The 71,771-nt window shown below is 48.7% G+C and overlaps 1 protein-coding gene across 1 annotated transcript; it reads right to left on the bottom strand.

Annotated features, from left to right (window-relative positions):
* Positions 1-12,564: 12,564 nt before the first annotated feature.
* SPSB4 (splA/ryanodine receptor domain and SOCS box containing 4) lies at positions 12,565-66,218 on the bottom strand. The gene is made up of 2 exons (XM_016209840.2): positions 65,525-66,218; positions 12,565-13,126 (listed from the first exon to the last, which is right to left on the bottom strand). The coding sequence occupies exons 1-2, from the start codon at positions 66,216-66,218 to the stop codon at positions 12,999-13,001; spliced, it is 822 nt and encodes a 273-aa protein (XP_016065326.2). The 3' UTR covers positions 12,565-12,998.
* Positions 66,219-71,771: the final 5,553 nt, after the last annotated feature.

Here is a 71,771-nt window from a genome sequence, read left to right as displayed (position 1 = left end):
AGCAAAGGTCACATTGTGGTGGGATCTGTAAGTATGATGTCCATATATTATTCTTTAAATTCTAAAATTCAAAAACCCCAAAATGTCAGGGTGGGACGTGGCCTCAGAGATCATCCAGTAACAACCTTCTCAATATGTAGATGAAGACAGCTGCACAGAGGCAGAGAGGTGTCCCCCCATCAGTGGATTCAATCACGAAGGATGGAAACCTTCTCACAGTTGAGAAATCTGTTAGTGCTTCATAACTGATGCAAATCCAGGCAGGTGAGTATCTTGTTAAAATGCAGATTCTGATGCAGGAGGTCTTGGGTGGGGCCTAAGAGTCTGCATTTCCAATAAGTGCCCAGGTGATGCCTCTGCTGCTGGTCCATGGACCACACTGGGAGCAGCAATGTTCGGAGAACATTAAATCGTTCACAGAACGTCCACGTGAGCCTGAAAATCAGGCAAGGTGGCCTCACAGTCCGGAATAACGCTCAGATCACACTGGAAAGCAGGCAGAGGCCCTGCGGGGCCCGCACACCGCGGCCTGAGCTCCCTGCTGCTCCGGCCCTTGCCGAGTGGAGCCCGCGGGGGCCTGTTCCTTCACACCATGACCTTCAGATTCACCGTCTGGCACGGGGTGTCCGGCAGAGCAGGGTTCAGGCTGGCCTCTCTCTGCAAGGGAAGCTGGAAAAGAGAGCTCCCCTAAGTTCTCTGGTCGGGAGGCCTGACCCACACAGTGGGGGACCCCCTCAAACTCAGGTCAAAGGGGCTAGACAGCCAGAAAGAACGACAGTTGTTCACTACCTCCCCTTCCCGGGAACAAAGTCTACGAGCTCCTAACCACCAATACAGTTTAAAATGCTGAACCTCTGGAAGGAAGAACACATTAACTCAATAATGTGAGGGCCAATAATAATTTTTTATTCCTCTTTCTGTTACAGAAGTGTGTGGATATTCATTGAGAATCTAGTCTGAGCAAAACACCGAGGGGCAATATCCTCTGTTCATCTTTCTACCATATCAGGACCTAGGTTCTGAATATCTCCCTGCAGTTTTCTTCAGGCTTATGACTTCCCTGACCCTGCAGAAATCATGGGAATGGCCTTTCTTTAGGAAAGAGAAGTCCTTCTGGCATCCATGATCCTAATTCAGGTACGCAGATATGTACCTTTATGAAGAAAAATGGAAATGGCAGCTAAAAGGGTAAATATATAAGATTTTTTTCTTCTTATTTAAATCTCACTGAAAAGCTACCTGTCTAAACAACAACAAACCACAGTGGCTTATGGGTTTTAAAATATATGCATAAACTATAGGACAACAAAAGCACAAAGGCTAGGATAGGTGAATGGAAGCATATGATTGGTAAATTCTTAAATAAGGAGCAGTGATAAAATATTACTTGAAGGTGTAACATGATAAGCTAAAGATGTATCAACCTTAAAGCAACCACTAACATAAAACAAAAAGCTATAGTTCATAAGCCAACAAAGGAGACATAAATGAAACATAAACAATAATTCATCCAAAAGAAGGCAGAGAAAGAAGAAAAAGAGAACAAAGAATAGATGGGACATGAACACCCTTTTAAAGAAAAAGTATTTTTTGTAGGCAGTATACAGTTTGGGTCTTGCTTTTTTTATCCATGAAGAAAAATCCAGGCACAGATAACTTTACTGATGAATTCTATGAAACATTTGAGGAAGAAATAATATCAATTCTACACAAACTTTTGTAGAGAATTGAAAAGGAAGGAATTCTTTTCCAACTCATTCTATGAGCTCAGCATTATCCTGATACCAAAACGAGACAAGAGACATTATAAGAAAAGATAGCTACAGACTATATTCCTCATAAAATTGATGCAAAAAGTCACACCAAATGTTAGCAAATTAAATCCAAAAATGTGTAAAAAGGGATAATACATCATTGGTGAGTTTATCTCAGGAATGCAAGGTTGGTTGAACATGTGTCAAGTGAGGAATGCAATTCACTGCATTAATAAATTAAAAAATAAAAACCATATAATCGTCTTAATACATGCAGAAAACCACTTAACAAAATACAAACATCCACTCCAGATAAAAACTCACAGCAAACAGCAGCTCTTCTAAAGGAAACTTCCTCAACTTGTTAAAGGGCATTTATGAAAAACCTATAGCAAACATCTTAGTTAAATATGAAAGACTGAGTACTTATGCCCTTAAGATCAGGAACAAAAGAATGTCTGCTCTTACTGCTTCTATTCTACATGGTACCCGAGGGCCCAGCCAACACAGTACTTCAAGGGGGAAAAAAGGCATCCAGATGACAATGAAGAAGTAGAGCTGTCCTTTTTTGTAGACAGCATGATCTATTATGAAGAAAATCTGATGAAATCTGCAAAAAGACACTGGAGTGAGTGTAGCAATGTTGCAGGATACAAGATCAATATACAAAAAACAATTGTATTTCTACATAGTAGCAACCAATGATCCAAAGTAGAAACTTAAAAAAAAATTTACAACAGCATCAACAAATATTATTTAGAGGTAAATCTCACAAAAGATGTGCAAAACTTATCCATTGAAACTACTAAACACTTTTGAGAGAAATTAAAGAAGACCTAAATAAATAGAGAAATCTACGTTTTTCACAAGTTGGAAGATTCCGTAGTGTTAAGATGTCAATTCCTTCCAAGTTGATCTACAGATTCAATGCAATCTTTATTGAAATTCAAGCAAATTTTCTTTTCAGGAGAAATTGACAATCCAATCCTGAAATTTATATGGAAATACAAAGGAACTAGGATAGCCAAAATGAATTTCATAAAAAATGAAGTTGGAGGACTAATACTAACTGATTTCAAGACTTATTATGACAGTGTGGTAATGGCATCAAGATAGACAAATAGATAAATGGAACAGAATAAAGAACCGAGAGAGTTTTTACAAAGATGCAAAGGCAACTGGATCCGAAGAGAATAGTCTTTTCAACTATTGGTGCTGGTACATATATGCAATGGCATGATTTGATCAATGCCTTACACGATATACATAAATTAACTCAAAATGAATCAAAGAACTAAATATAAAAACCTAAAACTGTAAAACTTCTAGAAGAAAACACATAATAAAATCTTTGTGATCTTGGGTAAAGCAAGGATTTCTTTAATAAAACACCCAAAGCAAAGTCTATAAGAGAACAAATAAGTGATTTGGACCTTATTGAAGTTAAAGACACTGCTAAGAGAATGAAAAGACGATCTACACACTGGGAGAAAATAAAGTATGCATCTGATAAAGGATTGCATCAAGAATATGTAAAGAACTCTCAATAAAGAAGACAATCTGATTAAAAATGACAAGAGATTAGAATAGATATTTCAGTAGAGAAAATATATGGATGGTAAATAAGCACATGAAAAGATGCTCAACATCATTAGTCATTTGAGATTTGCAAATAAAATTGCCCTCAAGGAAATATCACTTCGCACCTAAACTTATAAAGGCTGATCATATCAAACGTTGGCAGGGACATGAAGGGACTGAAAGTCTCGCATACCAGAAATGTAAAATGACCCAACAACTTTGGAAAACAACTTGGTAGTTTCTTTAAAAGTTGAATATACACCTGCCATGTGATGCAGCATTCTACTTCTGGGTATTTTTACCCAAGAGGAAAGAAAGCATATACCCACATGTGGATATTTATAGCAGCTTTATTTGTAACAGCTCCAATCCGGAAGCAGCCCAAATGTCCATCAGTGGTGAATGGATAAACAAGTTGTGCCGGATGCATCCGATGGAAGGTTCCTCAGCAGTAAAAAGTAATGAATCATGGCTCCACAATAAAAATGTGGGTGCATCTTAAAATAATTATGCTCAATGAGAGAACCCAGATAAGAAGAGCACAATAAAACCCAAATATGTTCATTAGTGATCAAAATGAAAATAGCAAGATATTAAATTCCAAGCTTAGATTCTAGTCACTGAAGAACACATTGATGATAGAAATTTATTAGTGACCTGGAGGTCAAATCAGGGGATTTTATCTTCATTTTCAAATGTTGATGCCAAATGGCAGATTTCAACAGAGTCTCCTTCATTATTAACTCATGTGATCAGATGTAAATGTTCATCTTTCCAAATCAATTCACCTGCAGAGAATTCATTCTTTTTTATTATTATGGATAATTTTAAACAATAAGAGAATTAACAGCATAATAAACTCTGATGTTCGTGTGATTCAGCTTCAACAATTTTGAACTCATTGCCTATCTTGTTTCATCTACGTATCCCCACCCACTCCCTGTGTCTCCAGCCCCGACATCTTGCCATTTCATCTGGAAATATTTGTTTGTATTTCTACAAGAAAAGGATTCTTTTCCAGCTCTGTTTTAAATTTCTAATAATTCAGAACCAGTCCTGGCAACTTCATCTGAAAATCTTGGCGGGGTTTGGAAAGAATGTAAGACTGCCCACACATTGATAAGGGAGAAGGCTTTACCTGCCAAGAGATTTTTCTTAAGAAAAGAAAAAAGAAAAGGCTTATCTTCTCTGTTTACAAAAAAAAAAAAAAGTTGATTTTTCTGTAGCTAGTGGGCAGTGATATCCTATTAGGCTCTGTGTGGAAACCCCAGGGGCAGTTGTGTAACATGACCATCATCCAGGAAAGGAATGTGCGTTTCTAGATGGAAATGTGAGATCCTAGAACCTATTCCCCGAGTGCCGTCGGGCCCGCCGGGGCATCACACTTGCCGAAGGAGGCCACTCGATACGGGGAGTCGCAGAGCAGATGTTGCGCTCCTGTGAGCGCTTCTAGGACATCAACTCCCTGGAGATGTTCTCACGAGACACTGGGATTCTTTGTTCTTCAAAGCCCTCAAATCTCTCAGCCTCACTTTTTCCCCTTCTTTTTCTGCTGTGGAACCATCTCCCTTCTCAGATGCCATAAATGTGCTAGCTGCTGCCAAGGGAAATACTGCATTGAATCCAAAGCATTTCTGGTGAGAGGAAAAAGGAACTTTTTGAAAACAGAAATTTGGGGCTCCTGTTCTTTCCCTCTTTTTTTTTTTTTTTTTTTTTAAATTTAGGTATGCTGTGCATGAATGAAGGACACACATCCTAAGTAGAGGGTTGGATGAATTTTCCCATATGTCTGTATTCATGTAACTGTCACCGAAATAAAAATGTGAACTTTTCTAGGGCCCCAGCAACTGGGCTTGTGTAACCACATCACCCAAAATCAGTGGCATGGCTCCTCCCCCACCTCCAAACTAACATGTCTTCCGACTTCTGCAGTCAGAGATCACTTTTGCCTGTTCTTGAACTCACCCAAATGGAATTATGTATTCTTTTATGTCTAGCTTTTTTTATTCAACATTGTCATGAGTTCCAGTCACGTTGTGTTTAGCAGGAGTGTGTTTCTTTAAAACACACTTATTATATAGTGTTCCATTGTATGAAGATGCCACGTATTCTTTTTTTCTTGTACTGCTGATGAACATTTGGATTGTTTCCAGTTTGGCCTGTTAGGAATAGTAATGCCATTTGAAGAAGAGTTATTAATTTTAATGAAGTTCTGTATAATTACCTCTTTCTTTATGGTTCCTGCATTGTGTGCTCTGCTTAAGAAGTCTTGCTTAGCCCCCACACATGAAGATTTTTGCCTATGTTTTCTTCTAGAAGCATTTGTTGTTGTTTTACCTTTCATGTGCAGGTCTATGGTCACTTTCAATTTAATTTGTGTCTGTGATGTGAGGTAGGGATGTTGTTTCATGTTTCCTCCAGATGGACATCCATCTGACCCAGAAGCACTTATAGAAAGACCACCTTTCTCCCAATGAATTTCAGTAACACCATTCATTGACCATGTACGCGTGGCTCTGTTTCTGCCCACTATTCTGTTCACTGGTCTATTTGTTTATCCTTACACCAACATTAAATATTATAACTTTATAGTAAGTCTCAGTATCTGGCAATGTAAGTCCTCCCACTTTGGTTTTCTTTTTTAAGATTGTTACAGCTATTTTAGGTCCTTCACATTTCCAAATGAATTTAGAATCAACTTGTCAAATTTCACAACAAAACTCAAAACATTTTTAATGTAATTGCATTAATTCTATAGATCATTTTGGACAGTTGACATTGTTACACTATTAAATCTTCTAATTGACACTGTGTATCTCCCCATTTATTTAGGTCTTCTTCAATGTCTCTTGACAATGTTTTATAGTTTTCAATGTAGAAGTCCTGCGTATCTTTCATTAGATTTTTCTATTTTTGTTATTATAAAAGGCATTGTTTTAAATTTCATTTTGTTTGTTGCTAATATGTAGATGTACAATTTTTTACCTTGTATCCAAATGATCTTTCTAAATTCTCTAAATTTCATAGTTTTCTATAGATTCTTTTCTATATATACAATAATGTCATCTGCAAATACTGATAAGTTCATTTTTTTCCTTCCAATTTTTATACCTTTTACTTTCTCACTCTTGTCTTATTGAACTGCCTAGGATTTCCAATATAATGTTGTGTAGAGGGGGTGAGAGTGGCAACCTCCCTTGTTCGTCATTGCAAGAGGAAAGCATTCAGTATTTTAGTATTAAATATGTTAGCTGTAGGTGTTTTGTAGTTATGCTTTTACTAGAGTTAAGGAAGTCCCCTCTTCCTAGTTTTCTGAAAATTTTTTTCCAAAAAACCCCATAAACGAGTGTCGAGTTTTACCAAATGCTTTTCTATATCTATTAAGATGATGTTTTCTCTCCTTTATTTGGTCAATATGATGAATTGCATCACTTTTTTGATTGTTAAATCAACCTTGTACTCATGAAGTAAATTGACCTTGGTCATGATGAACCTTTTTATACACCCCTGGATTTGGTTGGCATTTTAAGATTTTTGCATCTCTCTTTTGAGCAGTGTCTCTGGAAGTGTGTGCATGGTGGGGGCCCGGGAAGTCAGATGAACACATTCCCGATTGTGCCCGGGCCCGCCTGCGGTCACTGCTGTGAAGGCTTCATCCAGGTGCGGCTCCCTCACTTCCATCCTCTCTAAACCAGCTTCCCCTCATCCCCTAGCCGAAGGGGCGCTTCAGGAAAGAGACCACTTAAACCTTCGGCCATGGGAATGTGCTCCAACCTGGTGGAGTGCTCCATCAAGATCCGAATCGCGCTGGGTTATTTCCAACCCCAGCAGCCTGGCGGATCCTGGAGCCGGCTCACACCGCCTTGCAACGGCCGCTGGATACAATTTCAGAAATTTTGCAAGTTGGTTATTGATTATAGCATTATTAAAAATTAAATCATATAAACTTGCAATTAAATAAGCTATATTAAAAACAAAGGTAATAGTGAAAATGAATCACTTTTCAATTAGCTTATTGTCATCTTTGCCCTTCAGGTAACTTCCATTTATTGCATCTATGTGGTGAAAATAGCACGTGATGGTTGGCTCCTGATCGCCTTTTCCCAACTCTGCATTCGGTGGCATCGTGGTGGAGCTTGAGATTGGCTGTGGTGGGAGTGTTATCACCTGCTATGGCTCCTCCAACAGCATTTTAAAAATCTAGTTCCAGGCCCTGGCCCTGCTGCTTCCTGTTACTCCGTTGGATTATACTTTGGGATGAAGGTCATTTTGACGGTAGCCTAAAGCTCCTTGGAGATGCTTCAGGTGTTTAGCATCTGACGTTCAGATGGGAGAGGTACAGGGGTGGGGTTCGAATGTGCCCCCAGCACACACATTTGGAACAAATTAGCGCTTATTTATTTATACACTGAAGTTTTGGATCTTTGCCATTTTGTTTGGGAAAAAACACAACTTAGCAGATCTATAGGATCAAGTCCATCGCGTGTTCTTCTCTTGAAGCCCACAGATTGACCATCCTTTATTCCCTGCCCTGCTCTGTAGGGTCTCTATGGGTGACACCAGTCAGGGGCCCTGGCCTGTTATGCTCCCGGGGGTTTCAGCCAATGGGAAGCACTGATGGAAGAGGGGACAGGTCAGGGTATTTATGCCCTGGCTCCCTCCTTGCCAGGCTGTGGTTGGCACCGGCTGTGTTGAGTGGCTCTTATAGGTACAGTTTCTCTTTTTCTAATTCCTGCTTCCTCTCTTTGCCCTCTGACCCTAAGAGATGGTAAGAGTTCTCCCCTTCCACTGATGCCAGCCCATGTGCGTCCCCCTCGGTTGCTGGTTTCCTGAACCCTGCCCATACCCCTCTCCATAGCCCCTGTATTAGACTCCCCTCAGCCTCCCTTATGAGCAGGCTGGCTGTTTCCTCCTGGATTTGGACCCAGACCAAGCCCTTATTCTTGAGTGTGGCTTACAAGGCCCCATCCTTCCTCCCTGCGCCCCTCCTCCATACAGCTGTGCTCCATCGGCTGGGACCGCTCCACGCTCCCTCTCACACTCAACCCTTCCCACCGCCAGGCATTGCTTCTGCTGCGCCCTCACCTCTGGGCACCGTGGATCATGCCGGCAGCAGGCACTTGACTCAGCCTTCACCTGTTTGAATGCCAGTCTCCCTGCTGGGGCGTGGGGGTGCTCTTGGGCAGCAGGAGTGAAATACCCCTTAGATCTGGCACAATCCTGGTCCAGAGCCATTTGCTGACAAAGTGACGGCTGAAAGGCAACTCTTTTCTTCAGATGCCATCCTCACGCAGCAAATCATTAGTGCATTTTCTTCCTTGGAGAGAAGGGTACCCAGGCACAGAGACAGTGTTGCCGGGGCCTCTGTGCTGGTTGGAAGAATGGGAGATACGTACCCTGCTCCTCCCACATTCGCTGGCTGGGCTGGGTGCTCAACCAACACCAGGGCTGCTTAGAGGAAAAGAACCCTATTTGTTGGGTAGACAAAGCAGGTGAGGACACTGTCATCAAGCCAGGCTGGCTTGTCACTGGCTTATCTACTCCCAAAATCCATCAGAGAAGGGGTGGGAGAGCATCATTTTTATTGGCCAAATGCATCATCTTGCTGAAGGAAGCAAGATTTGGAAATACTAGAAGCCAAACCATTCTTGTAGTCAGGTCTTGCTATTTCCACTTCTAACCAAAACAGTACATTCAAGGCCGAACCATTTCCAGTCTGCTCTGTACTTGTTATTCTAGGTTATTCTGATTGATTATGACAACACTGTCTGGGAAATTCTCCACACACCATGGGCCTCACAGGTCAGGAAGCAATTAGTCAAGAATTGTGCAGCATCAGGGCCAAAGTGGCCTGTCCTTCCTTCCCAGGGCTGGAGAGCAACCAGCTGAGCATCACTGAAGGAAGGAAGGGCTCGCTGGCCTTGGACTTAACTGCATTGGTGACACTGCCATTCAGAAGCCTCCCTTCTCTGGCAATGCTGGGTGGGCTGGGTGGCTTTCTCTGGCCTGGAATGTACATTCTCACTACCAGCAACTGCATCTCCACTGATGTGACTTCATTAAGCACCTCGTCCTGTGGGGCTGCACATTAGAAGCACCTGGGAGCTTTAAGCACTACCAAGGCCCGGCCCCACCCCCAGAGGATAGAATTTAATTGGTTTGGGGAAGGGCCTGGGCACTGGGACTATTTACAAATTTCCTTAGGGGGTTTTAATGTGCAACTGGGCTTGTCAAACCGTATCATCCAGCTCATTCATTAAAAAGGACACATGAATTCCTGTCCTTGTCTCCTAGGAGTTCACTGTCTAATGGGAGACACAGACATTATCTCTGGTGTCCGGGCAGAGGACCTGGGTGACTGTGAACTACTCAGTGGCTGAGGCTGGGAGATACTTCAAAGTCAAGTCCAGAACAGACTCCCTTCCTTAACCCTCCCTTGGTTGGTGTGTGTGTGTGTGTGTGTGTGTGTGTGTGTGCAGGGGATACTACTACACAAGGAGCCCTGGAGATATATCTCATATAAACAGGCACACTGAACTAGAGCTTGGGGCAGAGTAGCAGTACAGTGGCTCCCGACAGCTCAGTTCACTGGGGCTCAGAAGCTCCTGCTTTGAGGGTGGGACAGTGGGAAGTTCACCTACCCAGAGATCCCCCCACACCCATGGTCTTTCATGTATTTTCCAGAACTCAGCATCTCCCCAGGCCTTCCTTGATCACTCTCAAGAAGGGGGGTCCCCACCCTCTAGTCCCAGCTCTTCCCTCTGACATCATCTTGTTTCTTAGTTGATGTGTCGTCTATCTCCCCCTTAGAATGTGGGCTCCAACAGAACAAGGTCATACCTTCTTCTTCCTGTCCCCAGGCAGTGCTGGGCACATGCAAACACCTAACCAATACCTGCAGAATGGCCGAGGGAGTGACGGGGCACGAAGCCCCAGAGCCCTCATGGCCAGGTTCTTGGCTCTAGCAGGACATCTTCCCTTCTCCCCCTAGAACTTTCCTTGCAAGTTCCACGGGCATCCCAGATACAACGGCATTTTCACTCACAGTCTCTACCTCGCAGGCCTTTGCTGAGCCCCTGTGTCTGGTCTAGAGATGCGTGGGGAGAAGCAGGCCTGCGCCCTACCTTCCAAGACTCACAGCCCACTGGGCAGACAAGGCCATAGGGCAGAGAGAGGATCTAGCCCAAGTGCTTGGGTGAGGGTCCCGGGTGCCAGGAGAGGCATCCTTAAGTTGGGAGGCAAGGAGCTGACTCAGCAGGCAGAGCTTGGTGGGTGGTTAAGGAAGGTTTCCTGGAGGAGGGTTGAGCTAAGCCAGTCCTGGAGAGGGTGAAGTGAGGACGAGATGGGCATGGCTAGGGTGAAAGAAATTGCATATGAGAGGCATGCAAGCCGAGCTGAGAGGAATGCATCCCAGCTGCAAAGCTCGTGCTGAACCTCGGACCCTATGAGTCAGAAGGGGAAGGGTCCTCAGTCACTGGCCACCTGGTCAGACCCTACAGGAGGAAGTCACAGCATGTAAGTGATAAAGCTGGGACTCACATCCAGGGCTCTGGCCCCCCGAGCCTGAGGCCATGCCTCTGTAGGAAGCTGCTTCCCATAGCCTAAAGGAGGGAAAGCCAGGTCAGAAGGGTAGGAGAACACTGCCCCTGGTGGCCCACAGCATGGCTGGTTCTTTGGGTCTGCCCTCACCAAAGTGGTCTTCCCTAAAGAAGATGTGAAGAGTGCTTCTTCCTCCAGGAAGCCTTCCCTTCAGGCCCTTGGTGAGTGCCCTCATTTTATTAGGCTGCACTGTCTCTTCCCTGGAGATAGGATATATCTGCATGGGTGCTGGATCCTCAGAGGTTGGCACAGTATGTGTTTGTGGCCTGTATGGCTGACTGAGTGGATGTTGTGCCAGGCCTGACCCATCCCTCAGCCTGAACTGGCTCCTAACCTGCTTCCAGTCCTGAGCCTGGCTAAGCCACATACTAACCCTTCAGCAGTTTGCACTGCTCCTTGGTGATGATGTGCACTTCCAAAGTCACGTCCAGCCCCACCACTGGGTCTACTTAGAAACGGCTGTCCTATAGGGTTTACCCTGCTTGACCCTGTGTCTCTTGCAGAGCCGCCCTTTGGACATCACATCAGGAGTCTGACCTGTTTTTCCACCATCACAGCCAGCTTGGCATGGGCTCAGGACCCAGGCACATTTGCTCTTCCAGAGCAGGCCTTTGTAAAATGGCAAGTTTGGGCTCGAGTGGGGACAAGAAGACAGAAGAGGTGAGAAATGTCTGGAGAAGGAATCACATTCTTGCCTTCTGAGTGTCTGGGGACAGACCAGCCAGGCTGACGGAAAAAGCCCTCCCGGCCCCTCCCCCAAGAGCATTTAATAAACAACTGAAGGACTGAACGACAAACTTTATTAGAAACGCTCCTCATTCATCAGTCAAATTCACATTAGAATGGGGGGAGGCAGTGCCGTCTGGGGCTCTGGGATTCCACTGCTGTGACAATTTCCAGTTAAAAATGAGTCTGGGCAGAGAGAGTCGAAAACATACTCGAGATGCCCAGTGGAGGCGGTCTTAGCAGCAGCAGCAGCTTCGCTCCCGGGAGAGGACCAGTTTCCGAGCGGGTGGAGAAGGTGCCTCCCATCTCCACCCTTCCAGTTACAAGGCTGCCCCCCGGGCCCCAAGCTGATAAATAAACAGCACATCACACACACATCTGAAACAGAAACAAACTCGTACATGTCTCCTAAAGTGAAAAAATAATTTGCTCAAATAAAGCTTTGCGGCAACCAGGCTGCATCCTGAATGGACGGCTCCCTAGAGACCCCTGGCACCCCAGGAAGGCTCCTCGGGCATCATCCACTAGGGTGTCCCAATGCCCCCGATTTCCCCATTAGCACCTTTGGACTAAGTACTGCCCTCACTGCCATGCTCCTCTTTTAAAATGCAACTGCTACTTAAAATAATAATAATAATAATAAAAGAAACGCTCTGTCCCTGGGGTGAATGAGTGAGACTCAGCTTCCCTGAATAGAGGTGCCTGGGGAGAGCGGCCGTGGGTCAGGTGGGGAAGGGGGGCTTGGGACAAGGTCAGTAAACGACTTTCAAAGAGGTACGCTCGCTGGAAGGCTTCTAAACACACTGCTAGGTCCACTTGCCAGTTCTGCCCTCGGGCATCCCTTCCAAAGGGGCAAAGTCCTAACTATCAGCACAAGCCGGCTGCCCCGACCAGGGTGGGGGCCCAGCCCCGGCAAGCTGTCTTCAGCATTCATTATTGAGGCAATTTTCTCCCCCAGCTGGCCCCGTCCGCACCCCGGCACACAACAGAAAGTCTCCTGCCCCGATGTTTTATTCATTGTCTTGAATTTGGAAACAGGCTCTCTGATCAATAGCGGTGGCTGCTGAGTCCCGTGCGCCGGCGGGACCTCCTCCGGGCAGAGGCCCCGGGCCTCTTGGCGGCTTCCGAGGAGGGCTCCGGGACCGCTGCTGCTAAGGCAGCGGATACTGCTGGCAACAGACATTCGTCTTTAAAGCTGGCGACACGTCCTGGCCTTTCAAAGAACTGAAAGTTCTGGGGGGCCGGGGTGGGGAGGCAGCCCCCTCCTGAAGGCCCGCGCGCCGGTGGGACGCGAGGCCGGCGGCGCCCGCTGCTGCTCGTCAGCGCCCCCAGGCCGGCTCACTGGTACTGCAGGTAGTTTTTGAGAGACTGAGGCAGAGGCAGGGCGCCGATGTCCCGCAGGCGCTGGCGGCCCAGGGCCGAGCGGATGGTCCTCCGGCACAGGTCCATGAGCGGCAGGGGCTCGGCTGCAACGACAGCGAAGAGGTCAGAGTCTCGCAGCGGCCTTCCTCAGCCCTCCTCCCCGCCCGTCCGCCCTCTGAGCCAGCTTCCAGGGCCCAGGGCTGCCCTGACAAGCCCTCTAGGGGTCCGTTAGCTGAAGGCTTACAAGGGTGTTTTTCAAAGCGTGGGATGCAACTGATTAGACTAAAAAATGGTGACATCCATGCAGTGGGTGACCAGCAATTAAAAAAAAAAAAAAAAAGGAAGGGAGGGAGGGAGGGAGGGATTGGAGAGCAATGTCCACAGCAAGGGTAAATATTGTCCCGTGAAAGTCGTGTCTTTGATGTAGGTGTCTAGTGTATCTTAATGTAAAAAATACTTTCTCCCTACAGGTCTTGCTAGAATGAAAGTGGCCTAGGGGTCTCTAAAGGCAGCTTCCTCTTAGAAACAGGGTAAGTTAGGGAGGCTGTTAAATGTCTGAATTCTCTACACCTTCATTTGGGGGCCAGCAGCAGAGGGATGCATTTCCTTCTAATACTCAGTTCTGGAAACATTCATAAATTAAAATCCATGGAACCTCTGGACATAGGACCAAGCCTAACAGAGTTCATTGCAGACACACTTAATAAAAGCTCCAATTCTCTTCCAGGCCCTCTGGACCCAGGACCGGAGGCATCCCTGGAAGTGGAGAAAGACAAGTGGTCTTGGGGTTTAAACAGGTGAATAATTGGAATAGAGGGTAGATATGTATGTAATAATTACTACATGCACAAGACATTCACCCAGCAGTTTCTGTATGGAAGGATTGTTTGAAAGCTTCAAAGAGGGGATACATGAATGGGATTTTGAAGGGTGAATAGGAGTTTTATGTGATGTGAGTTACGAAAGGTATTCTAGGAAAACAGGCACAGAGGCATAAAACAGGACAGACTGCGAGGTCTGGAGGGAGAGGACCTCCAGCGCTGGTCAGCTGGATCAGGAATGAAGATGACGGTGGTCACATGTTGTCTCAACAGCCTGTACAGGCTTAGCCTCCTCAAGCCTACAGGAACATACTGGAGGCCTAGAGCTGCATCTCAACACTTCTTTTTGGTAGCAGAACAAGGAATATTTTAAAAGCTTTCTATAATGTGCTAAGATACAATAAAACTGTAAATGGTAAGTACTAAGACAGAGTTGTGATAGGAATAATATCACAAGGGATGGGAAGGTGGTCAAGAATGCGTTTTACAGGATTTTCATTTACTAGAGCTGTGAAGTTACATAAGGAGAGACATTAAAATGAAAGCTGGACTTGGCTGGTGCGTTGGAAGCCCTGCCCAAGAACGTATCCAGCTCTTCCCCTCAGGCGAGACCATGCGTGGTGAGTCTGCATGAAATGTTAGTGGTTTTAAGCACTTTCACCTCTGTATCCTCTTTTGATCCTCATACAAACCCTCTCAGTTGGCCAAGGAAGCCCGGGCATCCCTTCTTTTCAGGCCCAGAAGGCAGATCACTCACCCCCAAGTCACATGGTCACATGAATAGGCCAGTACCTGACACCCTCCTCAAGGCATCCCCACCTCTCCTCTAGCAACACTCCTGCACCCAGCTCCCTGCTCCCTGCCCTCCAAGTGCCTCTGATCCAAGCTTTGCGCTTCCCCCAGTCATGCCTCCGAAAACCCCTTGCCCTCCCCGACCCAACCCAAACCCTCCCATCTTTGACATCTCCATGGAAGCTGACCTCCCCACTGCAAGTTGCCATGATCCTTTAGTTCCCACAGCACCAATTCTTGCTGCGGTACCACTGGACGTTGGGGAGAAGGAAAACCAGTAGTCCTTATTTAATGAGCAACTGTTATTTACCTGCCAGGCACTGTGAAGGATGAAACACAACTGCAGCTACTCTTTACTGAAGGCTTATTATGTGGCCGGGCCCTGGCTAAGCTCTTTATTTCTATCAACTCATGTGAATGCATGTATCGAACTCCTATCACAACAACCTCTTGGGGTAGGAACTATTATTATTATCCCCGTTTTAAGGAGGAGAAAATTGAAACACAGAGAGGGTAAATCACTTGCCCAAGGACACACAGTGGGTCAGTGGCAAAGCCAGGAGTTGAACCCAGGCAGCTGAAAGCTGGAACCTGTCTTACATCTTAGCCACATTTACTGAGCATCTCTCCTGTCCTCTTTGCTCTTCGAGGCTTATCTCATTTAGATGTGACCATGCCTATTTTAGAGAAAAGAAAATTGAAGCTCAGAGAAGTGAAGAGGTTTGTTCAGAATCACACAGCCCCAAAGCCTGTATTTGGAGCTGCATGCTGCCAGCCTTAAACACCATGCACTCATACAATGTTGTTTTAAGGTGAGAAGTGAAAGAGGGTCACCCGTCTCCTAGGTTCACAGTCCACACACACAGGCTCTTACTCTCTGGCCCTGACCACTTTCCAGCTCACTGCTGACCCCTCTTCTGCCATGAGGTCTGCACCCACCTAAACAGGCTGCCCCAAAACTAAGAAGCCTTTTCTGCTCTCACGCCCACCCATTCCAGGATAGGCTCTGGCCAGCAGACAAGCAGCTCCTTCTCTGATGGGAGATGGGCTTGCATTTTATATCAGGAAAAATTTTGAGCTGTTAAAGTTTGATAATCCTTGCCAAAGCTTAAAAGCTTTCTTAAACACTTTAATACTCTAGGCACATACTAGGTCCTCAATGCCCCAAATGCATGGCCTTATCAGCAAACTCAGCTCCCTGTGTGTTACCTGCCTAATTAGGAGCTGAACAGAGGGACAGGCTGCCTTTTATCTTCCTTCACTCCGCAGTCATTGAAATCAATCCAGAGCCCAAATTCCAAAGGAAGAGAGAAAAGAAGGGCTAGAGTTCAGACCATGTCTTTAGATTTCAATGTGAAGTAGCGATCATCTCTCCTAATTTTTGATGACCACACGGCAATCCCACAGTGCACAGAGAAAGCCCTCGGTGCTGCTGTGGAATATCCAGAGCTCTGAGGATGCCCAGTGTTGGCTGGGGCCATCCCTCCAACTCCTCCTTCTCACTCCCCTTTGCTTTGGAACTTCTTAGAACTGTCAGATGTCAAGGTTTAGAAATGACCACCCAGGTGGGAAGAGAAAGAATTTTCCAGCATGGGAGCCATTCTCAGAAATGTTTTCTGACTAAAGACAAAATTAAAATGGATCATTTGCACAAGTGAATATCCAAATGGCCAATAAATACATGAAAGTGTGCTCAACTTCCTGATCATCAGGGATATACAAATTAACACTATGATGTGACTCTGTGAGATGGCAACAAGTATGGCTAAAATGAAAATGAGACAATAGCAAGTGTTGGTGAGGATGTGGAGCAACTGGAACTCTCAGGATGCTGCAGGTAGGTGGGTAGACTGGCACACCCACTTGGGGAAACTGGGCCATCTCCTAAAGCTGAACCCCTATGGCCCGCAGTTTTACTTCCAGGTGTACACATGTTCACCAAAATGCACATACACAAATGCTCATGGAGGAACTCAATTGCAAACAACAACTTTACTGTCTACCAACAGTGGGCTATCTAAATAAATTGTGTATATTCACAGAGTAAAATACTAATCCACCATGAAAATGAAGGGTCCACAATTACATGCAAAAATATGGGTGAATCACTTAAACATAATTTTGAATGAAAGAAAAATACATTTTGTGTGACTTCATCTGTATCAAGTTCAAACACACAGGGGGGTGAAGTTAGGGCAGTGGTGACACCGAGGGAGCAGTGGTTGGAAGGGGGCACAAGGCAGCTCCTTGGGTACTGGTATAGTTCTGCTCTTTGATTTGATTTCTGCCTATACCAGTGTGTTCATTTTGGAAAAATTACCAAGCTTACTCACCTGAGATGTGTACACTTTCTGTGTATATGTCAAAAACAAATTTACATTAAAAAATTAGTCACTGACTGAGTCAGTGGGCTGGCTTGGAATCCCAGCTCCTGCTCCCAACCACCAGTGGGCCAGACAGCTGGTCATCTTCCTGGAGCCCTATTTTTCTCATCTGTGAAATGGGGATAGCGATGCCTCCATCATGCACTGTGACGGGGGTATGACATAACATGCCCTGCTCCTTAAGGGCATTCTCTTATTTCAGGCCATCAGCCCAAGAGGTACCTTTAAAAATAGTAATAATTTACTTATTGTGGTTCTAAAAATGCCTCAGTACATCATACTGATGGTCATTAATACTGTGCTTTGGTTGAAGATTTATTGGAGCCAGGGTTGGAAGTCTGGTTCTGTGCTAAAGATATCATTTAGCACACACACACAAGGTGAGCATTTCCAAAGTTGTCCAGTGACCTGCATTTTCCATGATTCTCCATCACTAACCCCCCGCATGACCCCAAGTAAGCCACAGAACTTCCCAGGACTCTGTTTAGCTGTCTGTAAAATGGGGGAGTTAGCTATCTGGTCATGATGATCTATGACTGTGATGAAAACAAGTAGAGATCTTGGCACAGGACTGGTAGCTTCATCTGTTTCCCTGGGCCCCTCAAAGTATTCTCTGCCCGCAGTGGGGAGATGCTAAGACATGAATCACCACCCTACCTCCATCCCTGCATTTATATTTTGAAAAAAGATCAACACGGTCAGGAGGTGAAATTCTTCTGCAACACTTTTAGACAATGATCAGCAGATGGAGGAAGGTTTGAGTGACAGCCCTGAAATCTGGACTTTAGTAGACCAGGACCCCATTCGTCTGTTTTCAGGAAAAGAAATGAGAAGACACACATATGGGAAAGCACACACTCTCTGTGTCAGACACAGCACTAATCATTTATCCACAGCCTATGGCTTTGGTTTCTGAAGATGGAATTGCCTGATTGCCTCTAGGCCTCTCCTCATGCGGTTCCTTCAGCTAGAACACCCTTCCCTGCACTGCCTGCCAGGAGCCTGCCTCCTCTTTCAGGACCCAAATCAAGTGTTACCTCCTTCTTAGTGACTTGGCTCCTCTGCCCTGTGGGTCTACACCTGGCAGGTGTCAATCCACTTAGTAAATTACACAAATGAACAAATGTATCATTACCTGCTCACTTCTAAAATACAGCATCCCTGTACCTGTTGGCCCTGTCATGGCCAATGGAGACCCCAGCTCCCATCTAGAAAGCATTTAGAATCTGCAGTTTTCTCTTAGCGAGCTTCACCATTTCCCCAGCAAAAAGGGTGGTGATGACAGCTGGGACACAAGCAGCATCTTCAGATCAACTCTGTGCCAATAAGCACAGATGGTGCCCAGAGCCCAGGTGTGGCCCTCATGTTTCCCTGGGATAGAGAGTGATCCAGTCACTTCACATGCTCAGGAGCGCTGCACAGCAAAAACAGTCCTAAATAATGCATGGCCTTCCCTAGCAACGCTGCTGGGCAAGGACATGGGAAACCTCTGAAGGGGAAAACCCAGAACAGGGTGTGCTGGAAAATGCCACCTGAACTGTGTGGGGCTGAACCCCTCCCCCCAGCGTCTCCATGAAATGACAGAAGAGATGTGCATGTGTGGTGTATGAAGGACCTGAGAACAGTGCTGCAAAGCAAGAAAGGCAGTCAGCAGGATAGACACCGGGGTGAATTCCAGACAGGCTGAAAGCAGGTGGGATAGGAGGGTGGAGATATCAAGCAGAGAACAGGTAGCCCTACGTGCCTGGGGTGAACACTTCTCTCACCAAAGGGGCCTGAAGAAATCCCAAGCTCAGGCAGCAAAGGGCAGGCTGGGCATGGAGCAAACATCAGGATAATCCCTTAAAGAACTATAATGCCAACACCTGGGGCAATTACGCTGCCCTCTCTGCCCCCGCTGAAGCCTGGGCTGCTCTCTGAATGAGGTGGGCAGCCTTGAGAGGCCCCGGGTCAGTGCTGAGTTCAGTGGAGAAGCTGAATGCAGCATGAGTGAGACCTTCACCACCACAGAGGTGGCCACGTTGGATATCAGGATTGGGAAGACACTGAAGTGCTAGAAGGTCTGGATGCCCACCAGCTCCTTGACCCAGTGCTCAAGAGGAGAGTGCGTCCAGCAAAATATTTTCACCCAAAGATTTCATGCTACTCCCCCCAAAAAGGGAAGTTACACTGCTGCAGATCGAACAGCAGCTACATTTTCAAATGTATTCAGTGAAAGAAGATCCTCTACTCATCCAGTCTGAAAGTTACTCAAGGAGGTACTCCAACAAAATGAAAAACGAATGCAGAAAAAGGCGAGAGTAAATGGAACTCAGAAGTGAAGGAAGGTAAAATGAATGATAAGAAGATCCATTAGCTCTTGATGCTTGGAAAAGCCTCCTTGCAGTGGCCTTTGTTTCTCTAAAGTACCATCCCCCCACAATGCTCTGTGCCTCTTTAGCTCTGACCCCAGACTCCGGCTTCTCCCTCCACACTGAAGTCTCCCATTGTGCCCACTGGAATGGCTGCTCCACACACAGAAAACTGCACCTCAACTTCTCTGAGAGCTCCCTCCGCCTCCCACCTTAATGGAACCGCACATTATCCCCCAGGACACCACTGCCCTTCTACCTTCTCTGGGGCTGTTTGTGCTCTCAGGGCTGTGGCTTCCAAGCTTGAGGCACATGCCAGGCAGGCTTCCTGGGGAAGGTAGTGCTGGACTCCTTCTCCCTTTTGCCACATACAAAGCACCTTCATCTGCTTGTGAGAAATCCCAGCTCCTCTGTGACTCACACCACTCGGCTTAGTCCTATGCCTCTCCCTCCTGCTCTTACCTACTGACCTCTGGCCCCTGGTTGTCAGGGCTCTGGCCTCCCAGGTCCTCTCTCCACCCACACCTGCCCTGGCCACCATGACAGAATCCTCCACAGGCACAGCCCCCTCACCACTTGGGCTCCTGGTTTTAGACTGCTTCATCCTCAGGACACCCTCCTTCCCCACTGGGCCATGCCATGGATGTCAGCATCACCCCCAAATGCCCATCTAGTAGTACCTTAATCACTGATCATCAGATCAGCCACCCCCACTGTGACCATAGTTCCCGTCACAGAAACCTTTAGACTTCAGAGCCCTCTCTGTTCAATCCATCGGCATTGCTTTTCTTCACACCACCCCTTCACCCAGCTGAACAATTCACTATCCCCAGAGACAAAGGGCATGGGCGCAGGCAGGCAGGACAGGTTGGTCGGTGAGTGGCTAGGGGCACAGGGTTGGGGACTGGACAAAGAAGTGGGAACAGCAGCATCTTGAGTTCAGGTTATCTCTGTTCAGTTCCATTTTAGGGCCACACAGCTGAGTAGAAAGTGGCTGAGGAGCTGGCAGCTCTGGGTTCCAGTCAGCCTCAGCCACCAGCTGGGAGAGTGGCCTGCCTTTCTTCTCAGGGCCTCAAAGTCTATCAGTGTGGCAAGTGGCTTGGCAAGAAGGCTTAGGGTCCTTTCCATCAGCTGACTCTTGGCAGAACAGAAATCACATTTAATCCTGGCAGGGGAGGGATTTTGACTAGACCCAATCAGATTAGGTTAAAATGCCCATGAAAAAATAAATGGAAAAGCCAGTGATGCCTGCAAGATAAATGTTAGGTGAACTTGGAAGACCCAGGGCTGTGGCTCCCAAGTTTGTGGCACAAGCCAGGTGGGCCTCCTGGGGGTGGTGGTCCTGAATCAGGCCCAGAGGGGTTGGCTGGATATAACGCTGCTGCTCAGAGGCCATATTCAGCTTTACCAAGTGAGGCTTAATTCTAGCCACAGGCTCACATTAGCATTTTCAAAATAACAAGATACCTGAAGCCCTCTTCAGAGGGCCTTCTGTCCATGGGCATTCTCTGCTCTGCTGGCCAAGATCTCAACAGGGCTGGAGCTGCCTGTTGGCTCGCTTTGCTGCTGCACCCTGGCCCTGCCAAAGCCAGGTGGGTGTTAGCTATTGCCCTCTCCCAGCTGTGAGGAAAAATGAATGGTTCCAGGTAGGCATCGGGGACTCAAGCCTTCCTGGGGATTTGTGGCCTCAGCCCCTGTTGGGCCTCCTGGGTTTCTAAGTAGATGCAGTCTGGTGAGACCTGTATGTCTGGGTTGGGGGGAAGGGTGGAGAGATAGGAAGAAGATCTCATCACTTGCCCAGCCTCTGAGAGCCCAGGCTGGGCTGTGGGGAGCTGCATTACAGAGGAACCCTAGCTCAGCTTCCACCAAGGCCAAGGCCAAGGCCAAGGCCAAGGCCAGTCTCTTTCAGCAGCAAACTTGTGATATCTTTCACTGGCCTGTTCTGCAGATGAGGAAACCAAAGCATGACGAACATCACTGTTTTAATTAAAGGCTTCTCAAAGAGGGTTTGGAGGGAAATAAAAATTCCAACATCATTTCGTGGACTCTGAGGATCAAGTCTTGTCCACCTGGTGCCCATCACACATACTTGGGTTCATCATACTTCTACTTACAAACCTGCTTGCAGGACCTGAGCAGGGAGCTGGGCACACAGAGCTCCTGGGGCTACAGACAGGACAAGGAGATCCAACTCAATGGCACTATGAGGGATCTGTGCTTAGAGGAGTTGTCAGGGGAGCTGTGAGAGCCAGGAACAGGGGCACCTAGCCCAGCCTGGGGGGTGCCCGAGTGGCTTCCTGGAGGAGGCTGCAGCTAAGGGAGTTTTAGAGGATGAATAAACTTAGTTCTACTGTGGGGTGAGAAGGATGCTTGTTGGCTCCAAAAGCCTCTCTAGGGTGTATTCAAAGAAATCTCTCTTGTGTAACATGGGGAAAGCTCATAGTTTTTTCAGACGACACTTTGAAGAACCAATAATCAATGGTTGGGGGAAATCTAGTCTATTAAAAAAACAAGTCAGTGCCTTCATCTCATCGGGCACCGAGGCTGTGCCCTGGATATACTAGCCAAGTGCTGTGTGTGCCCAGGAGGGTCGAAGGCTGAATTCACACCATGCGACATCCTGTGTACCCCTTTTCAAATGCTAACATTTCTGAAAAGGCACGTGTCCCCTTCCATTTGCATATCCCTGAATTCTGACCAGAATGACCAATATTCCTGAAGCCTGACACCCTTTTATTCTAGAGGGGAAACTGCAATGACTCTATGCACCTCAGTTCAACGTGTGCTAAGTGCTTCCTGTTGCTCAAATTAGGGATGTTGTCACACCAACCTGCGCCCTGGCTCCAGTCTGGGACCCTAGTGAGCTAGCTATCGGAGTGTGGTCTGTGGGCCAGCAGCTTTGGCCTGGCCTGGGAACCAGTTGGAAACGCAGGATCTGGGGCCCCACCCAGACCAACTGCATCAGAACCAGCACCCTAATGAGATGCCCGGTGATCCCAGTACATCTGCTCTGTGGGGCTGCTTGCACCCTGCGGCTACACCAGGCACCTCCCGGTCCTCCTCATTCTGTGCTTCTCCAATGGGATCCCCGTTCCAGGGACCATTCCCCAGGTTCCTAAGTGCGACCTTCAGACACAACATCATGCCCCTCCTCTGCCCTCCAAACCCACCCCACCCTTACGCCCCTCTGTGTCCGCCTCTTAAACATCTGTTTTGTATCTTCATGGCTGGCTGGCTGATCACCTCCTGACTACACCAGGAAAAGCAGCCCCACGAGGGTCTCCCTGCCTCCCTCCGCCCCCGCCCCCCATCCAGCACAGCTCGCACCCTCTACCGGGAAGCCTCCTCCCACCCTTCAGAGGCCTTTGCGTGGTTCTCATCATTACGGGGATAGAGGGGGCTGTGGAACAACCGCAGCTGGAAATATCCCATCGTGTTCTGGTGTCATCATCTAATTTTCGGTGCAGGAAATGCGGTCTCCCTGCCCCTGGCCTACGACAAGTCCCTGAGCGCCCCGAGGTGCTGTGGAATCCCTTCAAGTTGCTGGCGTTGCCTTCACCCCTGGAGACTTCGGGCTCCCACAGGCAGGGGACTGGCTCTTGTCCTTGCCGCCAGCCCTTGCGGCTCTGCTTTGGGCATCACGGGCTCGGTCTGGGAGAGGGGAGGCAGCTCCGGAGAGTCTTCATCTCTACAGAGGCAAGTGCAGTTGAAGATCCCTCCAGCAAGGCCCCAGCAGCCAGGCAGGATTAGAGACACTGCGCCACTTCCTCAGTCTGGGGGAAGGATGCTCCTGACTCAGCTGAAAATTTCCCCAGAAAATCCGACTGTTCTCAGTTTGGAACCCAGCCTGCTGAGCTGCCCGATGGCTGGACGAAGACAGCCCCTGGTCACACGGACAGGGTGATCCTCAGGGAGGGGGCCTCGAGCTGGTGTGCGCCCTGCACCCCGGATCTTCCCAACACCCCGGGACACTTTCTCTGCCACGGCAGCCGTGAGAACAGCCTGGCTCTCGTACAGATGCTGAAGGAAGCACATCAGATATGGGGAGACGGGAGGGGAGCAGAACAGCCCTTCAAACACAGGCGGTGCTTGTCCCACCCAGTGCAGGGTGGGGCCCTCAAGGATGGGACGTCCCCTTCTAAATAAGAAGAATAAGGGGTGTGGGGCCACAGGACTTGCCTACCAGACAGCAAGACTCGCTCAGAGCTGCAGCAATGAACACAGTGTGGTATTGGCGCAGGAATAGGCAAACTAGAAAATTCTAGAACAACCGAAACTGGACAAGGCACTGCTTAGACACATCTGTATGTGGACAACCTATAAGGAAAACAAGCAAAGGAAAAGGACACACAACATTCAGAGGAGGGGTTGTCCTGAGACAGGGTGGGGGTCGGCAGGGACGAACAGGGAGGGGCACAGAGGTGTCTGATTGTCTTTGTCTGGGCCTTGGGTTGGAGGCAGGGTGGAGTCATGGTGGCAATAAATTATAAAGAAGGAAAGACACAAATAAGCAAATTAGAAGGAAAGGGGCTATGCATGGGACTGATGGTGAGACTATATTACAACTAAGGGTTACGTTTAGTCCGATTCTGTGTATCAGAGGTTCAGTTAAAAAGAAAGAGAGCAAAAGTGACTGAGAAAAGTTATGGGTTGGTCTCAATCTGGCTCAAACAAGAGTTTGGTCAGAAGATGAATCCAAGTCAAATTCTCGTTAATAAATAGTAATCGTGTCACTCTTGCCTGAGAGCTTAGCGCTGCTCGGGAGAAGCATCGCTGGGCCGGAGAAACAGCCGGGCCGGGGGGGGGGGGGGGGGGAGACCTGGAGCGAGTTCTGGCTGCCTCCTGGGCAGAGGCGCCGAACGCCTGCCTCCTGGGGAATGTGTGAGGGCGAGCGAGGGGCAGCGGCCAGGTACCCAGCTTGATCTTGGCACAGGTGGGCGATCAATACATGGCAACTATTATTTCAGAGCAGTTAGTCCTTTAGGACAAAGTGGAAACAGAGGCAGCTGGTGTAGAGCTGAGGACAGGACACCCCACGTAGGACGCCTCTGTGTCGAGAACCACAGATAACTCAGACCAGAGGCCTGAGAGGGGCAGAGGAGAAGGTGAGTCGGGGAGCCGGGGTCCGAATCCAGTTCTGTGGGGTCCCAGCTCCAGCCCTGTCCATCGGCCACTGCTACTTTTCAGAATGCTCCTTTCAAGCTTTTCATCAGAAGCAGGAGCACAAGGAAACCCACAAGTGTTGACATATTTTCAAGGTCTACCAAGGTCCACTGGGCTCTTTGGCTGGATTTTTGGCAGTAATAACAAGTTATAATGGGCATAGTCACAGCAAGGACTTACACAGCACATCCCGTGTCACGAGGTGTTCCAAGCACTTCATCTGTCTTATTTACTGTACTTCTCACTACGATCCAATGAGGTAGCTACTGATACAAATGCCGATTTACAGCCAAAGTTAAGAGGTAAAAATGAAATTGGAACTTGGGCAGTTTAGGATGCACCCTTTGTTGCCAAACTTTCCTGGGGAGGCAGGGTGACAGTCACTGCAGAGGAAACCTTTCCCAGCCCTATCGATTCTGTCACTCAGTCCCAGCGTCCCCTGTCCCTGCCCCTCAGCCCTGCTCCACATGCTGGTGCTGGCTCATCTCTGCACTGAAGGTGCCTGAATGGACTGGACAAACAAAGCCCTGCCATGGGCTCGCAGGTAAGCTGTGAGGTGGTCAAGAGGAAGGACCTTGCCTAGTGGGGAACAGTTACTACTGGGTCGTCCAATCCACCTGGTCCTTTCTGGGATCTGGCCTGAAGAATGTGGAGAGAAGGAAGCTGATGATGGGGTCTTCTCCCCATCCAGGCCCAACCACCAGGATCACCGCCCTTAGGCCTCACGGCAGAAGCAGCCCTGGCTGTGCTCTTTGCACCCATCGGGGCTGGCTGGCACCCATCGGGGCTGACTGGCGCAGCCAACTCCTGTTTTCTAGCAAACAGCCAAGGTCAGGCACACTTCCTTCCACTTGGGAACCGTCACCACTTTAGCCTCTTGCTAAACAGCATAAGCCCCCGGGGTTTAATATGAAGGCTTTCTAATGGATTTATTGTGTTTATTTGACCTTTCCAAGTGTGAGCTCAGCAACAGGCCCAGAGGAGGATGGTGGAAGCTTGTTTTTCTTAAGTTAAGCAAAACTGATGAGTAAACTGAATTCTTGGATGGAGTCTGCCTGGTTTTCTCACCATAGTAGCTTCAGTCAGAAAGAGCCAGTCAGGCTCCAGAGGAGCCTGTGTTTACGGGGTCGCTGTGGAAGAGGAAGAGTGTGCCCACTAAGTGGCAAGTGAGGAGGTCTGCAAATACACATTCTCAGCGTGGAAGGAGCCACGACACAGAGTAATAGCTTGGAAATTTGGAGACTACTGCTCTAGTTCTAAATCAAGTTTCAAGGCAAATGATTTCTTGCTTTAGGAAACTTTTAAAAGTGATTGATCAGTGCATGAATGGAAATCCCTTCTGGTAATCACAAATATGTTTGGATTTTAGACCAGAGGCTGCAAACTTTGATGCCTAGGGGCTAGGCAGGCAACCTAAGTGACTAGCAAGGAGCAGGTGTAAGCAGTGGGCAAGGGGAGAGGGTGGAGCCTGTGGACACCACAGTACACACACAGAAGGGGCCACCACCGGCTCCAGCCTCAGCTCCAAGCAGGAATGTGGGCCCAGTGTTACAGATTTCTTGCTCTTTCAAAAAAGGGGCCAGCAATCAAGAGTTTTATGTGATATTTGGGCTATTTTAATTTAGTATGGCCAAACAAAATATTTCTAGGCCCAGACACAGCCTCGAGCTGACACTGTCACTTGTATTGCGGCGTGAAGCTCATCTACCACCTTTATAGCAGGTAGGTACCTGGAACCCTGTTTGGGGACAGCCCATCCTCAGAAGCTTCCAGAAGCTCTGATCCACCCACAGAGATGACTCCACTGGATCCAGGCACCTGCTCACCATTCTCTGTGCTGTTGCCAACTCTAGCTATAACATCCATAACTATGTGCAAAAAACAGAACTTCACGAAAACCCATTCTCTCTGTGAGGTCTCTCAGTGGGATTCTGAGCATCCAGATTGGGAAGATCTCACACTGTCTTGCTTTTAAACTAAATGTGTGAGAACAACAACTTATATTTACAAAACATGTTGTCTTTTCCGAGGACCTTCACAAACATCCTATTTGCAGTGAGAGAATCATTCCACAAACACACTCATGGATGTATGAGGCCTTAACGAACCTCTATTTACTAGGGGGGATCACTCAGGAAGCTGAGAGAGCTGCTGGTTTCAATTACGTGCAAACTGGAGCACTCCGCTTTTTGGTGCGTCGGACTCAGCTCGTGTGGCAATCTCCCTCAAGCCCACGCCGCCTTCCTGCCTCATCAGTCCAATCTAGGGACCTCAAATAACCAAGTGCTACATCGGTGCTCAGAATTGTTGACATGTCATCTGCCTTAATCCTCACTACAACCCCATGAGAGAGGTGCTACAGAGTCATGGCTCCTTATCCAAAACCCTGGGGCAGGACTGTTTCAGAATTCAGAGAGTTCCAGAGCTTAGCAATTTGATTACATATGCTGAACTTATTGCATAACATCCCAGTGGCCCGAGGCAGCGCCTGCAATCAAACACATTAATATTTCTATAGTGAAACTATGAATATTCACACCAAGTGAAATAAGAAATTACTATAAATAGCCTTACAACAGTTCAGGTTAAGTCTGGCTGCCAAATGAGTTTGGCTCAAACTTAGGAATAAAGTTTTGGTTTTCAGAACATAGTCCTACACGAGAATCTTCATTTTACAGATAAATGAGGCTCTGGCAGGCTAAGTGACTCGCCCAGCTAGGGTAATCCTGGAGATGGGCTTCAAGCCAGAACTCTGTCTTTAGTGCCATGTCTATAACCACCTTGTTATATGGGGAAAGAACACAGATTTCTGGGGGAAACAGCTGAATGTTCTAATCCCTGCTCTGCCACTTAGGAGCTGTGGGATCTGAGCAAATCTTCACCCCTGCAGCGCTCAGCGTCTATGGAGGTCGTTAGAACTCTTCTAAAATATCCCAGCTCTCACCCTCCCGACACGGGTTCAGCTTACCCTTCCCCACTCACTTGAAGTCAGGTATGGCCATAAGACTTACTTTGGCCAATGAAATGTCAGTGGAAGTGGAACTGGAAGTTTTAGGAGCCAGTATGTGCATTACTGCCTTTTCCATTAGTGACCATTAGGGACTGGTCCTTCTGCCCTGGACCTGAAATGGGGGCACAAACCTGGCACAATAGAGCCTTCTGCTGACCAGCCATAGGCTGCAGCAAGGGCAAAAACAGACCTTGGTTTGAAGTCAGTGACATTGGGGCTTGTCCATTATTGCAGCAAGACCTGGCCCATCCTGACTGATACAGGCCCTTTCTCTAGAAAATAATGTGTGTGGCCACTGAATGTAATACATGTAAAGCTCTAAGACAGTGCCTGGCAACAGGCATTAGTTAATTCCCTCTCCCACTCTCAGCCAGAATTACCGGCTGTAGGGAATGGGGTTAATAGTTAAGTTGTTCTGTTTCATGGCTCATTGACCCATGCGGTATTAGTGGAAAGGATTTTCCAAACATTCACAAAAATGTGCATGTTTACTTATGCAGTCAGTCATTCATGTCCCTCATCTCACTCCGGTTTTGATGAAGAGGCTGGGGAAAGGTGGTGGGAGGTTGGGGACAGAATCCCAAACCTGAGGACTCCAGGTTCCTGATGGACATGAAAGCCTGGTTCAAATATCCCCAAGGGCGGGCCTGCAAAAGACCACTGTGTCAGGAAGAGACCAGGAGAGCCTGCGGAAAGCTGCTGAGCACAGAGGAGGCGCCATTTCCCGGGAGGGCTGCCAGGCGGGGGCTGCTCAGGCAGACAGATGGAGGGAATGAGACTTCGGGAGATTCTTGGAGATGAAAATATTCAGTTGCCACAGAACTTGCATTAAGACCCCATTTAGCAACACTGATTAGGGAGCTATAAATAGCACCTGGGCTCTCACAGGCCATAAAACACAGTTCCCTGCACGGCTCCCAGCCTACAGCCTGCCCTGCTTAATCGGGGCTCCAAATAAAATACCTGGAAGGCCCTTGTTGTCATAGTGACCCGTTGCTGGGACAGGGATGAGGCTGAGGCTGGACACAGGGCAAAGGTGGGGAGGAGGAAGCTGAGGAGGAGAGAAAAAAGAGCAAGGGAAGGATCACTGATCAAGGTTACCGTGAAGTCTGGAATCACAGAAAGAGGTTGGTGGATATATCAGCAGCCTGCAGCCTGTAGTAGATGCAAAAAACGGCAACCTCACCACCTCCCTTTCCAACCAGTGGCTGACAATGAGAGCCACTGAGGCAAGGAAGTGGGCCTGGCTGGCCTTGGGTAGATAGGAGAGGCAGAAGACCTGAGTTTGAGTCCTGGCTCAGTCACTGAACAGCTAGGAGACCTTGGTGGGCTCCCCACCTTCTCTGGGCCTCTGGTCTTTCCCACTGTAAAAGGAGGGGCTGAATGGGAAGGTCTCTAAGCTCTTCATGCACAGCTGGGGCTCTACAACTGGACTCCCACCACTGCCAAGAAGAACGGAGAAGCCCTCCACGTGCTGAGTCACCTCCGAGACATATAAAGTGAGGACAGCAAGGTGCACGCCCGGGAGCGAGGGGAATGCTGTTGTGGGTGTGTTTGTGGAAAACATCTTAGAAGAAAACACAAGGGTCTGACAGCATCTGTTGTCTCTGGGGAGCGTGGTGGGAACAGAGGTGGGCAGCAGATTTGTCACTGTCATGTTTTAATTAAGCCTCATGAATGTATTTAATATCAATACAATCTAAATTGAAAAAATGCTGGACTTCAAAAGGCCCAGGTTTTAATGAATGAATAAATGACCCATTAGACCAGCGGGTCACCTTGCATGAACTGGTCTCTTCGCTGAGGACTCTGCCTCATGTGCTCCTTGAACTTCCTGCAGCCTCCTAGGCTTGGCTATGAGTTTTAAAGCCTCGGAGCCTTTGCACATGCTGCACTCACCCCTGAAATGCCTTTCTCAGCCTTTTCCATCTAATAACATCTTTAAATTAAACTCCAATATCCCTGCTTTTGGCAACACTTTCCTGATGCCACGACTGCTCCAAACACCTGTTACTCTCTCCATTGCACTTCTACCTCACTTCCTATGGCCCTTTATTAATGCTTATCTCACCAAGTGATCATTATTTGTGTGGCTACCCTAATAAACTAGGAGCAATTTGAGGTAGGGCCCAGGTGTGACTCTAGGGTGTCCACCAGGTCCTTGCACACAGTGCTGCTGGGTACAACGTTCTGCATCCCCGAGAGATCACACACACACACACAGAGCATCCATTACAGATGATCCCCTTGCAGTTTATCTGCTGAAAATCAAGTCTCTGTTCTCAGACCTCCTGCTCCCTCAGCCTTATTTGAATAAGCAGGGAAAATTAATTTTTAGCTTTAGCCTGAGCTAAATATTATTAGGAGGGGCTGCACCCAGCAAAGCACGCAGTGAGGGGCCTGCCCCACTGTGGATAATTGATTTTGTGGATTACTCACCACAAAGGCATCTGAGCCCTCACTTTGGCTGCCTTCCTGCCTGCTAGCTCAGGAATCCCATGGTAATGAGGCACCCACAGGAAGGGGCTGCTGGGCTGAGGGTCTTGGCTCTGCAATTTAACTGGTTGTGGGACTTTGGCCAGACCCTGACCCTTGCTGGTCCCCATCCACAGCATGAGGGGCTTGGACCAGGGTCTCTAAGGCCCTGCCTGTTTGGACAATCTATCTGGAACTTTAAATATCAGCCCAAGCAGGGCAGAACAGTGAGAGAAGTCCACTCTAGATAAATAAATAAAATCTCAGGTCAGGGACCAGAGGAGGGAAGGTAAGGAGGTCCTAGAAGTTAGTTATAGGATGGTATTTACATGTAAGACACACTCCCATGGGTAAATCCAGAAACCTAAGGAATATCTATCTCTCTTCTTCCAGGTCTCTGAACTGAAGTCACTATTGAAGTGTGTCTTCAGCCAGATTGACCCAGTAGATGGCAGTGTTGGGAGGACAGGACACAGATTATACCCAATCCCCTCTCTCTGCTACCGAATGAACCTTCCAGAGCCAATGAAGTGATGCTATCATAAGGATAGCCTTGTTATCACCTGGATTTATCCGAAAGACCTATCATTTATAAACTTTCATTCTATTAACCCTTATGTTAGCTACTAATGGGTTTCTGATGGTTTCCCTTCCAGCATCCTTTGCCTCCTTTTTTAGTAAAAACATTTTCTAATTCCCTTGGGGAGTGTGTTTGCTCCAGGGGCTTTGCCCCGTCTCAACTCCAGGGGTGGAGCCTGTGACTGGGGCTGAGCCAATCAGCAGATTCCAATCCAGTGGCCGCAGTGATGGGCTCAGGGGCGGGTATGTGACCTAAGCGGGGCCAATCAGAATACATTCTAGGACTTGTGCTAGATGAAGCTGGTACAAGCATGCTGGCTCCTGCTGGATAAAAAGGGAAGGGTAGCCCCAGGGATTCCCACAGTTATTTTGGGGACCTGAGAAAAAAGACCCCAGGGATCCGCATCCAGAACGTGTGTGTATCAAAGGGGCCTTATGTGTGATCTCTGTGGGATGGGCGATCTAGGGATCAGACTTTATGTAGATTTGTCATTTCATGTAGGTTGAGAGTAGGGGAACCTAAAGCTCCATAAGATACCCCTTAGGCACCACTAGACCCAAAGGAAGAAAAACCTGAGAAACAGAGAGAGAGAAATCAGACCCTGGCAAAAGTGTTTGAACCCTGGATATAGATTTACCCCAAGACTAGTTTGTGATAAAAGCCCATACATTCCCTTTATTAACTTAGGCAGTTTGCGTAAGACTTCCTGTTTCTTACAAGAGGATACAACTAACAAACCACCTCCACTTGGGTTCTTGAAGTAGGGTCAGAAGCAGTTCCTGTAGGAGACACCCTGGTGTGTGGGAGTTCAATGCAACCTAAGAGTGACAACAAAGAGTCCGGGGATGTTCAGGTTAGAAGGGATCGCCAGAAATGCCAGTCCATGCAGGTGCTGCACAAGCAAGGATCTGCCGCTCACTCAGAGAGCTGCAGTGCCTGGCTCAGTGGCAACCTAGGATTCTTACTTCCAGCATGGAGTCCCTCCCAGGGCCCCACAGCAGTTGTCGGGTTAGGCCAGCGTTTCTCTTTCAAATCTCTCTCCCTTGCTAGGCAGACGCTCTGCCACCAGGTGGCGATGTGGAGTCACCACATGCGGTGTGTGATCAAGGTAAGTGGCCGTGGTGGATTCACTTTTAAGAAAATGTATCTTTATTCATCTTAAAAGATAACATATAAAACTATGATTAATCGGGGTTATATACACTGTCTGTTTCCTAATTATTTGCCTCTTTTTAACCCTGCCTATGAGGGAGTGGATGCAGCCCTGCCGTGTATCAGCTGTATGTCTTTGGCAAGTCACTTCTCTATGAGCTCAACTTATCCACCTGTACCAATGGATTCACTGTTACTCTATAGAGGGCTGTTGTGAAGGAGAATGCCGCAGGTGCATCCTCAGGGGCCAGCACATAGTAGGTGTACAATGCATCTCAGGTGAAGAAAAGAATGTGGTACCTAGTGAAATGCTTGGCATAGTATAGCAAGTGCTCAATAAATGACACTTATTACCAGAGGCAAAAGGGAAGCAGGTCTACATCTGAAATGATAGGCCATGGGCAGTAAGAAAGCGGGTTTTGTAGGGGATGTGGGAACTCACTGGGAGGCCAGAAATCACAGTGCATCGGTGGCTGCCCACTTGCTGCCAACATTCCCTTCCCACCAAGTACCCCAGCTCTGAAACCCCTCTAGAATCCTCTCTGCCTTGTAAGTTCTGCAGGAGAATTTCCCTTCCCCTTCCTCTGTGACCTCCCTGGCCTCACCTGTGACCAGGGGGCTAGGTGGTCCCTGAAAGCACGGTCCTGAAGATTCTCTGGGAACTGGGTCTTCTTATTTAACACTGTTTCACGACTGACTTTCCAGGCTCAGGGCCTCATTCTCTACATCTGTAAAAGCTGCCCCTGGCTTGGATAGTGCCCACATCCCGTCCAGAGGTGGGATCCTGGGAAAAGCCCTCCCCCTTGGGCTGTCAGGCCTCCCCAGGGGCACAGAATTCCCTTAACTTCAAACCTCCTCAATTCTAACGGAACAAATTATGTGACGCTTTATTTTTCCCAGCTTGAATGGGCAGAGCTAGCACCTCATAAAGTGACAGGGAAAATATTTGGCTGGTTTCGTACACTGGGGCCACAAAGGCTCACTTGTGATGGGCGGCCCTGCCCAGATCTGGGCAGCGAGGTCTGCAGACACCAATGCCCGCCTGACACGGGCCAGCTGTGAGCAGCCCACGAGGCCCAGGAGCCTCTCAGCCCCACCAGGCCACTCCTCCTACACACTTCCAGAACCCGGGCTGCCAAAAACAACCCTGATCATCGGCCCTGCAGAGGGGATCCTCGGGGGCATGCCTGGGAGGCCCTCAAAGAAGCTTCCCTGGACTGGTCAGCCGCAGCCACCCAGGAGATGTCTGTAGTGTATCCAGGTCACAGTCTGGCCCCAGCAGGCTCCCCTCAAGGAATCCACCCACAAACTTCCTTGGGGCCAGACTCAAGTGCTTTCCAGCCTCCCTGCCTTTGCTCCTGCTGTTCCCCCTGCCTGGAACAACACCGCTCCCATCTTCTCCATCGAGCCCATTCCTACCCCTTCCCAGCCCTGCACAAGGTCCTCCTCGGTCCAGTCCCTCTGTAATTCTGCACTCACAGGGACCACACCTTCCCATGGGCTGGCTGCACTCACTGCCTGTATCCCTCACTAGATAATTAATCACACCCTTCTTGGGGTGCTTTTTTTATTTAATGCTGGGATTATTTATTTCACTGACACCTCATTTATTTGGAACTTCATGAAAGAGCTTTTTCAACATTAGTGAATTTTTCTTATAAATTATCCTTTTAAGTATAACCTACTTTTAGTTTGATCTTTTTGGGTGGAAATTTTTCTAAAATGCATTATGCCCTTATCTTTTTTTTTAATATAATTTTTTCCAGTTTTATTGATACACAACTGACATATAATACCGCCCTCATCTTAAACCAATCACCCTAAACATAAATGGAATTCATGTTTGAAGACTCAGAATTAGAAGAAAACAAATGCCGCTTTTGGTACTGACTTTGTTCTGCTGGGCTCCTGTGGTGGGGGCCGTGTGCCCCTTTGCAGAATGGCCCCAGACTGATGTACCTTAAGAGCTCTGGCTTACTGTCGCTGCTCTGTGCCCCTCCGCGTGGGTGAGTGTCCCTGCTTCGGGGCCGCGGTTGGTGTGCTTGCCTCTGGCCTCTCCTACCCTCCACTCTCCTTTGCTATTTCTATTCGGCAAAAGCAGTGGGAGGAAGTTGACCAAGCCGATATAAACTCAAGCAGAGTGTAGATGAACAGCAAATAGTGTCTGAGATCTTTCCTAAACTTCAAAACAGAATTTGGGACCCTTTCAAGGCCCTAAGTGAGTCTTTTCATTCATTCTCAGAGTTGGGGTTCTGTGGAGCTGGGAGTACCGAATAAGTTCCTATGCGGATATGTTCGTGGGGTGATGAGTAGGCTGTAAAAGAATTCACAGTAAATTCTTTTTTAAGGCCTGGGAATAGGGGGTGCTGAATAAAGAGCAGGCTGGGCATGGTGACTACACAGCCAGTCGGGATCCAGGGACAGCGGGATCCAGGAGCCCCATGGAGCCCAGGTGGGAGGCGGAGGCAGAGGTGTAGCCGCTTACCCACAGTGGGGGGGCCTGGCTGCCCCGAGGCTTGATGAGTCCTGCCAGGCAGTGTCCTCCTCCCTGGCAACGCGTTCCTCAGGAAGCCACTTTGATCATGAGGCATCTCAAAGGTGCCACTTGGCACCTGGCCTCGGGCACTGTTAATGAGTTTGTAATCTCTCTCACCTGCCAAATCAGCCTTACTCAAAATTCTTATAGACACAAAGCTTTACTTCCTGCTGGCTTCCTTTCACCTTTGTGAGCCCTCATCTGTCTCCCCAGCCTGTTTCCTGCCATGCTCCATGTGTGCTACCTGCTATTTCAGTCGCTAAACTCTACCAGACTCCTTCTCACCTCAGGCCTTTGCGCATGCTGTTCCTTCTGCCTGGAATAACTTTTTCTTCATTCCTGCCCCACAACAGACACCCTGCTAGGTAATTTCTCCTCTGAGCTTAGAGATTCCCTAGATTTGCCTTCTCTGACTTCTAAGGAGACCAGACCCCCTTCACGCACTCTCCCAGCACCCTCTGCCTCCCCAGTGTGCCACCCAGCACCATGGTGACCACAGCATAATTTCTGTAATTGGTTGTAACATGTCTCCCTGCTGAGTGATACGCTCCATGGGGTGGAGTCCCTGGCTGCCTTGTTCACTGCCTTATCTTTAGCACCTAGCACAGGGCCTGGCACATAATACATGGTCAGTAAAAACTTACTCAGTGAATCAATCAGTGCACCCTCCACTCCGACTCTAGCCATGGTGAGTTGCTCCCAGGCCCCAAGCCCTCTCATCACTCTGATTTCTTGCTTTTTCTGCCTGGATACATCTTTCTTGCCTAAGTACTTTCTGCTTTTTGATGAAGGAATGCATGGATCATTCAAACAAACAAGCCATTAGAATTTTGGATGATTTATATAGAAATCAGGACTGCACAACTGGGAAGGCACTGAGCATGTGGCTGGAGAAGCATTCACAGAGGAAAGCCCTTGAGTGGGAGTGCTGCCTGCAACAAAGCTCATTGAGTTTATAAGCATCCCTCGGAAATGCTTTCGGGAAATCCTGAAAAGTCTTGGGTGAGCGAGGGCTGGTGAGTGGAAATGAATAGTGCAGAACCTATTGTGATTAATTTAAGATGGCCATGCATCCTCAACATGTCTCATACTCACTGAGCTTTCTGTCATTCAGCTTAAGGGAAGGGAAAATATACATTAGGAGAGAAGAACCGAGGTGTGCGTCATTTCTGGAATGTCATGCAGGCAATAATCAGAGCTATTGGGCAGTGATTGCTTCTATGTGCTAGCACCATGCAGCACAGTTTATATCCATTACACTATTTAATCCTCAGGAGAACTTTGACAGGTGGGAGTTATTTCCATTTTACAGATCAGAAGGTGGAGGCTCAGAGAATTTGACTAACCCAGCCAAGGTTACAGGAGGAGCTGTGGCAGAGCTGGGCTTTACCTCTGGCAGCTGGACCACAAAGTCTCTGCCCAGCTGCAGGACGAGGTGCTGGGCAGAGGTCCTCCAAGCTCAAGGTGAAATGCCACCAAGGTTTCAGCCTCTGGTCCTGTCAGGCCTGGAGTCTTCAGTTGGGCCTTGCCCAGCCTCCCAGCCTGGGCATCTGCAGTGGTCAGCTTGCTGAGGTGTGGCAGTCTCCAAGGGGACAGCAGTTGGGCTTTAAGGTCCCCCACCCTTCTCCACAGGGACCTCCTGCACTGCCGGCCTTGGAAGGTTTGGACAGCATGGTTTGGGGTCAGTGCCATTCACCCATGACAGCTCCTACCTGTCCTGTACCTGCAGAGTTGCAGGTGTCACGAGAAGCCAGTCCTCTGCCTCCCTGAAGCTACAGTCCCTGCATGGTCACTATGGATCGCCACTAGAGGAGCACCCACTTGGCTTGGGCCCTGAAGAGGGGGCTCTGACTATGTCACAGGACTCCCTGTGGGCTTATGCAATAAGCCTTCCCCAGAGAGCTGCTGCACGGTTAGCTCTCTGGGTATGGAGGGAACACTTGCCTTCTCTCTCAGGACTCCAGGCCCACGCCCAGGGCGGCCAAGTCCTGGGACCCAAGGTGCCCAGTCTGCAGGTTCTACTCCCCTCACACCCCTCCTCACCCTTGGCCTCACCTGTTCAGGCCATCGTGACACGTTATTCTGAACGCACGGAGGGCTTCACTCTCCACCGCTGAGCAGATGAGCCTTTATTTACCCTCTGTGCGAGTCAGCTAGGGCTGCCTTTTCAAAGTGCCGCGGGCTGGGTGGCCTAAGCAACAGAAATGTGTTGTCTCACAGTTCTGGAGGCTGGAAGTCTAAGGCCAAGGTGTCAGCAGGGTTGGTTCCTCAGATACTGCGAAAGAGAACCTGTTCCACCTCTGCCCTCGCTCTGGATGGTCGCGGGCGGTCCCCAGCTGTCCTCAGCTAGAGACACCACACTGCCCTCTGCCTTCGCTCGGCGTTCTCCCGGCGTCCGTGTTTCTGCTCCCAAAGTTCCCCTTTTTATTAGGACACTAGTCATATTAGCCCATTCTAATGGGCTAATTATTATATCAACCCATTAACTTACTATATTTTATTGCATCTTGTTTCCAAATAAGGTTATATTCTGAGGTACTGGAGGTTAGGGCTTCAACATACGCATTTCAGGGGGGACACACTTCGCCCCATAATACCCTGTTTACTTTATGCGAGGAAAGACGAGGACTACTTGGGGAGAAAGGAGACGCGGCCCAGCAGGTGACTGCTGTGTAGCTCGGTTGGCAGGACCCCCAAAGCCACCCCTGGAGGGCCGGGAAATAAAGAGTGAGCTGTGTGCAGAGGCGGCCCAGGGAGGCGGAGCCGTGGCAGCCACGGGGAGGCCACGCAGCCGCGTGGCCGACAGAACCACGGCCACAGACGGTGGTTCCGGGGCCTGGGCAGGGCCAGTCAGGACAACACCGGCACTAATGGTTGTGCAGGGACAATGGTCCGACAGAGGGGCGCCTCAGAAGGCAACACGGGCTATGCAGGGCTTCGGCTAAGGCGGCCTCAGCACCAGCCCATCTGATGCCACGGTCTCTTGTTCTTAATTAACTCTGAGTTCACAATAAAATACCTTCCCAAGAAGACTAACAACCAAGCTCACTCAATATAAATCCCCCCCTAAGGAAGGGTGCCCCAGTCCTGAGGTTCTGGAAGGCATTAGCCAAGGCTCTGGTCCCCTCCCCCTTTCCAGGGCCCCAAAGTTGCAAATACACATGTTATTTCAGTTAACCAGAGAAACCATTTCTGGAAAATCCATTGGCATTTGGTATCAGCAATCTCAAAAACACTGCATATTCCTTGGCCCATTATTTTACCCCGAACAGCTCACCACGCTGAGGTAAGAAAAAAAGACAGCAGGCATAAGCAAAAGCATTCGCGGCAATGCTATTTATAAAGGGAAAAATCGGAAACAGCCTAAATGTACAAAATAGAGGAGGGTCAATTAGATTATGACAAAACCAAATGGTGACGCATTATTTAGTCGTTAAAAATTGTACTATGCCACCAATGCCACCACTACTTATAAATGTTCTGGAAGTGCTGGCCAAACAATTAGAGAGGAGAAAAAAGGCAAAATTGCCATTATCTGCAGACGATATGCTTGCATACCTAGGACACCCAAGAGAATCAAAGGAGAACCTACCAGAGAAATAAAAATGCACCGAAGCAGAAAATTACTGGCAGCCAAAAACAAGCAGCTTCCCTCCGGACAAATAACAAGTTAGGAAATACAATGGAAGAGAGAATTCCTCCCATAATAACAGCAAAAAAGATGAAATACCTAGCAATAAACATGACAAGATATCTGTAAAACTTGTAAGAGTAAAAATTTAAATCACACTAAAGGGCAGAACAGAAAACTTGAATAATGGAAAGACATTTAATGCTTGGACAGACATACTCAAAACTCAAAAATGTCAATTACCCTCTAAAATAATCTATAAATGCAGTGTGATCGCAAAGTACCAACAGGGTTGGGAGCACCTTACTAAGATGATTAACTAAAGTTTACCTGGGAAAGTACACACAAAAGAAAAACTGGAAAAATACTAAAATAAAGAGTAATGAGGCAGGACCAGTCCTATTGGCTATTAGAACAGATTTTTAGTCACAGCATGACAGTAATTAAAACCATTTGGTACCAGTGAAGGTCTAGACGGATCAAAGGAATGCGGCATTTCTCCAAGAATCTGCAAATACCTGCCACCTGATAAGATAATGGCCTGGTGCAGAAGACAGGGCATAGATTCGAGAGCAGACGGATCTGGGCTGCCTTCCCAGCCTGTGTGGTCCTCGGTGCCTGTTTCAACTTCATGTGACTCCTGTGCGAATTAAATAAGGTCCCAAATATAGTGGATACTCATTAGAAGGTCACTATTACCAATAATGTTATTATTTTTTATTTTTAAATGATTGTAACTATTGATTATTACTATACTTCCACCCAATCAGAGGCCGGCTGGCCTTCTGTCCTGTGGCACCAGCTGCATCCCAGCTCTCCATCTGGTCCCTCCCAAACATAACTGCCTATAGATCTCTGGGCTCGCCCCTCTTCATTTAATAGAGGGGAGGCTAGTCTCCTCCATGGGAGATAAGCAGAAAGTCCAAGTGTAGAGCCTTAGGAACTATTCCCAAGAAAGGATCAAAAGTGGGAAATGCGTGCCTTTGGAGAGAAACATGGGCAGCCTCAGCAACATGGTCTCTGTTGTTCGAAAGCCGGGGACAGAATTATTGAGGCCCTTCCCATTCTCGGGGTGAGTCAGAGCAGGGATAATGGTGAAGACGGAGACATAAGCATGGTGGGTCCACGGGCCAGCGAAGGCCTGGCCTGACTTCAGGGCTGGCCTGTGTTAGGGCGGAGACGTTAGCCACATGGGGGTTGGAAGCTGATGAGGGAGAGCCCCCGTGCAGACCGAGTGGACCGGCCTGGTTCCAGCCTCTAGCGCAGGTGGTCATGAAGGGATGGAACAAAAAGAAACGGTGTTCCAGGGTGATGAATCTGGAAGCCACACACCAAAGACACCAGGCTGGGGACAGGGGACGCAGAGGCAGGAAGGTGAGCCAGGATGCTGATCAGCTGAGAGGGAAGAAGATGGGACTGTTCCAACCTTGGGCCACTCCAGGCACAAGACTCTGGACTACAAATTTTTCAAGGGCCTTAAACAATGTGTGAGACTTGAGGTGAATTTATTGGTTCAAAAACTACTGGATAAAAGTTGCAAAACTGATACATGTTTAATTATCTACCCAAAATAAAAGAGCATTATGTCAGGAAGTCAATTGCAACTTAACAAAACTCAGCTCTCAGTTAGACCTGCATTGTCTTTAATGCAGGATGCTGTATGTAAGTTTGTGTAAGCAGCACAAGCCAAAAAGAGATAATGCAGAGTATGGAATTAGAAACCGAAATTGCCTCCATACTCCAGGAAATTTGGCATAGTCAAAAAGATAGAACCCATCAGGAATTCCTATAAAGTCCTCTTTTAAGGCTTTGGAAATAAATCCAGCTGGCAGGACAGGGGGAGCAGGCCTGGCAGTATATTCAGTGAAAGAGAGTCACAGTTCCCTGAGATTGGACGATATGAGCTGGCTGCTCAGTTAGCTAAAACTAACAGAGACTGCATCAAAAGAAGTATAAGGTCCAGATAATAGGAGGTGAGGTCCCACTATAACCTGTGTTAGAGAGGCTTGGCTGTCCATCATCCAATCTACCTCTTTTGTCCCTAAAATCACTTACTGTCTATTAACTTATTTAACTGCTCCCACCTTTGGCCCTGGGTAGTCATCACGTCCCTGGTTTGGCTCCTTCTCCCAGAGGGAAGCCTATAAGAAGCTTCTGGCTTGGGTGTTATTTCTACCCACCTCTATGTTCTTCTTCTGGCTGCCTAAATCCAGGCCTGGACTCAGCCTAGACTTGCTTTCAGGGATCTCCTGACTGCTCACCAGTTTGGACCCAAGATCTTAAATAATGCCACATCTGGTTCCCAGTCCTTTTTCCTTTGGGGAGAGTCCCTCTGCCCACAGTGCCAGCTCCACCTTGGTTAGCTCCATTGTTCCCTCTGCACTACACATTTCTCTGTGGCTGCACTTTCTGTCTCGGAGAACCTGGGGGATTTAGAGGACGCCCAGCCTCTTAAGCAGAAAGCACTGGGGCAGATTACCAAAAATGTTCCAGGGGACAAGGCACAAAGGGTCCTGAGCGTCCCTGCATTCCAGGTCCCAAGTGCTTCCAGGGAAGTTTGGGTAGGCACAGCCCTCCCCACCCATTCCTCTCACTCACAGAGAAAAGTGGGAATGTCTGGGGCCTTGCAGACAACAGAACCAGATGACATTAGGATTTATATGAGTTTTGACAACATCAAGTCCCAGCAGAGTCCCAGGGGAGCCGGGAAGGGAGCAGGTGGGGGAGCGAGGAATGAATAAGTCTGTTCTGAGCCCCAGGACAGCCTCTTCCATTATGCATTTGTATTCATCCCGTAGCCATGGCGCTCCAGGCAGAGGCCCAAACAATACAGAGGACACAGCTGCTGAGGAGCTTACGGTCTCAAATTTTCCGCCTCAGAGTAGCCCGGAAATCCCTTCCCGAACATGCCCTCCGCAGACCCCGAAGGCTGCAGAAGCCATCCTCTCGAGGGGCGCTGGGGGGCTGCCACACCGCCCTCACACCTGGCACCCGCACATCTCTGGGCCAAGGCCCTCTGCCCCTCGGCTTCAGCCTGCCCTCCCCCATGGTGCCGGGGGGCTAGAGGGGCAGGACCAGCCGGGCTTGGGGCGGGTGGAAGGAGGGGGGGAGGCAGTGGCTGGTCTGCATGGAGAGGGCTGGGGGGGGGGGACAGAGGAGGGAGGGAAGGATGGAGCCGTGGCCACAGGGGTGACTACTGCGCTCCAGCTGGCCCCAAAGCAGGGCTGCAGCAGATACTGTTCTGCAAAGAGTGAGCAGGCCCAGCGACCGCTCATCAAAGGGGGCCAGGCCAGGCCCGGGTGGCATTTGCTAAACGTGGGCTGCGTGCTGGGCACCTGGTGGGCTTTTTTATGAACATCACATGAGAGCCTCCTGGCCATTGCAGCGGGGAGGCATGGCTAGTACCCACTTCCCAGAAGAGGAAACTGCAAGGTCACACGGGAGGTTTACGTGGTACCAGGGGAGGGGGCCGTTTGCCAAGAGTTCAGCAAGGCGTGCGTGGCTCAGGCTCCGGGAAGCCGAGGAAGTGGGCACATGGCTCCTCATACCCAGCTGGTATGGACAACTCGGGGCTTCCAGTCAGCCTCTTACGGAGGTTGAGATGGCCATAAAAATATATCTGGATGTGTGTGATAAATATGCATGTGGGAGGAGGGGGCAGGGAAAGCGCAGCCGGGCCTGGCAGCTGGCACATGGCCCCTCTCCGGCAGCGCAGGGAGCTAAGGTGGCTCTGGAGACACGGAAGCTTCCCCAGCTGTGACTAATCTGCAGTGGGCCCAGAGCCCAGCTTAACCTCTCTGGGCCTCTCCTTTGTCACCTCAGATCAAATGTTCTGATGAATTAAGTTACACTTCAGTTAGTAAAGCAGAATAAGCATGTTTTTGGAATGAGACAGGCCCCAGTTTGGATCCTGACTGCCAATTATTAGCTGGGTGACCTTGGGCAAGTTAAGTGACCTCTCTGAGCCCCAGTTTCCTCATCCGCAAGGTAGAAAAGAAAGTAATGTCTACTCCGCAGATTTGCCGGGAAGATTTATAATATGAAAAGAGCCTACCACGATATACGGCATTACTACATATTTTATCATTGTTGTTATCATGTCCAGCTGGCATTTTTAGGCTCAAGTTCCAAGAAGCCTTGATTTCTCTCTACAGACTCTATTATGAAAGGGAACAGCTTCATCTCCCCGCGTGACCTCTGCAAATGTTCCCACATCACCTGGGCTGCCCTACCATCTGCCTCCTCTTCCCCTCCCCGAGTGGGGATCCTGGTACCTTTCACTTCCAGGCAGGTCAGGCTCAGCACACACACCCCCACTCCCCACCCAGAGCCCATCTCTGAAGCCTGCCCTGCAGGATGGCAGCCACAGTGTGGCCCACAGTCCTCTCTAAACAAAGCCAAGGGAGGAAGGCAGAGGAGACAGAGCCCACTCCCAAGCATCAATCAGACTGGCATGGAAATAGCTGTGTGATCTTGGGAAAGTTGCTTTACCTCACCGAACCTCTTAGAATTGGGTGTGCAGCCCCTCTCTGCAATGGAGCAAGGGTGAAGGAGTCTATACAATAGCGGGTGTACACTGGCAAACAGGAAGACCTCCTTCCAGTGGAGGGAGGCATTGCCTCCTCTCTGTCCCTGCCTTGGGATAGTGCCAGGCTGCTCAGCCAGCCTCAGTTTCCCTCCCTGTTCTCCCTGTTCCAGGGTGCTGAGAGCTAAAGGTTTCAGCTGCAAACCCCCAGCAGGAGACTGAGTCCCCATGCCAGTCATTCCTCCAGAGAGCCAGCTCGTGGGGCAGGAGCTGGGCAGGGCCTGGCTGCCCTGAGTTGCTTGGGCAGTCTGGCTGCGTCCCAGCCTCAAACCTCATTCCCAGTGCGCAGGGCACACAGAGCTACTACCTATATCAATGAGGAAGGCCTTAAATGCAGCAAGTTCTAATCACTACTTCACAACTATTTAGGGTTGAGAATGGTATATATATGTGGTAAGTGAAGGGGGAAGGGCTTTGGTTGAAAGTAAGTTGATTTCACCTTGGAAGTCATCCTTTTGTTTGCTAATCATGCTGATAATGATACCATCTACTATTTATCAAGTTCTGTTTTGCCCTACTCACTCTCCATATGTTATTTCTAGTCCATAAACAATGCTGTGAACCAAGGAAGGCTTCCTCTCCCACCTTGCAGAAGAGAAAGCTGAAGCTCAAAGAGGTGAGATAACTTGCACCAGGTATCCCAGCTGCAGATTAAGGAAACAGGTTTGAACCGAGCTCATCCAGACTGGAAGTCAACCCAGGGCTTCCCATCCCCATGCTGCTAACTCTAGGTTCACAGCTTCTTCCAGAGTTTGTTTGCTGCTGTGTGGATGCTGTGCAGACTGCTAAGAAAAGCGGCAGCAGGGGGCTGAGCCAGCTCTGGTTTTGCTGGATAGAGCTGATATGTGAAAGAGCTCTACCTCCTCACCTGCTTTAAAAAAGCACGTTGTCGGACAAAAGGAAGTCACCCTGCCCCGTCACCAGCTCTGTAGATTTCTGCCTGTGTTCCTCACTATTTAGCATGAACCTGGGCCCCTGGTACCACCTGCAGTGAGCTCTGCCACTGGGGCTTGTCCCAAGCAAAGCTGGCATCCACATTCCTGCTCTACTTAATTAAGTCATCTGTCAGCAGTAAGCGGCTGTGGCAGGAGGATCAGAGAAGCAGAAGTCTGGGGTCTCCACTTGAGCCCCAGCTCTGTCACTAGCATGTGGTGGAGAGCTGGCACCCCCTTTAACCTCTTTGAACCCCAGGTTTCTCACTTGCCAGATGGGGATTAGTATGTCTTGTCTTATTGCTCAGGATACTTTTTTAAATCCTCACCCAAGGATATGTTTTTATTGGTTTGAGAGAGAGAAAGAGAGAGAGAGAGAGAGAGACATCATTGTGAGAGAGAAACACCGATCAGTTGCCTACCATATACACCCAAACCTGTAGCCTAGGTATGTGCCCTGACCAGGAATCAAGCCTACAACCTTTTGGTGTATGGAACAATGCTTCAACCAACTAAACCACCCAGCCGGGGCTGCTCAGGACACTTTTGAAGGTCAAAAATAATAGAAAGGGATTTAAACGTTGAAAAGCACTTGTAAGAAAGAGGCATTATGCTTGTCGAGACAATTTCCATCATCAGTAACAACTCGTGTTTATGGCATCTTACTCTGTGCTGTTTATCGTTAAAGGCTTTACACATACTATCTCAAATTATCTCTATGACAGTCTTTAGGAGGTACTTATGGTAGTTAAGGGCTTAGTCCTGGGACCTTCAGTAACTACATTCATTCTCCCAGGGATTTCACACTGTGTCATGGTTATAAAGACCCTCTGCATGCGGCACCTCTCCTCTGCACCCCACATCCAACTGCTTATGCGGAACCTCCTCTTGAGTGTCTGATGGCCATGTCAACCTTCATATGTCCAAAGTCAAGTTCCCATCACCATCAGTCTTGCCCATCTCAGTTAATGGCACCTCCACCCTTCTAGTTGCTGGGCCCCAAACCTGGAGATCATCCTTGACTCATTTGCTCTTCTCTTTCTCTCACCCCCCACAGCAAATCCTGTTGGTTCTCACTTTCGGGATATATCCAGCATCCAGCTACTACTCATCACCTTGACTGCTACCATCCTGATCCAAGCCACAGGCATTAAAATAGCCTCCTAACTGGCCTCCCTGCTTCTGTCTGGCCCCCCTACAATTTATTCTCAAGACCACAATTAAAACGATCCTGCTAAAACCTGAGGCAAGTCATGTCACTCCTCTTCCCAGAAGTCTGTAGTGACTGTCCATCTCACTCAGAGAGAAAGCCAAATGTCATATTTGATCTGTCTACCCCCATGCCCAGCTCCTCTGGCTTCACCCCCTGCTCCTCTTCCCTTCACCCGTTGGTTCCAGCACATGTGCCTCAGGGCCTTTGCATCTGCTGTTACTTCTGTCGGATAGTCCTTTCCAGATAAACCCACATGGTTCATTCCCTCTCTTCTTTCAAGTTATCTGCTCAAACATCACAAGGCCTTCCTCAACACCTTATTTAAGGAGGCAAATTTCAGCTTCCTTCAACTCATTCTAGCTCCTTCAGTACTTTGTTTTTCTCCATAGTACTTATCATTAGCTAACACTTTACTATTTGTTTATTGACTGTCTGCCTCCACCTACTAAAATATAAGCTTCATAAGGACAGGGATTTTTTTCTGTTTTGTTTTTTTAAAAATTGATTTGAGAGAGAGAGGAAGAGGGAAAGAAGGAAAACTGATGTGAGAGAGAAACATCGATCAGTGGCTTCCTGTACATGCCCCGACTGGAGACTGAACCCAGGGTTCAAACCTGCAACCTGGGTATGTGCCCTGACCAGGAATCAAATCCACAACGCTTCAGTACATGGGATGGCACTTCAACTAACTGCGCCACACCGGCCAGGGCAAGATTTTTGTCTGTTTTGTCCCTTCTGTGTATCCCCCGTGTATGCAATAGTGCTTGGCACAAAATAAGTGCTCAATTAATACGTGCAGAATAAATGGATTTTTAAAAAATTACTTGCCCAGGGTCACATGATGGTAGAGTTGGGGTTTAAATTCTGTGCTGACCCTAATGTATATTTCCAATCTGGGAGGTAGGGGAGAGAGGGAGGGAGGAGAGAAAGAGAGAGAGAGAGCATGAATGAGAATTGTTCTACTTAGTATTTCCCTACATTTATAAGTAGTCTGGAAGGGGGGCAAGAGCAGAAAAAAGAGGTAGGTGGCCAGCATCATCCAAGAATATTCCCACTCCTCACAAGTAGACAACCTAGATTTGACCAGCTGCTTAAAGCAAAAAAAAAAAAGCAATTCCAAAGGAGGCTCTAAAGCGACTTTCCCAAGGTCACCAGCTTATTAGGGACAGAGCTGTCAACACCCACAAGTTCTGGAAAGATTTCTGTGAAATCCCTGAAAATTGGTTTTTCAAAGATAACTGGATTTTGACAAATTCCCCAAGAAATAAGGTAAGGGCCTCGGTCCAGATGCGTCCATCATCTAGTCTGGTTCCTGACCCCAAGGCTGCTGGCAGACGCAGGTCTATGAAAGTCTGTGATAAAAGAATTCATTGCAGTTGAGGAAAATGATAGGGTGAGTGGGGAGAAACACCACATCTGCTCATGTCTTCCCCTCCCCCGCAGCCCAGGTCTGGCCCGCTGGGGGAAGTGGAGAAGGCCCAGCCAGAGTTTGGACAATTAAATATGGACCTGCTGGAGGAAGACCAGGATCCCTCACACCCTCCCCTCCTTGAGGACCAGTAACCTCTAGCTGGGGTCAGTCCCACCCTTGGGGGATGTGGCAGGACGGACGCTGCCAGGTGCACTGACTGGCACCTGAAATTCTGTCACGAAGGATGCAAGTTTCAGAATGGTAAGTATAGTGTGGTCCCGTTTGTGGATTAAAAAAAATTTTTTTTTACTTACTCGGTAAATTCATTGTGTGGCTGGAATAAGACAAGCATAAAGGGAACAGGATGTGAATCTAGCGATCAGCAGTTAGGTGTGGATACGGATGTGCCTGTGGGGGCCTAGAACGCGTCTGAGGAGCTCTGCAAGAAACTGGTGACAGTGGGCCTGTCTTATTGGGGTTCTCCTGAGACAAGGCTTTGGGTGAAGGTAGTTTTGGGGAGGTTATCTCAGGAAATAAAAAGGATGGCTAAGGGAGAGTAAAACAGGGAAGGGAGGAAGACAAGAAAGGGTATGTTGATGAGTCGACACTCTGGGGGTGACGGGCTCATTCTTGCGGGACTCTCTGGCCCACTGTGTAGAATGTACCTCAGAACCGTCCCACTGGAGGCTAGGGGCACTTACCCACTGAGCCTTGCACCCGGGTGGTTGAGGGGTACCCCCACGGGAATGTCCAGGTTGTTCCTGCACCCCGCTACGTCCAGCCTGGGAGGGAGCAGAGCAGTGGCAGACACCACAGCAGTGCAGGGACAGCGGGCCGGGACTGTCCACATGGCTCTGAACCAGGCAGGCGGAGGGAATGAGTGAGCACCCAAGAACCTGCTGGGAAACACGGATGCCTGAAGAGTCTTAGGCTTTTCACAATGACATCCTTTTGTGTGGGTTGATGTGGGAAGGACATTAAGTACAAGGAAGCCTGAAATTTGCCTCTTCTCCTGCTACCTAGAAATAGCCTTCAATAACCTGCTTGGAGTACAGCCTCCTAGCATTACTGCTCTGTCGTGTGGATTTGTGTAGCAGATAGGACTTTGTGCCTTTTTGGTGTGTCCCCACATAACACTCGAGACGCATTCCCTCCAAGCTGGTGCCAGCAGCCTCTGCAGTCCAAGGGGAGCCGGTGGACAAGCCACCGGGACCATTTCCAAGGCAGACCTGGGAAGGAGTTTCTGGTCCAGCTGGAACTTCGAGAGCAGGGAGGCCCCCGGGGCCGGCTCCCACCCCACGGCGCAGTGCATTTATCACTGACGCCAGGGTCCCAGCCATTAAACGTGGTGCTGCCTAAACGACCGCTAGGGCTTTAAATCTTTGCTCCAGGGTCACTTCCATTTTCCTGCTCACTGAGCACAACCAAACTTTTGCTTCCTAAAGAAAAGTCTATCCTTTAAAGTTGTAGACACAGAAGTGTCCCAGAACCCCCATCCCCTCCGCAGAAAAGGGGGTCTCCTCAGCTGATGGCTCCATTTCCCGTCCTCTGCCTGCCCCCACCAGGTCAGCCTTGGCGGGCAAGTGGGGAGTGCGGGGCTCTGAGGCTTGGAACTGAGCTGTGGGCCCACCTCTGGAGCCTTGGCTTCCTCATCTGGACAATGAGAACATCACACTTACTTCCCAGGACAATCTGAGAATCAAATAAGATCAAGGAAGTAAAGCAGCTGCCACAGTGCCTGACATTGTTGGGACCCTAATCTGGGGGCTTCGCCAGCGCACCCTGGACTTTTTGCCTCCTGCTGGGTTGCTCCTCCTGGGTCACCTCCGTATGTGACCTGCCTCCCACTCTTCTCCAGTCTTGTCTGCACAAAGTCCACGGTGCCTCCTACCCCTCCACTACCTGGAATCCTCTGAAACGTGGTTTTCATCATGTTCCTCCAGCCCTTCCATGGCCCCCACAGCCCATGGGCAGGCTGAAGTCTAAAATCCTTGGCTGTGAGCTCCATGCCTGCCTCATCCCTGCCTCTCAACCTCTGCGTTTGTCATCCTTGCCACAGTCACACTACTGACCACACCACCTGCCACATGAGCCCCAAGAACAGTCCTCCTTCGAGACAGGCCCCAAGAGCTCATCTTCTGAGTGAGGGTCAGGGTCTTGTGTGCAAATGTGACTACAGGAGCTTGGAAGTCCTGGTCCTCTGTGTTGCATGTCACCTCAGGGGCAGCTGTCCCTAAAATTCTGGGCCACCTCCACCCTCAGCCCTTCCCCTCTTAGACTCCGGGTCTGTTCTGCTTCAGAACCAACGTCCCCAAGCAGGACAGAACAAGCTCTGGGTCAATTGACCCAGCGGGACAAGTCTGGGCTTTGTTTTTCACCAGCTGTGTGACCTTGGGCAAGTCTCTATGCCTCAGTTTCCCGAGTGTTCTTATGAGGTAAAGGATCTAATAATGGAGCCTGGGACACACTGTCATTATTATAATCTTCACCATAGTTCTGACTTATGGAGTGTGTCCTATGGGTCACTTTATAGTTATTCTGTCCCTAATCCTCACTGCAAGGCAGGTCATATTTATTCTTTTTTTTTTTCTTTGGTTAATCCTCACCCGAGGATATTTTTTCCATTGATTTTTTTTTTTTTTTTTTAAGAGAGTATGGAAGGAAGGGGGAGAGAGACACATCGATGAGAGGGAGACACATTGAATGGTTGTCTTCCGCATGCACCCTGACCAGGGCTAGGGATCGAGCCTGCAACCGAGGCATGTGCCCTTGAACGGAATTGAACCTGCAACCCTTCAGTCCGCAAGCTGATGCTCTAACCACTGAGCAAGACTGGCTAGAGCCATATTATTCTTGTTTTACAAATGAGGCAGCCAGGTCCTAGAGGGGTAATTTACCCAGAATCATAGCCCAGCCTTCCTGATCCCAAGACCATGCTCTTCAGAGCCAATACCTCTTATATGCACATATCAGATGCTGGGTCCTAAGCTCTTTATGTATATTATCACATGTGTGAGCCTTACAATAGTCCTACAAGGTAGGTACTATAAAGGAACAGAGAGGTTCAGTAACATATGCAAGGTCACACAGCAATCAGCAGCATAGCCAGGATTGAAATCCAGGCAGTTGAGGCCAGAGCCTGTGCTCCTAACTGCTCCCTTCTGTGTCTCATCCCTGCTTTGCTTTCTCTTATTTCACATGATCCTCTTAACAACCCCTCAAGGCAGATAGTACTAGTCCTGTTTTATAGCAAAGGAAACTGGGGCTCTAACACATAGCAGGTATGAAGTTAAACCAAGAGACAATGCATTTCCAGATGTGAAAATAAAACGGCTCAGAACTTTCCTCAGATTCTTTCTGCATTATTACCTTCTGGAAAAGCTCTCATTGGGAGATGCTGCTGCAGCTACCTTAGTGACATTGTATTTCTCTCTTGTCCTAGTCCATGCTCTAACCACACAGACTGTTCTGCAGACTTCAGGCTTGCAGAAGGGCAATGGACACGTTAAGGAGGCCATAGATCAGGAACAAAATCAGACTGCAGAACACCAGGAAACCCTTCACCTAGAATTCTGCTCAGTGTTGGGGCTTTGGAGATTGGCTGGCTATGTGCCTGACACTGTTTGCAGGAACTACACCAAACACCTTGGAAATCCCTGGGGAGAGGACCTTCTGGCTGTAGGCCAGCACAACAAATAGCATGGAGTGCATGCTGTTGGCTCCATGCCCACAAAGAAGGAAGGCATTAATTGAACATAGTGCTTTTTCCCACAGAAGCAAGGTGAAGCTTCAGAATCCTTTGTAGAACAGTATTCTAGGCAGAACCTATTGGTTAGAACTACATTTCTTAGCTTCCTTGGAAATAAGAGTGGTTATGTGATAACTTTTTAGCCATTGAGCTATAAGCAGAAGCACAGTATGGTATTTCTGAGACATCACTTTAAAGGGAGACAGTGGGCCCTCCTTCAGCTCTTCTTCCATCCTACTGCCTGGAATGTGGGTGCAATGGCTGGAGCTCTGGCAGCCATTCTGCATCATGAGGTACCTTTAGGAAGGGAAGTCACAAGTTGGGAAGGTAGAGCTGCAGGCAAAAGGAGCCTGGGGCACTAATCACCTCATGGAGTCTCACAATAGCCTTAAACTGCCTGCTTCCAGACTTGTCTTAAATGAGAAATAAACCTCTCTTCTTGTTTAAGCCTGTATTATTAGAGATTTTTGGTTGCACAAAGTCTGATCAAAGTCATACTGATATACCCATAACCCCCATTCACTCCCCATGTGTACTTCCAGCATGCTGTCCAATTTGTAGGCCCCTGGAACTATCAAGCTGCTTCTCACCCCAAGCCTGTACCTGCTACATGCTGTTCCTCTGTCTGAAACACACTGCCCCCTCCTCTAGTTGGTAAACACCAACTCATCTTTTAAGACTCAGCTCAAGTGCTCCTCCCTGGGAAGCTGTCTTGGATTCCAAGGTTATAGTGCCTCTACCTTCTGAGTTTTCATGGTGCTCTGGGTCCCCTGCTCAACTGTAGCCCCTATCACCCTCTCCTCTAATTATCTATAACCAAAGCTATCTTTGAAAGTTCCTGGTAGCAAGGGCAGAGAATGCCTGTAAAAAGAATGAACAATATATGAATGAGTGTGTGGAGGGGTCAGACATGCTAGGCTATAAAAGCTCCAGCATCTGCTGTAGCCAGGGAAGGCTTCCTGGTGGAAAAGGCAGTAGATAGGAGCACAGAGCATACTAGCTTGGGCTACTGGGCCAGGCTATTGCCTGTGGCACAGAAAGCAGACATCTAAACCCTCAAGAGATTTTTATATGGCTTAATGGAATGTCTCCATGGCAGTCCCTAAGCATCTCTGAGAGGTCATGGCCCTCAGCTGCTGCCAGCGCCTGGATCACCAATTGGTAGTGATTGACAGGGCAGCTGTCTAAATGAGCTCCAAGGCCCCGGGTCGAGCAAGGGAGGGGTCAAGCATTGTTGGAAACTGAACTTACTCGGCTGGCTTTATACAGCCATCTGGTTTGGGTCAGAGGTCTCCAGGGACAGGTTTGATTTATAGGCCAGTGTAGCCGCCCAGGCGGCATGGGGGAGGGCACAGAGAGGCCAGGGAAGGGGTGTGGGGGAGGGGGAGAGAGGGCCAGGCAGGGGCCCCTCAGAAGCTGAGCAAGCACCATGCTCTGCTCTCAGCCTCAGAATGCCTCAGGTTGCTTTTAATAGAGAAACATTGCAAAAGAAAGTACTGAAAAGGCCAAGAAGTCTCCATGGTTCACTCACCGTCTACCCATCCAGTGAGGCCCTGCCTCAGATGTGTGCTAGACTAGTCATCCTGATGGGCTCCCTGACCTCGCTCTCTCACCTCCGAACATGGCCATTATTAGCCACATTTTAAAGATGATGACACCAAAGTGAAAGCCCAGAGAGTCCCACAGCCTTGAACTGCAGAGCTAGAATCCAAACCCTGGCTTTCTGCCTAACTTCAGAGCCTTTCCCCTCTGCAGGGCCTCCAGAAGTTTCTGGAGTTCACAGGAGTGAGAGGTAAGCAGAGGCCAGAGTCCAACGAGGAGGAGCCACAGAGAAAGATGGCCGGTGACTGGTCACTAAGAAGGTGGCCGTGCTTTCTTCTTTTCTGGGTTATAAAGCCCCACCATCCCCCTCCATCCACCCAATGTGCTCCAGCAGCTAAGAACAGAGTTGTCAATATGGACCGAGATGATTAAAGAGGACTTTTAAAATGAAGTTGGCATCTCTCTGAGCCTTGAGAAAAGATAGCATTAGGCAGATGGAGAAGTGGGTCTGGCATCAGGCAGAGAGCACGGCAGAAGCAAATGTGTGGAGGTGAGATTTGCCTGCTGAGATGTGGCTGCTGGCCTGAGGCCTGGGAGGCTGTGTTCTGGTGATGGAAGTTCTGAGCAGCTGGGTCTGGGGAAGGAGGCCACACACAGGGTACATCTCCCTGGGTCTGCCTAGGGAGGTATAGCTAAGACCCTCCTCCCTGGGGCAGAGCCAGCTGTGGCCTTTCTCCTGGCAGGAGGCTGAGAACACGGGGCCCAGGTGGAGCTGATGCCTTTCTTGTGCCTTCCGCTGAACATGACCTGGGACCAAGAGAGACATCACCAAGGTTCTACTGGGGGGAGGGGGGAGCATGGGGACAATATTGTCTCCTCCAAGAAACCATGGAACATGGCTCTTGTGGGCCCTTCAAAGAAGCAGGGGGAAGCCATGTATCTGGCACTCCACCGAGCTCCTTGGGTATGTAAGGTGGCCCCACTGTCTAGCAAAGGCACTTGGTTCTCTGGGGGATTCCATGAATGGTCCAGGTCACACAGATCAGCAAAACCTGGCCTTAAACCCATATCTAGAGAAGTTCAGATCATCACGCTGAGACTAAGCAAGGAAAGCAGGGATGCCACACTGCATTTCAGAGGCTTAAACACCTGGTACAGCTCATCAAGAGCAGAGGGGAGACACCAGGAGCAAGAAAGGAGGCCTTCAGGACATCTTGAAAGGGAGACTTGGAACCTGGGAATCAAATGGACTCAGGCCCCAATTCCAGTTCTGGCCCTGCAACCTTTTAGCCTCTCACAGCCTCAATTTCTTCATCCATGAAATGGGGATATCAACATGAACCACTCAAAGGGGTTTAATGGAATTGCATATGTACATATAAAGCATTAGTCTGGGGCAGGGAGATGTTCGTCAGATGGTTACTCTGACTTATCTTCACCGACAGTTTTGTAGGGAAGCACACCCATTTTGTGGCTGGGAAGATGGCTCTGGAGGACTCAAGCTCCCCTCTCTGTGCTGTGCATGTCTGTGGTGGGGACTTCATGAAACCCCAGAGCCAGAGCTGAGCAACGAACCCATCCACGGCTGGTGTGCAGCCGGCCATCCATCACCAACAAGTCAGCCAGAAATGTCACCTAGGAATGCAGATGAAAGCTGATTTCAGCCTGGGAGGGACCCGCACCATGAAACTGGACCCCGGGCTACTTCCTGCCAAGCACACACCCGTGTAAGATGCTGGCAGAGCCCAGCTCTGGCCTTTGACCTCTGCCCTTGATTTGTTTACACTTGACGGGGCTGGGGTCAGAGCCTGAGATGGGCCATGGGTTCAGAAAATGACAACCAGACCCAGCCAGACACACACATGTGTCAGCGACAAGGAGAGTGTTCGACAACTGTGGGAGAGTGACGGCAGCCGGGTCGGGAGGACAGAAAGGAGCCAGCATGGCCCGGCGGGCGCCACCAGCGCTGTTCCGCTCCACTGCGGCTCCACAGCGTGGATGGAAAGCCACCTGTGTGTTCAGGGCTGTGGGGGACACGGGAAGAACATGTTCGTCACCTTCTCCAAAGAGCTTACTGCCCACTTGGAAGAGAAAGAAGGGAACCCCAGTACCTTCAAATCACGCGGCGGACAGCCTATGACGACAGGTCAAAATGTACCGTCTACAGCCCGTGTGAAGCGGCCTCTCACATGACCCGGGCTGCACCTCGCACAAGGGCTTGCAAGAGTCTGATTTTATTCCATCTCCATAACAATCCTCTTTCTTATTCCTCCCCTTTCACTGGGGGAAGTGTAAAAACAAAACACGGGCTTCAAATCAGCTCTCCCACTCGCAGGGTGACCCAGGCAAGGCTCCCAAACCTTCTGGGCCTCAGTCAGCTCATCTGCAAAGTGGAAATGGCAATATCCACCCCAGTCAAAGGCCACCCTCACCAAAGCCCCAAAACATGTCTTTCTGTAAAACAAGGAGACTTGTCCCAGTGGAAAAGAAACTTCAAATATTGCTTCTTTAAAATTGGTTGCTTGTAACTTTTTCTAAAACAGTAAAATGGCTGAGTTTGTCGGCTGGAAGGTGATGCCGAAGCTGACAGGCCCTGTGTGCAGCCCCTGCTGACCCCTGAGCCCTACAGCCCTCACTCTTCCCTACACCACACCTGGCCTTGCTGGCCACCCTGTGGGCCACAGACTCGTAGGCTGGTCCCCGACACCCGCTCTTCCCCCAGATCTTTCCACGGCTGCCTCGCCTATCATGTAGGTCTCACTCACATGCCCCCTCCCCAGAAAGGAGGCCAGGGAAGCAGCTTGGAGACACCACTGCATCATTTCCTCCAGTTTTGTTCTCTTAAATCACTTTTAACTATGTCTAAAGTTACCATAGCATTTGTTTGGGTTTTTCTCTGTTTCTGTCTGTCTCTCCCCTGAATAGTCATCACAGTATCCCCAGTGCCTGGCACATGGGAGATGTTAAAAAAATAGCCACTGAGTGACTGGCTGACCGATCAAAAGCCTCTCCTATTGTGAGTGTGGCTCCCAGGCAGACCGTGGGCTCCAAAGAGTGGAAACAGGGCCAGTGTGGCTCACCACTGCAGCCCCGCTCCTGGCCCAGGCCGGCACAGGCAGGCCCTTCACAAACACCGAGTGAAAGGATAGATGGCTGATGCCACTGTCCCTTCCCACGCCAGTGGGCAGACTGGCCTACGCAGACCGTGTGTGGTTGTGGAAAAAGCAATGGCTTCTTTACACACAGATCAAATTAGTGGTTGTGGGCAGGGTGTGACTAATTTCAAGGTCCTGTTCCTAGCTAACTGGAAACTTCTCAGAATTCCCTTCCCTGAAGTTTCAATGAGAAGTGAGTACACACTTTCTGTTCTGTGCTAAGGCTGTGAGAAAAGGGTGCTCTTTCCCTATGCCTTGCCCTCCACCCAAACGTGCAATGCTTTGTCAACCTGCTGTGTGAACTTAGTTATCCAGCCATTCAGTCAGTAGACGCTGCCTGAGAACCCACCACGTGCCAGGGGCTGGGACACAAGGGCAAAAGGGACAGTCTAGCCCCTGCTGGTGGGGAGAAATGCAGCAACTCAGGAGGACTCCTGACTCTATCTATGCCATCTCGATTGAGGGCGCAGAAGTGGCACACACAGGAACACATGGGTCCCAGAACCCTGGCCAAGGGACCGACTTTGGGCATTGCTTCCACAATACTCAAGTCAATCCTGAGGCCACATGGACCAAACATCTGTTTCCTTGGTTCCCAAGGCCTGATCCAGTCAAGACTGGTAGCCAGAGCCCTGCTGGGCCTGGGACTGCACGTCCCCACCAGCAACTCCTGTGAATCTGGGACATCACTGCTCACCTACCCGCACCCCCTCCCTACATGACCCTGCACCCATCTTCTAGCCAGGCATGCCAAACAGCTGACTTCTGGCCAGTACTGAATTGATGACATGATCACCTGGGAAGCTGTGACACTCACACACATACACACACACACACACACACACACACACACACACACACTCCAAGGCCCACTGATTCAATAGGTGAGAGACAGCCAAAATCTGTTTTCCACGCTCTCCCTGAGGGATGCTGATATCCAGGCAGGTGTGCTAAGTGACCAGCTCCCTGCAGCTACAGGAACCAGCAAGTAGAACCAATCCAGAGGCAGCCAATCAGAGGACCAGGGGGAACCTCTGCCTGCACCTGGGAAGCACTGGGCCCATCAGCAACTCTCAGGACTTTAAATAAGACCTGGGACAAGAACATGCAACTAACTGTGAGGTAGAAGCTATCAGAGCGTAGGGGTGGGGTCAGAGCCACAGTGAGCGAATGCCAAGACGCACCCAAACTATGAGGGAACAGAAAAAAAATGGGAGAGGTCAGCAACAGTTGGGACAGACGAGCAGCTGAGGCAGCCGGGGGTGCCTGAGCACACGCCTGTTCCTGGACCTACCCCAGTCTTCATGCAATCATATACTCGCCCCCTTTCCTGAGGCAACTTGAGTTTTCTGGGATATGGACTTCCAAAGGGGCCCCAACTAAACATCCCAACCCCATTCTTGGCACTTGGCCTCTGGGTGAGCGCTGTGAGTGGCCCCCAGCTGTGCTTCTGGCCCCTCACCCCAGAGGTGGCCACTCTTAGGGAGAAAAACAGGATCTCACGTGCCCTTCTAGTGAGGCCCAGACTTCAGGCAGAGAGCTGTCACCCACCTAACTGAACACCAGAAGCACAGTGGCTCTCACCCTGGGATGTCCTCGTGAAATGCATTTTGAGGAAGAAACATCAACAAATAGGGCAACATCTGGAATGTGGTAGCTGAGGCTCCAAATGGATCAACTCGAATGCTTCTACTTAATGACTCTAAGCCCAGATGACGATGTCTTTGCTGGCAGCTCTGGCCTCTCGCTGCACCCCAGTGAGGTCACTGGCCTTGGAGGTGGGAGAGATGAAGGGCAGCAGGTGCCCCACCAAGTGTGGTCCTAGGGGCCAATGACGGGGAAGCCTGTGCCCTCTGAAGCTCCCAGCAGTCGGGTCACAAAGCGGGGCTGGCAGCTCTATTTATAGAAGAGGCCGCCAGCAAAGATAAAAAAAGTGGGAAGCCGGCACGGCAGTATTTTCCAAGCTCACGCTGTCTCGGCTTAATTTCATCCCAAGCAAATAAATCATTAAGGAGGCACCGAGTCCTGGAAGATCTGATGAAGAAGGGCTATTAAACGGCACAGCCTTAACTTGAATTATGGAAGGCCGCAGACAAGCAGCCTTATTAGTGTCTGGGCTAGGCCGTAACTCACGCTAACCGCCCCCTCGCCTCAACCAAAGGACGAGACTGGGAGGATCAGCTGGCTCCCTGGCCCTAGGCAAACAAATGCTGCCGCCTGCCTAGCAGGCCATTTGCTCTCGCAGTCGTTTAAACACCCTCCTGCAAAGCTGCTGACTCTAGGCATGGCTTTCCCACGCAGCACCCACTCAGCATCAGCACGGGTTCCACTCGGCAGTATTTAAAGGTGTTTAAATGGGACCTGCCAACACCAGCTTCGATAAACACTCACTGTGACGTGTGGAGCATGGAGGTTAGAGATGTGGGCACTGGACCTTGAGGCCTGGATTCAAGTCTGCAGATGGCTGCCTCCCAAGCATGTGCCGTGAGCGGCCTCATCATCTCCCTCAGCCTCAGTCTCCTTGCCTGTGAAATGGGAGGACAGTACCTTCTCCTCATCTGCGGGGGTTAGGTGAGCGTATGTGCAGAGGGAGCTTGCTAGCATTTGCACCAGGCTGTGGAGGTTTAAATATGATGATGCCTGAGCAGCACCGAGCGGTGTCTGGCCTTTTGTGAGCGCTCAATCAATGATATTTAACAAAGAGCTGTTTCTATTTGCAGTAATCCCTTCCCAAACAAAGTGACCCTCGTGGGAAATTCATGGATAATAGTGTGGATTTACTTGTGTTGACCTTGCTGGCAACTGTGAGAACTCGGGCTCCAGGCCACATACACTAAGTCACGTGGTCCCAGGGAGGATGGAACAAGTGGGCGGTGGGCTGGCTGGGACAGGAAGGGGCGCAGGAGGCACAGAAGTCGCCTTTGCATCAGCCAGCAGGAGGGGCGGCGGGCAGAGCGGCGCTAGGAAGCGCCGGGCCTCGCTGGAAAGCGGGAAGCAGGCCACTTCTATAGAGAGGTCAGCACAGACCAGGCGCGGCGGAATAGGCAGATTAGCTTGGCTGCGGGATCAGAGTGGGGTTAGGCAGGTGGACGGCGGGGCTAGGGGACACTGGGAAGTGTGGAGGCCTCGTCCTGTGCCCCACCTTCAATCGGCAGCATCATGGGCATCACCCAGGAGCTTGTCAGAAATACAGCACCTGGGGCCCAGCCTAAGTCAGAATCTGCATTTAACAAGACCCCCCAGCTGACTTGGAGGCACATTAAGGTTTGAGAAGCACTGGTGACAAGTCTGTGAAGTAAGTCCCACTGTCATACTCACTTTACAGGTATGAGAAGTTGGGGAACTTAGGCCCCGGTCATCCAGGTAATAAGTGGAGAGACCAGTTATCTCTGGTCTCTGATGTGCTGAACCCGTTGTTCTATGAGTCGGGATAGGGACAGGATCTCGGGCATGTGGGAGGCAAGGGAGGTCTTCATGTATGTATGCGGGGCTGGGGGGGCACCTGTTTAAATTCTGCCCAAGCTCCAAGGCCACCCCCTAGGAAGCTCTTCAGGTCCCTCCACCCCAACCCTTCATTCTCCTGTACTCCGATGTCCTCCATTGACTGTGTCAGGTTCTTCAAGACAGACCCATAACTGCATGGAATTCTCACTTGCTTGTTTCTGATGAGCGTTTTCAAGAGGGATCGGAGCCCTGAGTTTTAACTAGCAGGTAACTTTGGACAAATCGTCCCAGCTCCCTGGTCCATTCAGCTCCCACCTGTAAAATGAGGGTCTTGTACCAGCTGCTGGACCACATCCATTCCAGCCCCAATGCCTGCGGCTGCCCTTACCTTCCTGCCAGCCTCTTAAAGGCGGAGACCAGCCGCCTCTTCCCCCTTCCCTTTCTTCCCAAGATCAGTGGCCGACAGCCCACAGCCAAGCCTAGTAACATCTGTTCTGAGGCAGATTCTGCCCTCAGGCCCACAACCTCAGCAGCTCATCTCCACTAAATATACATGTGGGCACAGCTGGTAGGGACACTGCCTGTTTGGACACATTTGCTGGTACACTCACCAGGCGAGTCACCACTGGGAGCTACAACACACTTGAACCAGACATTTAGCCGGAAACCTTTAAAACTATTCATAGAGAAGGCTAAACACTGTCAGCTCATTGTAACAAATTTACATGGCCTTTGAACCTCAGATGGCATTTCCACCGTGTATATTAAAGAAGTGTCAAGAACCTCCCAAACCAACACATTCCTGGTGTGAAATCCCTCAGATTTCCCAACGTGGACCCAAATTTAATAATTATTATTTCTACATTTAATTACACTAAGTAATTGTACCAATCTATGGGAGCTGTAAAAGTCATAAATGGCAATTTTTATACCCACCTGTTTTAGTACCTACTATGTATCAGGCACTGGCCTAGTCATTTTGTGCCTATTATCCACAAACCTGATGCCTGTGGCAAAGTAAATTTCTGTTACTATTATAAATAAGGACTCTGAGGCTCAGGGGTGAAGTGACTCATTTGGAGTCACAGCTAATTAGCAACCAAGTCAGGATTGAGTCCAGGGCTGTGAGACCCCCAAGCCCTGAATCTTCCCAGAACCTCACACTGTGGGGGGAGAGAGAGAGAGAGAGGTGGCAGAAGCATATTGTTTTCAGTGTCCTCTCTACATACTCATCCTGACCGGGCCTGAGTTTCAAATCCCTCGACCAGCAGGCATGATTTCCTGAATTGAATCTACTCATGACTGTGTTAACTGTGGAAAAAAAAATCCTCAAAGCATGCCACAGCGTCTGAATGAAACCTTTTCAGCTGAAAGCCTGTTCCTGTCTGCGGAAAACAAAGGGTAGGGACCAGTTTCTGAATGTTGAGCTCCTGCATTGAATTGCAGGGCCCATCATGCAGCCTCTGCTTGGCCTGGATGTGGGGAAAGATGTACCATGCATGGCACACAACGAGAGGTGGGGACAGGCCACTCGGGAGTCAAGTTTTCAGGGTGGCAGCAGCTAAAAGGCAAGCCTCCTCTATTCCAGCCAACTGTGACTCAGGTCCCACTGCAATGCACAAAAGAAAAAAAGCTGTGCTGGTGGTGGGAGGCCAGTACATGAATATGATTTATTGAGCACCTACTATGCACTCTGTTCTAAGGGGTGCTGTGGGGAGTGTGGCCGAGAGGGATGCAGTCTCCACCTCAATGAACTTCCGCTTTCAGCAGTAGCAGCCACATTAATAACAGAACAGCAAAACACATTTAGTATGGACCTTCTCTGGGCAAGTAAGGGGCCCAGGGGGCTTACTGTGCTGACATACAACCTACGTGAGGACTGACTAGATTATACCACTCAAAGGACCCTAGCCCAACCATGTGTTTAAAGCCCCCTTAATAACAAATTAATACAATTCTACTGTATTTTAAACTAGAAATAAAATCATTCACTAACATTCATCAGGTGCCCAAGATGAGCTTGGCACTGGGCATGTTATGTTTGGTAATGCAGGCTAAGCAAAGTCAACATCTCCCTTCCACCATGCACCCACTAGGAGCCACAGGTTGGGCCACGCTTCATTTCTGCATCAATTTCAAGATCCAGAGCAACTCTGCAAGGTACATATAATTATTCCCATTACACAGATGGTAAAACTAAGGCTCAAGGGTTTCAATTCACCAGAAGGGGGCATAAATGAAATTCAAGTCAGGATCAAAAGTTTATTCTCAAAGACTGGAAACTGCCTAAATATCCAAAAATAGGGGTTGAAAGAATTAAATTATGATAGTCATACCATGGAAACCCATATAGCTGTTAATAAAGCATGAGGCAGCTCTATGTTAATCATATTAAACAATCACCAACTTAGATTAAGGGGGAAAATGAGATGCAGAGCAATGTTTGCACTATGATGACACTTGCGTAAAATGTCTGTCATAAAATTCTGGAAGGGCCCATGAGAGACTGCTAAGGGTGGTTGCCAGCAGGCAACTTTCAGCTCTCCCTGCTCAGGAAGAGGAGCTGGGGAGCTATGGGCAGGGGTGGATATTTCACTGGACACCCTTTGGTAGTGTTTTAAATTTGTCGCCATGTGCACAGTTTACTTTTGAGAAGTGAATGCATCCTATTTTTAAATCTCTCTTTGTGCACTTCCCCACGTTTGTCTCCTGAGTTACCCTTGTGCCCCAAGGAACTTCATATCCATCTGGGGAAAGAGGCAGAACCATGTGGAAAGTGAGTAATGGGGCGGACAGGGGGAGAGCTTAGAGCTGCACTGAGGGTGCAGGGGACAGAGCCCTGGGCTGAGGCTGAGGGTGAGCTGGAGTCAGGGCAGAATGGCAGGGCAGGGGGTGAAGGGGAGACCAGGCTTGGACCTGGTCAGGAGGGAAGAGGAGTTGAGTCCAGATGTCGGCAAGGCTGGGAGGATCGCGCCAACCAGGAGATACATGGGAGCTGAGTGGGAAGGTCATGAGTTCAGTGCAGACTGGGAGGACAGCTCTGGCAAGGGGACGGTGTCCTTGCAGTCATCCTGGTAGAAAACTCTCTCTGGCCTTCATCAATACCAGAAACCTTGGCTGGCCGCCAGCCTCCTCTGCTGAGCCATTGCGCCAATAAATAGTTGTTGGCAGATCAATTAAACCATCTAGGAACTACGTCTGGAAATACAATTTCCCTGGCTCGATGCAGGCAGACAAGCCCTCTCTGCCAGTTAGGCCCAACATCCTAGGGTCCCCACTCTCCACCCCCCAGGAAGTCAGCCCAGGACACCACCACCTGCTCTGTGGAGTCAGGCCCTGCTCAGTGGGCAGAACGGGGACAGAGCTGGCCCAGGCAGCAGGGGACAGGGCACAGGGTTATGACCTAGGTTACTTGCTAGCTGTGTGGCTTTAGGCAAATTCTTCACCTTCCAAGAATCGGTTTCCTCTTTTATAAAACAGAGATAATAATAGTCATGTTGCCTCAAGGTTTATTGTGTGAACCAAAAAAACACAAAAGTAAAATGAGTACATTTGGCCCAAGGCACAGAACATGGGTGGCATGGGTGGTATCTTTTAAAAAGTATAATTATTATGAGTCCCCAATCAAAGCTGCTCAAGACTCCAACCTGCTTGTCTCTGTCTGTGGCTCCTCGCCACTTCCTGTGTCACTCACATACCGCTCACCGCCCAAGAACTCCATGACAGGAGACAAAGCCAGACTGTCAGCCCTCCTGGCAGCCAGCATGGAGGAGGAACCAGGAGCATGAGCCCAGGAGCAATTCCTGAAACCAGCCCAGAGCTGATTCCAAAGGCCTGACCCTCGCAGCAGGTGGGACATTGTCAGTGACATTATCCCATTAACAATCAAAGCATGCCTGGTTCATGGCCACTGCTGGGGCTGCCTTGATGCAACTAGCCTTTTGGAACACGCTGAGAAGCTCTGTGCTGAGCCAAGAGCTTTGAGGGCTGGAGATGAAGCTGATGGGAGGAGGAAACACAGGGTCAGCATCTCAAGGCCCCCCCAATTCATAGCTGAAGGAAAGAGTCCTGCTCACTAGGCCGGCTGAAGTAGGCTCTCCTGTCCAAACTCTTCCTGCCGTGTCTGTGATCATCTCCACAAGGGGTCCACTGGACCAGTCTGCCAATGTGAGTCCTGGTTACCCCAGTTACTAGCTGTGTGACCTTGAGCAAATTACTCAAGCTCTCTGTGCGTCAATTCTTCATTATAAAATAAAGATGATAATACAGGTAGTAGCTCAAAAAGTTGTTACAAGATTGAGTTAGATTTTGTAAAGTGCTTAGAATAGAGCCCAGCACAGACTAAGCTCTATATTACTTTTTGCTGTTATTATATAAGTATTAGTTACTGTTATCGTTATTATTTGGGCCCTGGACCTTGTCACCTGGAGACAGCTGGCCTGTTTGCCTGGCCTCGGTTCCTTTTTTCTCAGCTCACTCAGGTGGCAGAGCCCCTGGGAATGCTGCAGCTCTTTACAGCAACCCCCAGGAAGCTGAGCTGTTTCACTTCATGGCATAGCTGAAGAAACACATTGGCAAAGGAAAGAGCACTTCCAGGAGCTCTTGCCCTCAACAGTCACAAGCTTCAGAGTTAAATGCATTTAGCACTTTCTAAGTCTTGCGTTTATGGTTATAAATATTCAAAAAATAAAAAAAATGGTATAACTCACTTTAATCACATTAGAGGAGAAACCTCTATTAAGGCCATTTTTGTTTTAATCCATAGGTGAACCTCAGGACCCAGCTCAGCTCACTTAGTTAATCAAAGCAGTGAGCACCAATTTCTGTGTCTGCCCTGTGCGGGTGAGCTTTATCATGCCCATTTTATTTTACAAAGGAGAACGACGAGATTCAGAGAGAGGAGGTAATCATTGCCCATGGCCTCCTGGTGATTGCTGGGGTCTATAAGGGGCCCTGGACAGAGTCCTGCCCCCATGATCTCATGGGGAAGCAACCCAGAGAGCAGCCCCATCTTTCTGCTCTTGAGCTTGTCTCTAACTGTGGCCACATCCCAGTAGGGTCTGAGTTTGGGGATCTGCCATCATTCTGGCTCAGAACTCTTCTCATGCACAGAGCCCTACCTTGGGTCACCTTCCCTGCCTACAGAATCCCTAGGACCAAACCCTTCCAAGTGCCCAGGATCCACTGGTGGCCTTCAGCCCAGGTCACCAGGTATAGGCCTCACAGGGTCCCTTCCCAATCAGCCCCTGCCAGGCTCCACTGCAGCCTCTGCTATGGCCTGTCCCATAGTCAGGGCTCATTCCCCTGACCACGGGCCTTTTGAAGCCCAGAGAAGCTGAGTTCCTTCCTTCTGCAGTTATACCCTGCCTGAGATAGAAAACATTACTCCTATCTGGGGAACAGGCCAGTGCCACAGCAGACAAGTCAATTCTGTCACCAAATAGAAGATGCCATAGGCTTGTCTCATATGATATCATGGACTCTCCTTGAGTCCTCGATGGGCATTCCAGCTTCAGCCGATGAAAAATATTACTGCCAGTGGGAAGTTTGGAACACTCCAAATTTCAGTCTCAAGTTCCTTTAGCTTCCTGAAGGATCCAAGAGCTCAAAATGCCCAGAACACAACTGTTCTTTCCTACACAGGGCCCCAACCCCAGCAAGCACCAAGGCTCGATTGCTCCCAATCCTATCATGTGTGGGAGAACCACTGGCTGCAACCTTGTTAGCACCTTAGCTTTGTGCCTGGAAACCAAACAACAGATAATACCCCAATGTGAATCAATACCCAAGAGGAATCCCACCTTGGGGGTCCAATTGTTGGCTTAGGTAGTTCCCACTGGGTATCAACATCAGCCTTTAATCCCGGCTACCATATTATTGGTGTCACCACACAAGATCTCACAGTAGCTATGAAGGGGATCTGATACTGACCCAATTTATAGATGAGTAAAAAGAGATGTAAGGCGTTAGAGTGACTGACTCACCAAAGACACAAAACCACTGAACATTAGGGATACAATTGGAAATAAGGCAGATCAGATTCAAGAGCTGTACACCTAGTCCACCTGTCCAGTCCAGAGATCAATTCTGGCAAGTAAAATTTCCAATTCTGTATAAAGAGAGTGTTGTTGGTGTTGGTTTTCTCAGCACTGAGGTTTGCGTGGTTACCATGTCTGCAAAGGATCCAGACATTCTCCACAAGGCAGTGGGATGACTAAACTAGCCTTCTCAGGACACACTCATATGCTCCTAGATTGAACCAGTTAATCAGAGCAAACAAAACAACACTGTGCCATTCAAAGGCAATCTTAGTCCAACAACCACGAAAATAAAATATGAGCAAGAATGTCACCAATTATACCAGGGAGCTGAGCCTACCAGCCACTGTCGGCCCGCTGCCCTTGAAAAGCCAACCCACCCTGCATTTGAGTAAGTGTAAATCTTACTTGAGTAAAATCTTGTCCTTGAGTGTTACTCTCAGTCCCTCAACTTACAGGGGAAGCATGAAAAAAGAGTGGGCTCCAGAGGCTGACAGACCTGGGGAGACCTGGTGCTAGCTCTCTGTAGCCCCACTCCTCAGTTTTCTCATCTCTGAAACGGGGCAATTATAGCTCTCCTTTAAAATGAATAAACTGAAATTCTGGCTTTCGGTGCCCACCTCTGTGAGCTACGTCAGGGGTGTGGCAGGGCATCTGTTTGGACAAGGAGTGTATGAGCCCACCGGGTCCCACCCGCTGTTGTGGGATAGGCGTCCATGTGCCCCTCTGTCCAGAGGCCACCCTGCCTCCAGGAGTGGCTCTATCCGAAGACCAATAGCCACTTCTGCTATTGCTGCTTCACAGGATGACTGAATACGTTAAATGAGAGGAGACCTTAGAATTGTTAGGGGTCGAACCCAGCAGCCTACGGGCTTATCTGCAGCCGGCAAGGGTGTTTCCAGCGGCAGCCTACTTTAAAATTAGGATAGTTCACACAAAATCTAGATTTCTGGGCCCTCTTGGAAAAACCAGAAGATTCCGCAACTTACAACTCTCATTCCCATGAGCTAGACAGGAGGGGCAGCTGCCCCCTTCAATACTAGGAAGAGCTGGAATTTGGGTGTTTAGCCCTACACACAGGAGGTGGTCGATAAATGATAGTTGCTGTCACTCACTACTTATCAGTGACTTCAGCGCGGGGCACTCCAGGACAGGGCCTGTGCCTTCCACGTGCCGCTCTCCTGCTGGGAGCGGGAGTCTGCGCACACAGGGGACCTCACTTCGCATAACCCTTATCAGGTGCCCCTCTTCCAGTCCCTTCACATGCATTACTCTTGCTCCGCCTTCAACGCAATCCCAACCAGGACCGCGAACACCGGGCCACTCCTGCAGATAGGGAAACTGAGGCACGGCCCAAGATCAGGAAGCCAGCAGAGGGCTAAGAATCAAGCCTAAGAGCCTGGCCCCACCCTCCACTTGGCGGGGTGACCCCCAGTGCTATGGGGGGGGCTCCCCTGCCTCCGGCCTCCCTCCCCAGGCCCCTCAGGGGCAGGACAGGCGGACGCAGGGCCGCCCGCCCCGCGCGCACGCCGCACTTACGGTCAAGGCCGTTGATGTAGCGCATGGTGACTTCGCAGTGGCCCCACACGGCGCTCACCACCGGGTACAGCTTCTTGCCCTTGAGGCCGCGGAAGGCCACGCCCAGGTACTGGCCGTCCACGACGAAGCTGAGCGTGCCCTCGTCCATGTCCAGCACCACGAGCAGCGAGTCGGGCAGCGCGAAGGCCTCCTCGGGCCCCAGGAAGGCGGGGTAGGCGACGCCCGGCCGGTTCTTGCCGTCGTGGTAGAGGCGGCTGCGGCCCAGGTCCCAGCCCCACGACTCGGCGTCGCTCCCCACCAGCGCCGTGTAGCCCACCGAGTGCAGCGGGGCCCGGGCCGTGGCCACGCCCACGACCGCGTGGGTGCCCCGCTGGCGCGCGGGCCAGTGGATCTGCCAGGCGTGCAGGCCGCGCGCGTGGCCCACCTTGCCGCGGATGCCGTCGGTGCTCTGCGCCACCGGGTGCCGGTGGAAGGTGAGCCGGTCGTCGTCCTTGACGAAGACGTTGAGGGAGCGGTCCTCGGGGTTCCACGCGTGCCGCAGCTGCACGGCCGGCCCGGCCGCGGGCATGTCCAGCAGCTGGTCCAGCCGCGCCGGCCGCCCCGCCTCTGCTCCCCGCAGCTCGCGCTTGGCCGGCCGCAGCGCCGGCTCCCGCACCTCCACCGCCTTGAGGCTCCCCGACAGCTTCTGGCCCATGGTTCACGGCCGGGGGCCCCGCCGCAGGCCGCCGCTACCTCGTGGGCGCCGCCACTCCCCGCGGCCGGGGCTGGGCCGGGGGCCCGGGCACCAGGCTTCCTCCCGACGGCGAACCTCCGCAGCCTCTGCCGGGCTGGGGCAGGGGCCCAAGCTCCTGGAAGGCAGCAAAGGGCACAGGTTATAACAGCGGCAGCAACAGCCACGTGTGCCCGTGTGCTGGCTGAGCCCTCGTCGCGCATTTACAATAATTAATATAACAACACGGGATGTGGCGCCTACCGAGTGCTTGCCCTAAGCCAGACAGTGTTCTAAGTGACTAGCACTTATTAGCTCATTTAATCCTTAAACCTCCCTATAAGACATATAAATTATTCACACCTTATGGATGAGAAAACTAATAGAGAAAGTACCCTTAACCGAAGTCCCACAGCTAATAAGGGGCTGAGCTAAGATTCAAACCGAGGCTATCTGGGTCCAGAGTCCGTGTTCTGTACTTGCAGCAATCATAGGTCATTTTATTTTAGGAATAGGGACTGAACCCAGAGATGTTAAGTGACTTGTCCAAGATCACAGAGGCTGGAGAAGAACCCGGGTGCATCTGATTCCAGAGGACAAGCCCTGTGCCAAGGCTGGGGGGACACAGTTGCTCAAGACACGGGGGCCCAAGACATGCAGGATATGGCCCAGTGTCTCCTGTCACTGGCTGCCCTGGGGAGCTTAAATAGCATCTAAAGTACAGCCAAGGTTGAGAAGCAAGACACAGAGTGAGGATCAGCACAGTCACCCAGGGACATGGACATGCACACAAGGCAACCATCTGAGGATGGGATGAGGTCTTCATGAAAAGGCGAGCAGGAAGCAGAGGGATAAGGGAGCCGGTGTCCAGGCTCTGGAACCAAACAGAACTGCATCTAAACCCCTCTCTCTGTCTCTTAGCTGTATGTCCACGGGAAGGTCTCTCAGCCTCTCCCGCGACTCCAGTTTCCTCATCTGTAAAATGGAGATAAAATGCCTCCCTCCAGGTAGTGGGGGGATCTGAGAGGTAATAATATAGAGGCTGGCCTGAGACTGAGGCATGTTTTCCTCTCTGGGTGTACCGTCTGGGCATCCCATGTGAACTCTTTCCCTTTGGAGGGGCAAGTTTTCTTTAGGCATATAAACACCATCAACAGCTTTAACTCTGGGAACCTCCTCTGAGGCAGGATCCTAGTTTTCAGGGAGGAGGACCTGGCAACCATCACTAGGAGATCAGCCAGAACCCAGGGTGCTTGGACGGGTCCTGGTGAGGGCTGGGGTGGAGAGCTGAGCCCTGCAGCCTGTCCAGAGCAGAGGCATGTGCTCTCCGCACTCTGGGCTGAGTGTTGCTGGGCTCAGAACAACTTCCTCTGCGACAGACCAGGGGACAGGTGTTTTTCATCCCCTGCTCAGCCAGGCCATGACCTCCCACCCAAACAGCAGCACACTCCCAGCCAAAGTGCAGGTGGAGAGGGAAAGAATCCTCCTGCCGCACAGCACAGGTAGGGATGCTGTGGATTTCTATTTTAACCCTCCTACTTTATTTTCAACTCCCATTTTCTTTCCTTTCTATGGTTAGACCCCAGCTTCAGCTCATGCCAACTCCGTCCAGAGAGCTCTGGCTAATGTCTAATCTGGAGGAATGCCAGAACACATAGCAAGGAAAATTCACAACACTAGACAGTTCTAAGAGAGCAGAATAAAGTTACGCCTTTTCATACCCCAAATCACCCAAAATAAAGGAGAAAGCAACAGAAATGCAAATTCTATCTTCGGCAAAACTAGAACACACTGTAATCTGAGCTACTACTTATTAAGAGAGGCTGCCAAAAACAGTAAAGGGCTGCCAAAAGCAGTGAGGATCAAAGGGGGTGTGAGAAAGCACCTACACAAGACACCTGTGGCTGCAAAGCTCGGATAAAGCTGGCAGATCTCTCTTAGCTGGCACTCCCTGAAAGAAAAAAAAAACCAATGATTCCTAATCAGAAATCATTCCTAGTCAGGGTATGTGGCCCTGCAATAGGAGCTGCCTGTGTCACCCAGGTCACCCAGGTCACCCAGGAACATGGACACGAACCTAAGGCAGCCATCTGAGGATGGGGTGGGGTCTTCATGGGAAGATGAGTGGGAGGCAGGGGGATAGAGGAGAAAAGAGGAGGACAGGGCTAACAAAGAAAACCACAGGCCAGCCATCTTCACAGGGAGCAGTGTGTTGGTGAGGCAGATCGGGAGAAGGGCCTGGATTGGGGGCAGGCTATAGCTGCAGGTCTCTGCTGACTGGTAGAAGCTAAAAGAAATCACTGCCACAGTTCTGTGACCAAAGTGTCCATGAACCTGGGAGAGCTCTGGCTCTCCTAGAATACTGCCAGGAAACTCCTCTACATGAATCCCCTGCAAAATGCTGATCTGAGATGGTTTGCCTCTTTCAAAGAGCAACCAGCTTCCAAGATAGTCAAAGATGCTAGAGGAGAAATAAAGGAAAAGAACAGAAAAAATATGACAAACCAGGAAAACTCACCAGAAAAATAGCTATCACAAAGCAGATAAAAATTATGACCAAATTTGTAAACTAACTTTATGATCACTTTTTTTCAGAAGTGAGACAACTAGTACAGTATTTTTTTTTTTTTTTAAAAAGGTTAATGCTTTGTATATAGTTCTAAAGGCTACCTCCAGAAAAACTAAAAATACAAACCTTCCAGTTGTCAGAAGGAGCACAACACAAAATAAACAGACCATACCATGAAAGATTTTGTTTTAAAAAGCAATGGAAGCAAAAACACAAAGACATATGATAGGAAAAGTAACACCAAAATACCAGCTGTGTAAATCTAATTTAGTAGTGAGAATACTACTAAAAAGAAAATGTTCTAAGATTGGAGAACAAGACAAAAGCCAACAGTAGTATGCTTCCTACAAGAGACATCCCCAAAGCAAAGCAATTCAACAATTTTGAAAATAAAGGAAGGGCAAATATATACCGGGTAAGTGCAAATTAAACAGGCACTATGACCTTAATATAGTCAAGTAAAGTTGAATTCAGGGTAAATGGTTTTAAATAAGACAGAAAAGAACACTTTATAATAATAAGAATATGGCCCACAATTGAAGACCTAATACACCAAATAACAGCCCCCAAATTCAGAGCAAGCTACAGGAAACACAAGGAAGAACAGACAGATACACAGTAGAGTCAGGCGATTTTAATTCACTTCTTTTAGCTCATGACAGATCAAGGGACCAAATTAGGTAAAGACAGAAAAACCAAAATTGCATAATTAATAAGATGGTTTTAAATGATGTATGCTTTTAAAAATTTTCCTCATATATTAAGCCACAAATAAAACCTCACCAAAAAAGCTGAAATAATACAGAATCTGATAACATAGAAGAAAAACTAGAAATTAATCACAAAATTATGGAACATAAAACGCTACCACATGAACATTTTAAAAACTCTCTTTTAGTCACCCTACTCGATTTATATCTGTGTTATAAGTGATCAGCTTACCAAGCATATTAGGAAATTCTCCTTAGGAAACAGCAAGGGTCTCAGCCAACATAAGTAGGCCAACTATTGCTGGAGCACCATTTATTCCTACCCACTTGCACACCTTGGCGCTGTTGTCAGATTGCTGCAGCCACCCCTGTGTTACTGCGGTACTTCTCTCCTCAAGCTTTAAAAAAACCTTCACTGATTTTTTCTTTGCAGGGCAGGTCTCTGTCCTGTCTGTCATGGAGCAGTTTTGCCAATTTAAATATGACTATGGTATAAACAGTAAAATGGCTAAAAAAATAAATAAAAATAAACTCTCCTTTAAACAACCCAGATTTTAAAAAGAGAGATTGATATAAAAATTGCAGAATACCTAGAGAGTAATAATCATAAGAAATATTCCATGTATTAGAATCTGTGGGATCTCACTAAAATAGTGCTCAGAGGAAATCATGACTGTTTTACTTATACTAGTAAGTAAAAAAGAATGAAAAAACATGAATTAGGCATAATAAAATAGAAAAATAATAGAACTAATAAAAAAAATCTGAGCACTGGTTCTTTGGGGAAAAAGAAATACAGTACCACAAAAACCAAACCAATAAATACACAAACCATTTAATCCAATCTTTTAGTCTATATTATATTATCATATTGTTATTATTACATCTATTCTGTTAATCTATCATGTTGATAATATGTACCCTTTATGTGATGTAATGAAATAACACATTACCTCTATGGTCTTCCTCCCCCAAACCCCCGAGTCTAATCATGAGAAGAACATAGGACAAATTCCATCAAAATTCCTGACTAGTACTCCTCCAAGCTGTCAAGGCCATTAACACAAGTCACAGCCAAGGGGAGCCTAAGGAGACATAACTACCAAATGTGATGTGGTGTCCTGGATAAGATCCTGGAACAAAGAAGGGGCATTAGGTAAAAACGAAGGAAATCTGAATGAAGTATGGCCTTTAGTTAATAACAATAATCAATATTGGTTCATTAGTTATGATAAATGTACCACACTAATGTAAGATGTTAAGAATAGGGGAAACTGGGTGTGAGTATATGGAGCTCTCTGTACCATCTGCTTGGTTTTTCTATAAATCTAAAATCTAAAACTATTCTAAAAAATAAGGTCTATTAATTAAAAACATTAAATTAATTTCTAAATTTTAGATAATACAAAAAAATGTACAAAAACTTAAAATCACCTATCTCATTAAGCAGATATAAACATTGTTAGTATTTGGATGTATTTTATTTTATTCCTTTTTGTCTATAAAATATTAGTGGATTTTCTTTTTAAAAATTGGCATCATGGGACCTTTATTCAGGTTATCTCATCCAAAATTTAGTAATGAATATTTTTGTATATTACTAAATATACTTTAAATGCATAACTTCGTGACTAAGTAAAATAATAAAACATGTAAACCACTTAATCTAATAATTTAAAAGAGAGGGGCAGAAGACACAAATATATAAAATATGAAATGAAAATGAGAAATAACCAAATGGCATAGCAAAAAATACTCATAAAAGAAGTTAGACTTGTTTGTTGTTTTAAAATGGGGAGGTGTGTGCAACACAAATCAGAAATATGATAAACTCCTGGAAATGAGTAAGAGAAGACAAACCCAAATACAAAATGTGAAAGGTTACAACAGTCACACAAAACAAACAGCTTCTTTGAAAAGAGGATCTATCTACCAAATGCATAATAGAAGAGAAACTAGTTAGAACTACAGTGAAATGCCACTTTGGTGTATCGGATTAGTGAAGTTCAAAAAGCTGGATAACACCTTCTCGGAGAAGCAGAGAGGTTCCTACATTGCTAAACTGAAGGTTAAATGGCGTAACCTCAGTGAACGGCAAATTAGCACCATCTCTCAGAATTACAAATGCACATACCCTTTAACCTAGCAAGTCCACTTGCAGTATTTATTCAGATATGCTCTCAAATGTACAAAACTACATATATATGTATATATGTGTATATGTAATATATAACATACATATTGTATAATAGAAAATAT

The sequence above is a fragment of the Miniopterus natalensis genome, chromosome 15 (assembly GCF_054644295.1).
Source record: "Miniopterus natalensis isolate mMinNat1 chromosome 15, mMinNat1.hap1, whole genome shotgun sequence".
In the NCBI taxonomy this organism is placed as follows: domain Eukaryota; kingdom Metazoa; phylum Chordata; class Mammalia; order Chiroptera; family Miniopteridae; genus Miniopterus; species Miniopterus natalensis.
Note: the sequence above shows the minus strand (reverse complement) of the source record. Positions and strands in the feature narration are given on the sequence as shown.

What these genes read in the sequence shown, in the direction of transcription:
- SPSB4 (XM_016209840.2), bottom strand. Translation starts at nt 66,218, where the DNA reads ATGGGCCAGAAGCTGTCGGGGAGCCTCAAGGCGGTGGAGGTGCGGGAG. An exon ending in CTACATCAACGGCCTTGACC is followed by an intron (nt 13,127 to 65,524) that starts GTAAGTGCGGCG and finishes CTGTCGTTGCAG; the next exon opens with CCGAGCCCCTGCCGCTCATG.